The 59,169-nt window shown below is 44.7% G+C and overlaps 2 protein-coding genes and 1 long non-coding RNA gene across 6 annotated transcripts; 2 read left to right on the forward strand and 1 right to left on the reverse strand.

The window, feature by feature from the left end:
- Window positions 1-23,524: 23,524 nt before the first annotated feature.
- On the reverse strand, window positions 23,525-28,970 carry LOC128134371 (uncharacterized). The gene is made up of 4 exons (XR_008232728.1): window positions 28,770-28,970; window positions 26,220-26,308; window positions 25,671-25,851; window positions 23,525-24,306 (listed from the first exon to the last, which is right to left on the reverse strand). It is a non-coding gene; the product is annotated as an uncharacterized LOC128134371 (long non-coding RNA).
- Window positions 28,971-30,338: 1,368 nt separating this feature from the next.
- Window positions 30,339-44,239, forward strand: MYOT (myotilin). 4 transcript variants are annotated; one of them, XM_052772020.1, is made up of 10 exons: window positions 30,376-30,577; window positions 32,316-32,918; window positions 35,063-35,213; window positions 37,653-37,754; window positions 39,810-39,859; window positions 40,439-40,571; window positions 41,703-41,910; window positions 42,387-42,552; window positions 43,081-43,214; window positions 43,644-44,239. In XM_052772020.1, exons 2-10 carry the CDS (start codon window positions 32,482-32,484, stop codon window positions 43,814-43,816), a joined length of 1,554 nt encoding a protein of 517 aa, XP_052627980.1. In that variant the 5' UTR covers window positions 30,376-30,577; window positions 32,316-32,481; the 3' UTR covers window positions 43,817-44,239. The 4 variants fall into 4 exon arrangements, with proteins under 4 accessions (XP_052627982.1, XP_052627980.1, XP_052627981.1 ...); XM_052772021.1 differs by having other exon boundaries at window positions 39,813-39,859; XM_052772022.1 differs by lacking the exon at window positions 32,316-32,918 and having other exon boundaries at window positions 30,339-30,577.
- Window positions 44,240-46,379: 2,140 nt separating this feature from the next.
- PKD2L2 (polycystin 2 like 2, transient receptor potential cation channel) lies at window positions 46,380-57,257 on the forward strand. Its single transcript, XM_052816582.1, has 12 exons — window positions 46,380-46,502; window positions 47,752-48,005; window positions 48,755-48,976; window positions 49,587-49,815; window positions 50,350-50,520; window positions 52,024-52,205; window positions 53,277-53,397; window positions 54,125-54,226; window positions 55,401-55,480; window positions 55,573-55,642; window positions 56,448-56,569; window positions 57,006-57,257. The coding sequence occupies exons 1-12, from the start codon at window positions 46,380-46,382 to the stop codon at window positions 57,121-57,123; spliced, it is 1,794 nt and encodes a 597-aa protein (XP_052672542.1). The 3' UTR covers window positions 57,124-57,257.
- Window positions 57,258-59,169: the final 1,912 nt, after the last annotated feature.

Here is a 59,169-nt window from a genome sequence, read left to right on the forward strand (position 1 = left end):
TGCTCTCTTGAAGAGAAGCACTGGCAATAGCCGTGTGATAGTTTTCTGGACCCTGAATTACACTAGACATTGAAGCAATGCATCCAGCCAGGGTTGTTTCTCCTCTCCCTTATGCAGCTTTAAAATCATAAAAGTCTAAATGAATACATACGGGACCTGAGACTAAAGGTAGATTCCTCATGCTTACACAGGCTCAGAGATAATCTCACTGCTGTTCTCAGTGGTATTAATTCATGCACTGTGGGCCCATAGTGTTATCAAGATATGAGAAGGAATGCATTACATAAATATACATTTATCATAGGGAGTGGAACAGCTGAGACCAATTTTCATTTTTGCTTCTGCACTTAGATATGCTTTGTAGATATTTTCCTGCAGCAAATGATTCAATCCATCACAATTAAAGTAACACAATGTAATCTCTCCTTTGATTTAATTGTTCTCATTCTGCCAGATATACAAGTTCAAAATACATTCGAAGTAATATTTAAAATAGAAAGATTATTTTCAAAATTAGCACAAATCTCCTAATGGGTTCAGAATTACATGCTGGGAGTCTTGCAATGCATTGATTTTTGGTACTTAATTTTAAAAGATTTCCAAAGTATGCCAGCATGAATCTGAGCTGATACTTCCCAGGAACTCTAATGGACTTGGGTATTCAAATCCCTCAGAAGATCAATCTTCTTTCCCGTGTGCTGCTGCAAACGCTCTCCTTCCCCCACGTGCTCAGAGCAGAGCTGTCCCTCTTGGATCCAGGACAATGCCCACAGCCCACGGGAGGAGCGAGCTCTCCCTCCTCGCAAGGCAGCAGAGCCCACAGCATCTGGATCTCAGGTACTTACATAGCTCGGGAGCAAAGCCATGGGGAAGGTCAAAAACACAAGGTCAGAATGAGAGATGCGTGGAAAGACACCAAGCAGAAACTCTGATGCTCTCCATTTCTTTGACAAAGATGCTCAGGGAGAGGCAATGACCGGCTACGAAGCCAGGCCACATGCCCCAGCAACTTTGCTCACTCCTAGCTTGGGCAGATTTGACCTGACAACTTAAAAGCTTTTACTAATAGTTCCATAAGCTTGCCCAAGGTAACACATATGTGCATACAGATATGCTTGTTAAATAGCTCAGAGCTTTTGCACTCTCCTGTAACCAAGAGACAAGTGAAGAAGAGCAATCCAACATCACCCCAATTATTGAATGCGATTTCTTCCATCCTTTCTTTCTATCTTCTATCTCCTGACTTTGTTATCAACTCCCTTCCCTTGCTGTACCTCCTGAATGTCTCATTTCATGTCCAGGCTCCACAGTGGAGAAATGCCAGCGCTGATGCTTCTTAGGCGAAGAACTGAGGACTTCTTAGCATGGGGCAGCCCAACACTCTCAGCAGGGACACCAAGTGTTGGAATGCAACACTTGGTGTCCCTGCCGAGATCCCCAGATTGCAGAGCTACTGGCAATAATTTTAATGGAAATGGCATGCACCATCACTGTAAGGATTTAAATTTTCATTAGCTCTTGAAGCAGAGGTTTATACAAGCAGCAGCACTGTTTTTTCAAGAACCCTTCCTCAGTAAGCGATTCAAAGGAAATGATTACCCAAACCAAGCTATAAGTGTCCACATTATGCTGAAGCACTTGCCCTTCCTCAGCACAGCCATCTTAGAGCTCTCTACTTAGCAAGACAAAGGACGCTAAAATAATCAGCACATTCAAACCCTTACTGTAGCAGGTATGCAGCAGGACCTGAAAAATAGCCTCAGAAAAGAAACTAGTGTAAAAGGAGTAAAAACTCAGAAGGTTTTTTTCCTTTTTCAAATGTCTCGCTCTGGCAGGCAGAAAGCAGTGTGCAAGCACACACAATGAGCTTTAGAAGGTCAGGGTGGGAACCAAAATCAGTAACATCCTACCAGCTCACTGTCCTCCCAGCTGGGTTTGCACAGAAAGCAACGCTGGTCTGTCCCAGGTGGGCTTTTACTGGGTAGGTATTTCTACATCACGCCACATCGGCCAGTACAAACCTATCCCAGAGTACGCTCACATCGCTGCACATCATACATGAGCATAAGCCGGGGAGAAAAGGGTCCCTATTCTCCTTCCTGCCCAGGTGGGCTGGAGCAGGGAACAGCCTTCATCCCAAACCTCTCCCTTTCCTTCTCCTCCACATGCTGAACGATGCAAGTGAGGCAGGATGGCGAGGCAGTAACAGACACCCAGCAGACAGAAAACTGGCTATTTTCAGCCCACAGCAACAGGCAGCAACTTGCCAAGTGCAAACTGCAGCTTTTGGAGTGCTTCTCCACCCCAAACTGGTGTCAGTGGAGGAGCAAGCTGACCAGCTGTGCACTAATGGATCAAAAGGCCTGTGTCTCTCCTGCTTCACGTACGAACTGAGGACCGTTCTGCACAGAACCACTAATTACAGTTATTTACACCAGTGTTGCAGGATCCAGACCCTTTGTCTCCAGATACAGACTTACTTCATGTAGCCACTCTATGCAAAATAAAAACTGCCTAATTCCTTAGTTATATACTCATAAATGAATACACCAAAACTCATATTCTTATTTTTCTTGTACACATACTACTATTAGTCTATCCCACCTGGTGACTTGGAGCTAAATGCAATGCATGTTTGTATCAGTGAAGGATTTTTCTCTCATCTTCAACAGAATTAAGTGAGACTCTCAATACCAAGATCCTATTGAGTTGTGATAGTGTTAGTAGGATGCATATTAGTATGTGCAGCAACAAATAACATTATATCAAATCCTGTTAGAATAGAGCCTTATCAAAGATTGACAGGAAATATGTTCTCTGAAAATAACCACAGTATTTGCTCGTGGCACTCACACAAAGGATATCTCCAAGCCACAGCTCATATCTTTGCCAAATGAGAAACCTCCAAGAGCCTAATTTATTTGCTCATTTTACTTTTGCCCATTTTAATTTTACACATGAAATTAAAAAAAATAATAATGGCAACATATTTTAAAGAGAAGTGTAACATTTTTGTGTGTGGTGGTTATTTTCTACAACACATGGAAAATATAAACAAAGCAAATTAGTGATGTTAGAGCAAACTAACAGACTCTGTGCAGCAGAGTTTGATGCTCATTTACAGAGAGGAAACAAGCAGGGAGAGGAATCCTCCTAAAATACAGGATGGACACAAGCAACCATCTATATGGTTTGAGTTGCCAGAAAACTAAAGGCACGCCATGGCAATTATAACTTCGTGAGGTGTTTACAATTTCTTCTGCTTGTTCATGTAATCACAGCTTACATCTTTCTAACATCCAAAGCCTGACAAGCTTTTTCTATGCTCCTACCACCTCCAAGCCATACAAATAATTAAGAAGCAACCTCATTTACAGCAGGGGAGAATAAGGTGTCTGTTGAACACAGGGTTGTAACGATGTAAAGGTTGGGGCCGCAGCCACAGTCAAAACCAAGTCACACAGAAGGACAGGCTGTTAGGCCAGGTTTAAAATAGGGGCTAAAATTGCTGGCCATTGCTGTCACACACCCATACGTGGTCCCGGCCAGGGGAGCTGACAAAGCAGCTCATCCCTTCCCGCGACTTCCCCAGGCTGCTGCCTGTGCCAGCCCCGAGGGTGGCTGGTCTGTGCCCACCTGGGCGATAAGGAGCTCTGTCCCACCCGTCAGCCACAAAGCAGAAATCAGATCTTTTGTTTGTTTGTTTGTTTGGCTACAAACCACTGCAGCAAGGCACCCAAGATGGGAAGAATTACAGGAGGAATTACAGCCACCAGCTGCCTATGAAGTTGCTTCTATAAAAAAATAATAACAAAAAACCACCTCTGCTATGGCCTTAATTTTACAGCTTAAATGCTCAGTGATATTTCACCTGCTCAGTTACACGTTGTAAGATGTTCTGCTGAAATTATTTGTATTTTGCCTGAACAGGCACAGAGTGCTGGTGCCATCTGCCGTTTGCTGGGTACTGGCAGGCAAGCACAGGCAAATCAAGTAATAGCATAACAAAAGAAAATTACTCGATAAATTAATATCTGGCATAAATAAAAATCCTTCAGATGCCTGAGGGTCTCCTGTGGCAGCTTAGGGATAAACGGGGTTTTAGGCAAGATTTATTGACATGGGAAATATCACAAGCAAATCCTTGCTGACACAATCCTTAATGCCCCATGAAATTAGACACAATGCCCTTCTAGAAGCAAAGAGCAGGATAAAACCAGAGACAGCCACTTACTTTTAGGGTTGAAAGTGCTTTTAGCTTTTAGCTTAGTTAGTTACTTTTAGCTCCTCCGCCAGGAGCATGACTCCTGGAACTCATAAACCCAGCAGTCCCGAGGAGAACGGCACCAAGCGCTTTTCCTAAAAACTTCTTTACTATTTAGGACATGCAAAACCAGCTCCGTATATCAAACCCAGACAGAAACCCAGCCTGCTCTCACCCAGCTCCTCCACCAAAGGCACCACCAGAGGCTCACGACCCCCCACCTTTCCCGCTGTTGAGACCCACCTTCCCACACCACCGCCCCTGGAGCCTTCCTCAGCCACCCTCCTCCTCGCATCCTCCAGCCGAGGCACCCCCACTTTCAGGACCCCCTCAGCAGGGCAGGAGGTGACAAATCCCCGGGGAAGCAGGTCCTGGCTGTCCTGGCAGGGAAGGTGCTGCCCTGTGACAATGCTGCTGGCCCAGCAGCAAGGCTGAGCGCTGGGACACGTCTGCTCGGCGTGGGGACAGGGGACCCGAGACCATTGCAGCCAGTGACCTGAGGGACTGCAGACACAACCACTTGCCAAACTGCCTTTTCAAGATGCTCGGTTTGCATCCACACCTGACACAGAGGCGGCAGCTCCCAAGATACTGGTTTGACTTTGACAAGGGAGGATATTATTTTGCTGTGGCCCAATTCAGCTGCTTTGTATGAGAATCATTTCCACTGTCCTTCCGGAGAGTTATTTATACTGACAATTGTGCTCTGCCTTAAGCACTTAAGCCTGCTGTCCAGCCAGAAAACAGGTTTCACACCAGATACCGTGCCTCTTCCTACCCTAAATGCTGATACAAGGTGCCGTGCCATACAGAGAAGGCAGATAGAATATTTCTGGCAGAGCACAGGCAATGTAATTTTTAAATGTCCTTGCTTATGGGCATTGAAACCTGCAAACTCGAGGGCCAGAGGTGCTTGTGTGGCCATCAAGAGAGTTGCAGCTGTTGGGATGGCATTCTGAATATGCAGAGGGAGCTTCTGCCAGAGCTAAAAACAGAAAGCCTGGGCAGCGGGAGCAAAGTGCAGGCAATCCACATGCTGCATTTGTTCTGACCATCTCTGGCTGAGGCACACCAAAAGGAAAAGTCTCTGCTTTTAGCCATTTTCTCTACCTTAAAAAATTGACTCTGTCTCCTAAACACCAAAGGGAAAACCCAATTGTAAGAACCACTGTCGTGATGGGAAGTGGAATGAGAGCTTATGATGAACGCAATCTTTTCTGCTTTAGCAAGTCAGTTGCTTAGGGAAAGGCCAGGATAAAACATCCCTCCCTGGAAATATCGCAGCTCTAGCCTGAAAAAAACTAGACCTACATCCATGGAGGAAACTCACATAAAATTTTGACATATTTTCTGGAGCTGTATCATAATGCAGCCTGCAAAGGTTTGTTAGGACCCAACTTGGGGGCACATCAGTACACTGTCTCTATAGATATCAGGGTAAGTGTCCTACCCAGGACTGGTAAACATCCAGCAATGTTCACCACTCCTCAAATTGCCTATAGATAAGTCTGTATAGCCTAGACTGGCACAGGTTTAAGTTACAGTGGAAAATATATTAGATATGTCAAAATGTCTGAAGTTAAACCCAAGGGAATGCTGCCAGAAAGCATAGCTGTAAGATCATCCAATAAGCGGATGCCTCAAGGCATCATATAGTAACGTCCCTATTGCAACACTGTGAGTGAATTTGAGGCTAGTCAGTCTCCCCATTAAAATGCTGTTCCTGGGATTCAGCATGTGGAGAGCAAGCAGGCACCTCTGCTAAGTTTCCTTCAGAAGTTAATACCCACAGATGATTGAGGACATCTGCCAGCAATGCCACTTCTGTTACGTAATAACAGAGTTCCAAATTACTCACGCTCATCTGCAATCCTTTTCCACACACTTGCTCAATCCCCTTGAAGTCTACAAATATGTGCCAACGTAATTTAGAAGAGTATTTGCCTAACATCATCAGAGATAATCTGAATTTACACCAAGATACCCTCGATAAGCATCTAGGCTAAAACCACTGATCTGTCTGGCTCAGTGAGAACATCAAATCTTCAGTGGAACAGCTAGCAATGGCAGGAGAAAGGTCAAATATGTCCTGTTGTCCAAACGCAGCCCTCACATAAACCTGCGTCGCTCCTCTGAAGCCAGAGGAACCATACCAATCCAAACTTGCATTTGGAGCAGTGTACTATCAAAGATGGAGGCAGCCCAACAATTACTGGTCTCAGACAGGCTTGGTTAAGTTTAATCAGTCAGACTTGGCTGAGTCTACTAGTGAGTCCAGTTTCAGACAGGTTTGACTATGCGTAATCAGCCAAGCTTGGCTGAGTCTATCAGCGTTTACCACCCACTTGGAGACCGCAGTGGTAAGAAGAGAGGAGGGAGGGCTTGGGGAGCCTCCCAGCACACACACTCGCAGCCCCTCCACTGCCTTTGGACCACAGGCAGGCTGTGACACCTTCTGGCAATGACACCCCTCTGTGACTTAAACCTCCCCAAGTCTCTCCTTCTCTGTTCACAGATGATTACTTTTAACTTGCAATCGCGTTCCTTGCACTTCGCTGAAGATCTCTTGGAGTAAGACCCCTGACTATCCCAGCAATGGGCACCACCACCTTCAAACATCACCGCGGGCAGATGCAGAAGACTGTCCTTGCACACCTCTCTGCTCAGCACCCTCCACTCCAGCAGGTAGCCTCAACCAGCCTCTGACTGCCAGAGGTAAATCACTCTTTGGGAAAGACCAGCTGGGACCTGCCAGGCTACCTGGAGCTCCTCTCTCTCCCCAAATTCATAGCACTGCCAAGATCCCTCCCTATCCCAAGCTCCCTTGTGACATGAATGCCAGCTTACGCTTGGCTTCTTCACGCAAGAGTGGGAAGACATGCTGGATTTCCTTGCAGAAATGAGAAGCTTCTACCTGAACTCTGAATCCAACCATAAGAATTAATTAAATTCTTACTGTCAAAACTACCCTAAACACCAACTTGCCAGTGAAGATACCTAGTTTCTCCACAGGGCAGGTCCATTCATTTTCATGCCAAGACCATTTGTTGCCTACATTCCTCCATTCAGAAATCCCTTTTGGAAAAATAAAAATTAAAAAAAGGAAAAATCACTGCTCATCTGCCTCAGAGTTTGATGTGGTATAAATTGAAATGTCACTTCAGAGGCCCCTGACAAAGCACTTCAGGAAGAAGAGCCCCAGCATTTGTGGCCTTTGCGCCAGCTGCTTTTCCATTTTGGGAAGGGTTTAAGATGGCTGGAATAGCCAGTCTCTTCCCACCACCCCTGCATTCAAGCCAGCGTCAAAAGTTCATCTGATAATTACGCCATCAAGAGATGAGTAATAGTTTAAATTCCTTGGGCTAGGTTGTCTAGCTAGAGGATCCAAGTAAATCCCATTGACTTGCAGCAGAGTTGTGTGTCCACAGGAGGGGAGAGCAGTGCTCCTGGAGTTCAAGACCCCTTCCTCAGAGGTCTTCAAGCACAGATGAGAACCGGAGAGGCAAAAGACAGCCAAAGGAAGCAGATGCAGCTCCCAGAGCATCCCTACCCCACAGTCCATGCTGGAGGCAGGATCCACCCATCCTTGGGCCCAGATGGCCTTGATACAATTTGCAGTGACACAAAAAAATGATACAGCCATTAATAACAGTGCCAGGAGAGATGCTTTAGCCAAAAGTAATGTATACCCTTTCGCACAGCTCCTGGGACTCAGCATGAATGAAGCAGGCAGGTAACTGGAAAAATTTAGGAGATTGTGCTTGCAGGAAACCCAACTGCAAGTCATATTTTCAAACTGGGAATCTGGGCGAGACCTCCAGAATCCCACAAAAGGTAACTAATTCAGCGTACCTTAGACTGCTGGGCAGGGCTTTGCAAAGCAGCTGGGTTATTTTCATGGTCACAAAACTGAAGGCTGACAATGCCAAGACCGAACAGTCTAACACCCCTTCAGCTTTCAGCTGTGGAAGTGCACTGCTATGGTAGAAGACGAGATTCAATCTGTGCGTAGACACTTTCAGAGCGACAGACAGCTTTGCTTGGGGATCTCTCTTTCTACCCTTTATGCATCTACACAAAGCAATTCCTCCAAATGAGCTGGTAACTAGCGTTTTGGAGCACAGGCACTTGCTGCACTAACACTGGGCACAGACACAACCCTGCACTTCAAAAATGCCCTCGCTCCAGCTTCCCCCCTACACGGTACCTCACTGAATAATGCACCTTGCTTGAAATTCAAGCGCATAATGGCACTGTGCTTCTGCCATCATCAGGACATTATTTCAGCTTTACACAGCTCTTCTACCAAGTCTGGAGGATGCTAATGTGAAACTGTTCAAGTCAGCAAGACATACGCTGGCTCCACCGAACCCAAGCTATCCCCCTGCATTCCTCAGCATTTGGGGAGAGAGGAGAAGCTCAGGTTTTCTTTATATCCCAAGTGAATAGGAAATTCTTTACATTCCAGATCTGTATAAGAGTCCTGCTTCTAATGAAGTTTTGCTACGCTTCTCTTTCTTGGCTCTCTTTCAATGCTGAGAGTCACAATTGACCTGAGCTGGCATCTTTCCAGCAGTCAGGACTACTAGCATGATAAATAATAAGCAGCTACAGATCTGGCCACTGTTGTATCTCACAACAGTGGACCTGTTTTGTTCCAGCTAATGGTGCTGCTCTGTTGACTTTCAAACAGGCTGGAGAGAATAAATTGCTGCAGTTTATTCCCATACAGCTGACATTCCCGCCATGCCATCACTCACAAGCAGGGATCTGAACATTAGAAATGTAACCCACCACCCCAGACAGCCTTCAGTCCTCGGAGGGGAGTTGGTGGAGAGGAGACTTTCCACTTCAAGTCTCAGCGCTTTCTCAAGCTGCTGGCAGCAAGAGCCCCAAAACCAAACTGATGGCTTAGAGAGGTGAGTAACACTTTAATTTCTAGCATACTAATCATGTTCTTAGGTTACATGAGGGCTTTTCAGGGGGTGGGGAGGAGAGGCAGGGAAATTATTTTCAATTTCAGATGGCAGCATTCCCCTTTCTGGCACACTGAGCTCTGCTCTTACCTGTAGGCTCATTAAGGGTAGTTATTCGAGCATCCTGGCAAACCAGGAGCTCCAACCCCACAGTATGCTTGGCTCAGTCCTGCCTGCATGAGCATCTCTTACCCTCGCACCCAGGAAACCCAGGAAGACTTTGGTTTCCAAAACAAGAGAGGACTCCACTGCCAACCAGAGGGCATGCTGGCTCCTCAGCACATGTGCAAGGGGTGAAGCCATGCTGAGCTCTGCCCTCTTGAACATCTCACTTCATTAATGAGGTACTTTGCAAGCAGCCAATCCATCAATACTTCATTTGGTGTCTTGGGCTGAGAGAAGAGGCAAACGGTCCACAAGACACTCAGCTGAGATGCGGGCTCAGTTGTGCAGCAGAGCATCAGCTGGGCTCCACAGCCTCCTCCTAAACATGGCTCAGAGGCAGGTTAAAAAGAAAAGAGAAGGGATAGAGATGCTACAGGGAAGAAACTGGCCAGAAGATATAATGCATCTTCTCAGTGAGTCTTTTCATAGCACTGGGAACTGTACGTAATAGAGGTAACCAGAACCACAGGCGTGGGATTTGGATTTAGTCTTTCACGCTGCTCCACCTTTCAGCAGCACAGACTGCTCTGATTCTCTAACAGCATATCATTTGCAGCCACAAAAGTATACTGTCCAGCAAACTAACTCAAAGCTACCATCATGTGCCACAGAAATGCATTACCTGGATATTCCTCTGCAGCAGCCAAGGAGGCAGGACACCCTGTTTGTGTCCCCTGCAACAGGGCAGCAGCAGAGGGTAGCCTCAAGGAATGGGCAGAGCTGGGGCAGTAACCTCTTCTCCTATCCCAGCAGTGCAGGACCCACAGCCCTGGCCCTATGGCACAATAAACACCTTGCACACTATCTGTAGGCCTAATCCAGAGTGTAGTGAAAACAAGGGCCAGGTGTGGATGGGACTTTGTGGCCTCCCAGCTCCAAATGACAAAACAGTTGAGGATCAAGCATTTCCTCGGCAGACCAGGGAGTCAGGCAAACCTGAGGGCAGGACCTGCCTCTTGAAAGGAACTTTATGCCCTCTGTTGCCTGGATATCAACTCTTCCTTTTCATATTTTGCTTTTCAGTTGTATTAATTAATAGATTTGGGGTATTCAAGAGCTTTGGCCATAACACTGTGTTATCTCCTAGAGAAATTCCTAGCTGTTGTTGCAAAAGGTAGCAAGAAAATTCAGTGGTGCATCTTCACTGCCTGAGGGACGAAGTTTGTCCACTTACCACAAATACTGTTAACAAGAACTGTAACTCGTCTCTACTTCTGTTGTTTATTTAACCTATAACATTTTACATGCATTTACTGACCAGCTCTCTAAACAGAAGCAAATATTTTTTCGGCAGGAAGGGCAGGCAGAGACAAAGGCCTGGCTCTCCTGTGCCTTGCACTGCACACATGCCTTCATATTATCATCTCCTAATTTCCAAAGGCTACGGCTGATGGGACAACCCCTTGCTGCCTGCCGGGGCTGCTGCAGGCTCCGGTTGCAGCACTAGCTGCAGTTCGCAGTCACCCAGACACTGCCATGTTCGATGCTGAACGCTGGCAGGTGAAGTGTTTCTAGAACAGCTGGGTACGCACTAGATTAGGCATTTTTGTTTTCCTGAGACTTTCCAGTAATTAAGCAATATAGTTTGCTTATGAGATACTTGAGCTGGAGTTTTGCAGACATGCTATCTCTGTTAGTCTCTAGCAGACAGAAAATTCAAGCCCTGCTGTATTTTTAGGGTTTTTCCACCTAGGAAGTTTGTGTCTCAGCTGCCAAAAAAGATGGCAATCCAAGCACCCACTGAGATCACTGCCTAGATATACTCTTGAGCAAGTAGCACGACGTCTAGTAGAGCAAGAGACCACCAGTAGCTTAGGCTCAGACCACTGATGGCTTTCATTAGATAGACTTTTCATTGTAGAAAACCTTTTCACAAGAGGGGAACAGAGAGAGTATGATCTTTCTACCAGCTGAAAACAGAAACAGGTATGTACTAGTGTGAAATGCAGTACAGGACAAGAAAAATAAGTCATGCCTCACTTTTCTAATGAAATGGCATTAAAATCTAAGAGTTTGGGCACTGCACATCTATGGTTACAAAGCTACAGCACTGTTTTATACTGAGTCAAGTGCAAGCTAAAATCAGACCTGGCTTTCTAGATTGCCTTTGGGTGGAAATGAACATATTTGCTTTAGTGATGCACTTGGGTTGCTTGACAGGCCCGCAGATTTGTATGACACCACCTGTTTCCATATCAAATGCTGTCCATGTAGTTAAAATTAGACCGATCATATGTCCTGGAGGGGTTTCGGCTGTACAGCCCACTGTCAGCCTGCGCGTGGGCTCCCCAACAATGAAGAGTTCACTGCTCAGCATAAACCAGGTGCACGGTACTTTGTGGAAGCCCAAATGCCATGGCTATTCATTTAAACTAACCTTTTCTCCTCCTTGGACACAGGGTATGGCATATGTCACTGTCATAAGAGGTGTTTGTGAGAGCTTAAACAGTCCAGTCTTGCTGCTTCCTAGAGACAGAAATAACTGTTAGACCAGGTGTACGTTTATTTTTCATTCAAGAAACATATGTGCAAGTTATTTAATTTTATGCAACACTTTTTGCCAGCTCAATATTCTATGAAATGGCTTGGGTTTTGTAAAATTATTTCCCTATAAAAAGCTTCCTTTGACTGTGCACTGACGGCTTAATTTATGCAACTTGAATAATGACAGTTTGGGGAACTGGCACCTTTAACTGCTTCATAGTCTATGCCTTAGTTCTACAACATGCCTCTAAACTACAGTGTTCAGGGATATTCTGATTATTTGCACTTTGCATGCATGATTTCCGCTCTGTGTAAAAGCTCTGAGGCTGGAATAGTTTTTTACCATGTTTTACAGTGCAACAGATAGGTCCCTGTTTTGAGCTTCGTGGTGATACTGCAGCATGTGCAATGGGGTGACAGTCCTCTGACCACTGCAGGTCTTCCAGACTTGATTATATGATGCACTCTGGGTCCCAGCAGTTTTGGATAATTACCATGAGCCCTGCTGGTAGAACCAGAGCTGTTGGCATAGACTCAGACTCTCTTTCAGATGCCAACAGCCACCCCAGCTTCTCTGGTGAAGAGATCAGAGATAGGGCCTGGCCTAGACATAGGACTGAGAGCAAGTATTTAAGAGAGCTCTGCCTCACTGCACGGTAGCCCTCCAGCCTCTGCAAGAGCCACACAAGACCAAAATGACTGAAAATCCCTTCCCCGTGTTGGCATCAGTGCCAGCTGCATCCCCCTGCTCCCTCATTGCTACCCTCGCACCACGCAGCACTAACATCCTACTCTAGCATCGTTTTAAAGTAAGTCACTTCAGATAACTCTGCAGCTCAGGTGGCAGAAGAGGGAAGACCCCTGCCCCAACGTGAGCAGGAGGTGGCCAAGGGGATGCTCACCTCCCAGCTCCCAGGCCTGCCCACCCCACGGCATTGCACGCAGCGGTGTAGAGGGAGCCAGTTTCACCCATCTCTGATGACCAGCAGCCGCCCCACCACAAACCCCACAGCTCCTGGGGGAACGGCATGGCGCTGGCCTGCCGCCCCGGGGAAGGCATCTCTGGTCAGAACCTCGCACCACCAAGACGGGGACACGGGACAGCTCTCCTCAGCAGCTCAGACAGACGCTCCTCCGTCAGGAGGCGAGTGAGCTAAAAACATCTCCAGGCATGTCAGTGAAACTGGAGACAAGAGTTTTAAATAACCCTCCCCTCAAGCAAATAGCCTCCAGGGGGGATCCTGGATTTCTTCTTTAATTGTACAAGTTCAAATCTCACCCACTAGTCTTGCTCCACTCGTGGAAGCGCTGGCACTGCCCGTCCCGAGTGTCGGTGGCTTGGCACACGCTGCAGCGGGGGCAGAGCGGGCAGCGGCACAGCCCCCAGCAGCAGGTCCGCATGAACGTGTGCCTGGCGTGAGCAGTGCTGGCGGAGCTGAATCAGGACAAGATTTTTAGGCCAGAATTCACTGTGGGCACAGATGCGAGGTGATAAAGTGCAGCGACGGGGAGCCTGGAGGATTACGTGCTGCTATTCCTGTGCACGGGCTCCCCTGCCTGGGGCACCGGCTGGAAGCAGCTCTCATGGCACTAGAGATCAGACAAGGTGCATGAAACCCAGTCCCTCACCTCCGTTTTCACTGCAGCCTTCTCCATTGCACAGCAAGAGCACGGGCAGCTCAGGGGCCTCACGTGCAGTGGGACAAGAGGGCAGGCAGGCTCAGGAGCTTTGGTTCATCTCTGGATCCACCAGCTTTGATGAAATCAGGTTTATACAGCAGAAGTACCAGACTACCAGGCAGGATATGCAGTGGGATAAGCAGCCAGGGCACACCTTTGTGACAGGAGAAGACAGAAGTTACAGCAGGCACGTGCTGCTTTGCGTAGCACTTCAGAGAAGAACATTATGCAGGCTTTGCAAAAGCTACCCCAGATTCCTATTTGCTTCTGAGTGCAATCTAGCTACTGCTATCAGTCTATAGACATCCCATTTGAATGCATTCCCACCTGAGGATATACTTTCTCTTTATTCCTATTTTCAAAACAATTTAAATCAGCTGAGTAAAAGCAAGAGGCTCTGGGACAAAAAAGGCTCTTTTTCCAACTTGGTAATTACTAGTATAGTAAAGACATCCTGTGCTACGCTGGATGATATATCGGTCATAATTCATACAGTGCTATTCACAAAAATTCCTTCTTCATGAAGAAGGAGGGACACACGTAACAGGTCTGGTTTGGGGACAGTGAAGATCAGAACATGCTGCGTTCTGCAGAAAGTGCAAACGTAACAGTACAGCCACCGACAGCAGAGACAGCAAGTCATCGTTGGAGCACTGGATAGCAAACCCATGAGTCACGCACAGTTACATGCACTGACCACACAATTCTGATCTTCTCCTAAGCCTGCTGGAATGACATAGCCACCTCCTTGGAAGGTGTGCCCCACATGAAATATTGAGCTGGCTAGACTGCTCTTTTTCTTCTTTGGCCCCGTTAGCTTAATCCTCCTTATGACTCACAGGAGAGTCATCATTGTATTCTAGGGTGGAGAGGTTAACTTACTTGCTGGCTGAATAGCATACCGTGATATTTTCTACTTTAAAAAAAAAAAAAGACTGTGGGTTGGTTTATGTATGAGGGCTGAGGCTCTGCTTCATTATTCACTGCAGGTATCCACGGGGAAATGGGGAAAGCATCCTCCAGCAGGCAGCAGTGAAAGGGAGTCCTGGAATTTGATTCATCCCCTCCTCATGTGCAGCCGGGCTCGTGCAGGCAGGAGGAGCCGCTGGCTCCTGGCACTGTGTGGCTACAAGGAGGGGAAGCGATAGCTCAGATGGCTCACAGATTTGTACTAGACCAGACCAGCCCAGCACTGCCCCAGTGCATCAGCTCTCGATCCAAGCACTGACAACGCAGAGCTCTTAGGAAGTAGTAATCCATGAGACAGCAGGCCTGTGGGTGTTTCCCCAGATCTTTCAGGAAATAACTTGGCCTAGCTTTGTTACTACATTGCATCCTAACAGCAGAAAAAGCAGTTTCCAGGTTCTTGAAATACCTTTCTTTCCATGGCACTAAACACTTGTCCTTAGGGTCCACATAAAGGACCCCCAACCGCCACCAAACGCAGCCACTGGGATGTGCCTCTGCAACGTGAATGCCAAAGGTACACACAGCACAGGCAGCAGAGAGCAGGCGGGTGCGTCAGGATGCCCAGGGACTCCACAAATATTATCATCTTTACTCACATCTGCATGTAACCTGCAGGTTACAGCCATGGGCACCAGAGTCTTCATGCACTTACACTCCCCAGGATCTGTAGTCTTCATGTGTCAGGCAGTCTGGGCTCAAAATCCTTCCACATTCCTGTAATGCTCTGGCATGCAAAGAAGTGGGGCAGGGTTGGGGTTTTTTTATAGGGAAGAAAGGAAGCAAATCACCAGGATCTTTGTTTGCAATGAATCTACTTACTTTAACAAGTATGGAGCCTCATGATTTCAAGTGGAAGCTTAGCATCTCTTAAAATAAGCTCTAGGCGTCTTTTAATGTCGGTGCTTAAAAAGGGATTCAGTCACTTGGTTCTAGGAACTCCAGTTTGACTCAAGTGTCCAATATCTGTCGGCAGTTCAGCTGTTACACAAATAAGGGGAGAGAAAGCCAGGATTTTCCAGCCCTGAGAAACAGCTGTACTCAGAAGAGGCATATAATACGAGGGATAAAATTAATTTACTCTCAGCCCCAGTTTGCGAGCCGTTCCCAGCCACTGGATGAACAGCCCGACTCACAGCGGGTCCCGCAGGGCTGCTGGGGCCACAGGGAGCGCACCCCGCTAGGCGGCCCTAGAGCCACGCCACGAGGGACCTCTGCTCTCGTCCAAGGGACCTTCAAGGCGATCAAAAGGTGATTTGAAGGGAGAGATATTGAGAGCCCATCTCTTCACACTGCACTTGGAGTGGGACGTGTACCACGAGCAATAACACCCTGAGTACGTGCACCCCTGCACGCTGCCCACGGACACCAAACATCCCACAAACTTCACGGCAACATGAGCCATATGCAGGGTGTGTTTGCAAATGCTCACCGTCTCATCAGAGACATGCCTTAACTAATTCCAAAATCAAAGCTCCCTACTGTACTTTTTCCTATATTAAGGCTACTGTTGCCCAAACACCATTACATTCAGATTGCTGATGTTCTTTTCCTTGCGACAGCCTGCTCTGTACAATGGACAAACTCATCCTAGCAAAGACTTTCAAGCACGGAGCACAGTACACGCATTTCAGCAGCTGTGCTGTTCTCCATGCTTGAAAGTCTTTGCTAATCCCAGAGGGAACCTGTCCTTGAAAGCCAGCACACCTTTCTGCCCTTCCTGAACAGCATGTATGGAGGTGCTCACAGGATTGCCATACACAATTTTTGAGATGCAAACCTAACATCCTACTTGCTTGGGGGGAGGCATGAAAAACATAATGCACAGAAAACGAGCCTTTGAAATAGTGCACTTCAGTGCTACATGTTCTGAAAATATGCTACAAAAAATTGGTCTTTGAAACGTACTCAGTGTTCAGCTGCATTTCTACAATTTAGAAAGACTCTCAGCAAGCTTCAAATCTAATCAGGATTCTGCAGTTTCTGTAAATACTTTATCAATGGCTACAATAACCTCTATTTGCTTATTTTTGGAATATCTTAGCCAATGCAAACCTGCCCTTCTCCTCCACCAAAGAGCAGTCATTTTAAGAAATCATTCCACAATTTGATACTATCACAAATTTCCCTGCAATCTAACCGGTCATCTCAGGATTCTTGGTGTGTGGGAAGAGAAACAAATAAAATCGCTCTTTTCTCACTTCCTACGGAAGTCTTGTTATTCACACCCCAGGAGCAACAGAGAAGCCACTTTCAAATCACATATTCACGTCACCAAGTAACTCACAACTAGAAAGCTCACTACTCAAGTGGTGATGATTTCCCAATTTAGCCATATGGCACAGAGGAAATACAGCTCCAGAAAGAGCTTTCTCCAGCCCACTGCCTTTGGGAAAGCCTCATTCTTTGCAGTCCTATGTTCATATCACTGTTAAGCCATACAGGGTAGTGCCACAAGATAGCCAAGTGTCTAGCATACACTCTCAAAGCTTGAACACCTCTCTGAAAATGAGTAACACCATCAGGTACATGCAGATGGCTTGCAAAATGCATCACTTCCAAATTGACTGAAGGTTGTTAGCCTGTACATCTATTTGAGCCCGTTTTCTAAATAAAAGACATGCTGGTACATTAATATGATGATGCAGTCTAGGTCTGCCTTACTTCTAAGTGTAAATTTTAAAATGTTCTCCTCCCCTCTACATACACTCTTCACAATGCAGTGTATTTCAGATCCAGCAGATGCTCATTTTTTTCCTAAAACAGATTTAATGGGTTTTCCATTATCTAAACGTCTGGCAAAAGGGCTCCATGCAGCTTTAATACTTTCCTAACCCTGTGTTAAATTTGTCCTAGTGTTGCCTATAGCATAATTCTGCAGCCATGTCAACTATTCAGGTAATGCTAGAATGTCATCATTATGGTTTGTGTCAACAGCATGATCTGCATGTACCTTGTAATCATTCTGGTGTTAGGTTGCAAAGGTCCTTGGACTCTTCATTTGGCTGAGTCTAATTCTGTCCTCTTCACAAAGATCTAGAATTACACTAAGTAAAGGTTGACATTTACATGAGACACTAGGACTGCTAGAATGACTCACCAAGGTAAAACCTCGGCTATATATTCTTTCAAGGGCGTAAGCTGTACAGTGCCAACATTTCCGCTGACCTGCTGTAGAAAGCCTCTGTGCTTAGCAAGGCAAACACGGACAGAGGGGCACGTCACACATGGAGCTCGGCAGGACTCAGGAACAGGATCTCAGGAGTCTGAAAACAGATAGTTAAAGAAGCCTGGAGCAATCACTCATATCTCAAAGAAAAGGAGACACATCGGAGAGAAACCAGCTATCTCAGAGTGACCTTCCAGGGTTTTCTTGGAGGCTGAATGACATCCTCTCATTTTTTACTACTAAGTTGGACAGCCACATACACCCTCATACACAGGACAGCTTTGCACTCGCATAGAAGCCCACTGTTTCAATCACGTGAAACCAATTAGCAGTAGCAGGGCTGGTCAGTGTTGCAGCTAGAGTCCAAACACTCTCAGTACATTTACTCTCCTATGTTCACTCTGCCTTTTAAAGCAGCACCTGCCACCAAGTTTGGCACACCTGAAAGTCTCCTGGTTTATTAAATATCCTAAGTCCCAACGTCATTAGGTCTCAAACAAAACCAGGAAATTCAGACTAAAACAGTGACTGTTCTGGTTATGAACCTTATAAGCCTTTTATCTATTCCCATGAACTCTTCCTTGTCCAAATCCAGTATTAACAGTGAAAGCATCCAACACACTCATGAGAAGCAAATTGTGAAATGGAAGGATGAGATGAGAGCAGAGCATCTATCATAAACCATGCATGTGAAGGATGACTTTGTCTACAAACCAGGGTGCTGCAAGCAACGTGGATTTCAAGGGTGGCTTCTGCTTTAAACAGTAGAAACCTACAGCAGCCAAGCACAAACAGACTTCCCAATGATGGGGTCTCCTCTCAACTGAACTAGTAAGATCTGATTTGGCAAGAGATTAGCCTAGCCTTCCTCGAGCACTGGCAGCTGCAGCATCACATATATAACTTCCTGTATTTACAGTGCAAACACTGACTCCTTGGTGTGTTACATGGCATTAGTCCAGTTTCACTTGCAACTTTGACAGCCATCATCTTTGGCCATGGTCTCTGCCGTGTCAGAAGGTCTTAGCAGTAATCATCGCATTGAGGAACTAATGCCATGCAACTGAGTAACTGTCTTGAGCACAAATTCATAAGCTAGTGTTATTCTTGTTTGGTGCTAAAGTTCAGTGCCTGTTTTATTATGGCTGGAAACTTGTCAGAAGCTGTTCTTGTTCAGTTCAGTAGACCAACCTCTCTCCAAGATCTTGCTTCTTGCTCCAGAAAAGGTGTGTCTAACCTTCCTGAGCAAGCTCCCTGGAGTGCCTCACTGTGCTTCAATGTTAAACCACAGCCTGGTACAGTCCCACCTCTGACCTCTTCACTTACTCTTGCTAAGGGGCACATCTGTGCCTTCTGTTTCTTTGCATGTCTTGCCTAATTCCAGACCGATCATGGACTTGGAGATAGAGTGGAACAACCAAGAGTGATGTCATCTCTACAGGAGAATTAAGTCTCTTATTGTACAGAAGAAAGGGGGGCATAGGTTCTCCAATGCAGTTTTGTTAATGCTGTTTCAGTCGTGTGAGGTGACCTTTAAAGCAGGTATGTCAGCACAGGAACTCCTTTCACAATCTGCATGTGCCTGATTTTTCATCACCCTTTTTCTTTGGGAGAAAATCAGAAAAAACCAATCAGCCTGTTTCACAGGTCCTGAAAACTGACTATACTGACCATTACCTGATAGATTGCAAGGAGGCAATACAAACAGCATCACAGGGATGTGTGGTGGAGTACAGCCAGGATTGGTTTGTGGCGGGAGCCCGGGGCAACTCAATAACATCGGCTTCCCAGGCCCTCCTCCCACATGCAAGGGCTTGGGATTATCCAGCAGTCCTTGCATCACGGCAGAGCCCTGTTGATGGCCGTGTGACACAACCTTGGACAGGAGCCATCCTGGAACTGCTTGAGAGATACTTATAACTCAAGAGCAACAGATAGAAATATGAAGGCCATGGGTGGTCCAAGTACATGTCTAACCGCTTTGCTGGATCAGGGCCAAGGGTAACATACTGCAGGTTTGGATGAGACACACAGTGACATGTTCTCATCAGAGATGTCTGACTGCCTTACAGCAGCCCATTGTCTCACGTGGCTGCCTGCAGTTGTCACATGGCTACACCAGTCAAATTCAACTAGACTGCAAAATATCCTTCACTGTAAGCAGTTATGACTGTTTTGGAGAGTGACAGAAAGCAGGAGAGAGAGAGAGGAGATCTCAAATAAATTATTTGGACCAAACGGCTAAGCAAAGCCTCTGAAGAGCTCAGATGCATATACTGATTTTATTTGATGAGATGGGTGCTTTTGTAGCCTGCTGACTTGTTCAAAGTAACTATATCCTAGTCTCCTGAGGTGCCTCCATATCTCTATGCCATGCACCTATCTGTATCTCTACAAATGTGACTCCAAGACAGGGTGACAGTCAGCTAGAAGACCCCAGATTTGAAGTTACTCTACCTATCATGTTATGAATGCTGTAAGTACCAAACAATACCATATGGAACCAGGACCATCAAGCGTAGGATCCAGACCCTGAAGAAACACGCATTTGTCTGACCTCAAGCACTGCTGGGGTGCAGAGAAACAACTGTAACCTTAAGGAGAGACTTCTTACCTGCCAGACCACTCATATCTGGTTCCTAGCAGGCTGCAAACACAAAGCAATACTGCCACAAAGGCAGTGGTTCAACAGGCGAGGAGCTCACAAGGGGACAGTTACAGTGGCCTTAGCAACTGATCACTAAACAACAGCTTTGTAACCATCTGCCAATACCTTAAGGAACTGTTTGCATGACCACAGACACATACAGGCACAAACATAGGACTTGGCAGTACATGACAACATCAGCTACCAGACAATGTAGAGTAAGGCTCTGAATTTGATGCCGCAGGTGCTAAGAATGGGAGAGGGTGAACAGCTGGCTTAATGGATGGGGAACGCAAATCCCAGGGCACCCTTTAGCAACTCAGGAGTACCGCATCACACCAAACAGAGCAGCAGAGGACATATATTGCTCCTACAGCCAGCAGGAAGTCAATTCAGTTATTTCCATGCCTTCTCCTTTTTTTTTTAACCAGGTTAAATTCCTTCCCCACAGCTGTAGCTCAAAGCAGACAGATGTAGGAGCACTGTCTCCACGTCTCACACATGCTGCCATCTCTCAGTCCAGAGTCACATTTTTAATGTTTACTGCAGAAGCAGAGCATATGGCAACAGCACTGCTGCTGCTGCAAGTTATTTGTCGAGACCAGCATTTTTACTTGATGCAGCTGGGCCCAGGAGAAGCAAGATTGTTAGCCTGCAGTACTCCACCAAGAAAAATCTCTCTTGCCATAGTAAAAGGGAAACAAAGATGAAATCTGTAAACCTTTTATTACCACCATGAGCTAATAAGCTACTGGTAACTACTTTTTTGTGTCAATCCAGTATGCTACAGTCCTTATGTGAGAAGGATCTGGCAGCTGGTTTATGACGTACCGTTTTCATTCTAGCTAAAGTAACAAGGGTTTTCTTTAGACTTTTCCATCCAAATGCAGAAAAACCCTAACTCCACCATGGAGCCAGGTTTCATGGGTGACTTGGGTCTTCTACTAAGATTCATATCAATAACCTTGGTTAAATATCTCCATGCTCTGGAGGTGACCGGAGCCTACTCTCAAAGACTAAGGATGCTTCTATTTTCTCTGGCACATATCACTTGCTCTCCAACCAGCTTATGCTCAGTTTACAAAATGGAGCCATCACTGTGTTGTAAGGAAAAGGAGATAGTTCTAAACACACACTGATTTATGTTTGTCTCTCCAGGTTCATAGGGTAAATCCAAAGGCTAAACCTCCTTGCAAGTCTCAGCATCCTGGCAGGACCAGAGGAATGTCACAGTAAGTGCAAACATTGTAGGGTCAAGCGTACTCAGCCTCCTAAAGTCTCTGTCTCCACCCTGCCCTGTTTATTTTTCCCCCCATGCTAAGAAAAAGTGGAAAGCCACCAGTGTTTTGCTGACCACTGGTTCCTCAGCCAATGAAGTCTCTAGCAGCCATTCAGTTCACCAGTTACACCACTTTAATTCAGCTGTTACCTATTGACCCTCATAGAGTAGGCTACACATTTCTAAAATTATTATTTATAGTATTCTAGAAATATTTTGCAAGGATCAGCTCAAGCACATCTTCAGCAAGTGACTAAGAGGCAAGGGTCATCATGAATATCAAGATCTGGACCCTAAGCTCTGGAAAAGGGCTTTCTGGCTTGGAACATTTCCTAGCCAAAATTGCTAAGAGAATTGATGGAGCAGGTGACAGGGCTGGAAATGCTCAAGGGACTGCCACGCAGCTTAGTCATTTGTCAGCCCACCTCAAAGATTCACTTCAGAACAGATAGTTGGTTTAGAGCACATACTTGGTCAAGAGCTGGGGAAGTCAGACTATCTAGAGACAGACTCACATCTTAACTCAGGCTGGGAGGGAAAGAGCTGATAACTTGAGTTATTTCAGAGAAAAGACAGACTATAAAAAAGACCGGTGTCATAGCAAAACAAACCCAAGCACTTCAGTTGCACATTTGTGTGCAAGACACAGTTGAAAAGCTAAATGAGGTGGAAATGAGTGCACATCAACACTCCACCATGGAACAAGGACATATCTTGCACTGCAAATATTTGATCATCTTAAAACTGCCTTTCTTGCTGCATCAGAGACCTCATTGTAATCTCTGCATCAGCTGAGCTTTAAAGGAGAATATCAGGACAGAGTACCAAAGTTCCTGCTCATTTCTCTACATTCAGCCTCATTGTAGTTACCACATACGCCACACAAGCCAAGAAGAGCTAGACCTGGGGTCAACTAAACCAGGTAGGGATCTCTGTAGAAGGGGACAACTACTGGCAAGCAACACTGATCTTTACATAGAGACTACAAGATGTGGGCAACTAATTAACTTACAGCTCTAAGACTAGCAACAGTTACTGGTTATCAGCTCCTCTTTCCACTAACTTGGTGTTCACAGTCCAGGGAGGCATTTCCTCTTGGAGCACTTGAATGGAGACTCTTCACAGGATATTTATTAGGCTGGCACATGAACAACAGATAAAACACTCTGATGTCGTCTTCTGTTTCAAAGTAAAATGCCAGCAACACAGCTGGGTTTCTGCATATGAGAAATTCAAGCTATAAAAATCAATTTTCTTTGCTATATAGATGCAGAGTCCCTCAGCGAGCCTGACCGGGTCTGCCTACGGAAGCACACCTGTGTTTACAAAGGTAAAGAGCACACGTTGTCCGAATGACCTAGCTTGTTCTGCAACTACTAGCATTAGATCTTGAATTTTCTTGCTCCATCTGAAGGTATTTTGAGGCTGGAACGTTGGTTCATTGACAATTCAAGAAAGCCAGCATGCTTCATTAGTGATGCTATCAAACTAACATCTCAATTGGTAAACGATCCAGACAGACAGAACCACTTACATGAATTCATCTCATTTATTTCCGACAAAGGAGGCTGAAGTGGAAACCTCTCATAGTAACCTCCCTTATTATGGTGTATCCACTGGAATAGATGTTTTTCCTGCATTTGTCTCTTCCTTTAAATGCATAAGCAAGCTAAAGCCTTTTAACAAGCACTGGTCTACAGGTAAAAAAACCTCCACTCACAACCCACTGCAAATGCATTTAGAATTAAATTAACTATTGTAAGTAAAACAAAAATATGAGCATGAGATCATCTTTTTCACTGAAGGGTGTACCATTCCATAATAATTACTTCAACAGGGAAATACTTATGTCAGCCATTTAACACCAATTTTTCCTCCTCCAGGGTCTACAAAACATAAGAGCTACAAAGGGTCAATTAGTGGTATTTGAATGTCGCATTCGCGCTACGCCCACCTTACAGGTTCACTGGTACAGAGAATATGATCAGATAATAGATTCTGCTGATTTCCGAATACTACGAAAAAGTAGGTATTACTATGTCTGATGTACAGTAATTTTATTGGGACAATGATAAGACAGGAACAAGAACTGCTGTAAAAATTAGGAGATTGTACATGTTCATAGAGGCAGAGTTAAGTTTACAAGTATCAAATGACCTGAAGTCACAGACTGCCGTACAGAGCCTGCGCTTCCTCTGGCAATGCATGAGCAGATCAGGCACAATGGGAGGAAATTGCCGTGCTGTTAGTTATTAATGAAAGTACTACTGAGCCATGGAGGCATTGTCACCATATATTATAACTACTGATCAACTCAGGGAAAAAAAAAATTAAAATACAAGCACATTTTAAACAACTTATAATACTCCCAGGCATGAGGTCATAGCTCCAGTGGGCCAAATTCACAGCAACTAACTCCAAAGTCAGTGGAGCTCCTTCTATATCATCTCAGTGGAGAGGTGTTTGCACCATCAGGTTCCCCAGCCAAACAAGAGCTTCCCCTATCCAGATGGTATTCCTCTTGATGGACAGAAAGGGAAATGGTCCCTTTGTAACGGGGTGAGAACTGAGGTGGGAAAGGGAGCGAGGGCTGAAGGTCTTTCTTCCATTCTGGCATTATAACCATTTAATTTTTTTCTCTCTTATTTTGAGCAGAGGCTTGTTCATCAGCAGTTCCTGGTAAGTACACGGCACATTTTTTGTTAGACATCTCATCGGTTAATTACCCCACACTTAGGTTTTCCTATCTCATCCAAGATAAAACAGTAATGTTCAAAAGGTAACCAGAAGATAGCTTTCAGTGTCAGGTTAAGAGCTTTCAAATTCTGAGTTTTGACACGAGCACCTGAAAGGCCCTGATTTTTTTCACAACACAACAAAAAAGGTACTGTCCCTTTTACATTCAGTTAATGAAGAGTACCCTGTATATTAAGGGAAAACATACCAACTATTCTAACCTACAATCTTTTCCGGGGTAATCTGTGCAAGAGAAGACAGAATTTTGCAAAAAATTTGTGCCTTGTTTCATTAAAGTCACAGGAAGAAAGATTCTTCCTTCAACTTTGCTCCTTCTGAGTCCCTTGACTTCGTATGCCCTTTACATCACTTTTTTACACTTTATTGCTGCCAAGGCCCATCACTAACTAGCGGTCCTTCTGCAAGGACCAATTCCCAATTCCTGCAAGTTAACATTTGGCTTTTATGGTGCAACAGCATGCCTGAATTCGTTCTTTCAGAGGAAGTCTGCACCCTGGTTATTACAGAAGCTTTTCCAGAAGACTCTGGAATATTTAAATGTGTTGCTGAAAATGAATTTGGATCTGCGGCATCCAGTGCACGTCTCTCTGTTTCCCCAGGTAAGCACATGGATTTCTGAGCTGAGCAACTAAGCACAAGAGAATTTGCTGCTGCTCAACATCAGGCAGAGTCGCAGATATTTGCCAAGCAGAAGCCAGATGCAAACACTTTTGTAGGCTCACGAGAAGAGAAATGCCCCCAAAATGCAGTCTGCTTGGGTACCTCTCAAAGATACTTGGATACAAGTTGTTCTGTGTTTCTGCTTTTGGCCCCTCTTCTTCCTGGGTCAAGGATGACAACGTGGAGATGATGTTCCCTCTCACAGAGGAGTCTCATCCCCGAGCTTCATCCCTTCAGGGATTCCAGCTTAGCCCAACACATTGGCTGTATCTATACCTTGTTTATTGTAATAGGACTTGTCTGGCTTGTGCTGAAAGCCATCTCCAAACAGAACAGCACCTTGCCTGTAAACCAAAGCTCACCAGCCCTGGTGAGAAGTCAGGTTTGGCTAATGCAACTATGCAGGTTTTGGTCGATGCAGAGCCCAGGCAGATTGAACTCTCATGCACCTGCACAGACATACCAGTTTCCCTTCCCCTGTTACTGCGGCATGCTGTACTGGTGAACCACCACTGCTTTCTACCTGACTTGTGGACAATTCTACTTCCAGGAGCAAAAGAGCTGGAAAGCTTTGCAGGTGCTGCCCACAGGCCAGCTGTGCAAGTCACTATGAAGAAACCCACCTTCCCCAGGAGCAGCCAAACAGGAGCCAAGGACCGAGATGCGGCTGGCCTGCCGTCCTACGGCACAGAGACCCCAGGGCTGGGCAGTCAAGCGGAAGCCCCGAACTTTGGCCAGATGAATTCCAAGAGCGAAGCTGAAGATTTTCATGGAGCTTATGAGAATTCACCTCAGGCTTCACCTCTGCGGTAAGACAAAGAGAAAATCATATCCCTGTGTTAGTTTTATACAATACTTAGGGGATGAACTTTCTAGTGACCCCAGCAATACAACTGCAAAGCTCCTGTGCCCCATACCCTAGGAGGGAAACATGCACATGCAGTAACCTGAGCTGTTTGCCTACATGACAATGGGAATGTGTAACACCAGCCCAGCTACAGAACAGCACAGACTTGATTTGACAAAGAATGTAGCTAGCTAAAGGCTCAGGTTTGCCTAATAGCATTTTCAGAAGTGCCTATCTGTAAGTTACTTCAAAGCATCACTCCAAATAATTAGCCTCTAGAAGACCTTTGGCTCCACAGCAGAGCATGAGGCAAAGATGACAGTACCTGGGAAATTTCAAGGTACAGTTCTGTTGCCTGCACCTTCCTCTGTAGCCTTGGCCAAGTGGCATCACCCCATATTTCTGTTTCCCATTCTGAAAGACAGCAATAAAACTCAAGATCCTCTAAGCATGGTGCAGATAATACCTGCAAAACACTCTGTGGAGGAAAAGTACTGAACCAGTGACCCACTGGATAGAATGAAAACTGTCCCACGCCACGGTAGGAACACTCCCTACTCAGGAGATGGAGATTTTCCCCCAAGAATAAAGTGTTCCATCTTATAACAAGACTCAATCCAATTTCTGTCCCAAGTGCAGCTCTCAAGTAGTTATGTACTTATTGAATTATTAGTTATCCTGGTTTAAATTGTTCCAGAGAAACAAAACTAGGTAGAACATACATCTTAGCAAATCCATCCCAGATTTTTGTAGTATTTCTCAGGTGTTTATATGCACAACAAAGACCTCAAATGGTCACAGCTGAGAGGTCCAAGCCCAGCATTACAGAGGAGTTTCCTCAGTCCTGCTTGTGAAGGCGAGAGCTACGAGGCAGAGGTGTGTCTCCTCTCTGAGCTGAATGCCAGCGTTGCATTGCAGTGATACTATTACATCGTGTGTAAATGGCTGTCCGTGACAGAAAGCACTCTCTGTGTTATTATTTTTGGATGTACTCAGCCACTTTAACTAAACTGGTTATTTTAACAATTCTGAACCCCCTCCTCCAAATTCACTACAGGAGAGATCATATTTCAATATAGATTTCTCCATGCACTGGAATTTTTTTTTCTAAATCACTGAGTAAAAATGGGTTTGCTTCAATAACCTGCAGATCGCAGGCTCTCAGTTTAGCTTCAAGGCCTTCCACGAAGTCCAGGCTTGCTCCAGGGAAATCAGCTGGGATCCTAAGCAGACCCCACTGCAGAACCGAACCCCTGGCTGAAGCTAACTTGTACGGACTTTAGGAAACTGCAGCACTGCAAAGCTGCAGAGGGCTTGCTTGCAGCCTGCGATGAAGCTGTGCGTGTGCTCTTGTTGCCTTCAAACATCGCAAGCCAAGCATGTGAATGCAGCACCGTATTCAAGTCAACACACGCTCTACTACCCCAGGTCCAAACACCTAGAAATAAGGCTGTTTGCTTGGGAGCATCTAACACAGATGAACATTGCATTGCTTGTAATCTTCTCCTGATGATTGTTTTAAACAAGGGCAAACTGTTAATTGTCTGCCGAGCAAAAATGAAAGCCTGCTATAAAACCTCTGGCATAATTACCTCTTGGAAGGAATGGAGACAGTAGGACACATTTGCTAGCTGTCCTTTTAGAACAGGACTAGTTTTCCACCCTCTCTCCAGATTTCTCAAAGGCAGCAGGAAGTCTGTATTTTGGCATTTCTAACAAGCAGTCTGTGGGGAAGCTCTTTTAGATGATGCTTGCTGCTTAGGATGACTACTTGTAAAGTTTATTGCTTGCAGCAGTACCAGTGAGCTGTGGTTGCGTTTTTATTTTTAAAGTTCTGGTTAGTTTGAAATGCAGTATCTGATGTCCTGCATGAAGGGATATAACATACCACCAAAATCAGCTATGTAATAGATGTTAAAAATTTGGGTTATATAAAACATTAACTAGTGTATAGAGCTGCAGACTGCTTTTGATTGACAACAATGCTGAACCAGATTTTGGAAGGCATTTACACATCTCAAAATACAGAGAGAAAACTATTAAAATTTCTAGATATATCCATCTATGAGCATTTAAATATCTTTAAAGCCCACAGTCCTATTGGCATGTGCTTTGAAACATCATTATGAATGGGACTCAACATTGTAAATGTTGCCGTTACCTCAAACTAAGCAATCATCTCTAATGACTAGCTGTACAATAACTGTCTTGTTAGACAGATTTAGCCATATAACTCTCTCGTGTAGCATATGTGGTTGCAACTGTATTACCAAAGACAAAAGGAAATACCAACAAAGACAGTGATGACAGAACAAAGCTATTACTGGGAATAACTATAAAATGAATGAAGTCCTTGTGCTCATACTTCTCCAAATTATTGCTTAGCAACAGCCACTCCACAAAAGCTAGAAAATGCAATTCTGGAAGACTGTCACTACCAGCTACTCCTGTCTGAGCCCTTTATATCGGCATCTTACAGTGTCCTTCTCAATAGCCTTAAAAAAGCAGAACAAAATCTATACTGATTATATACTTTATGAAAGGAACTTAATTCAAGCAAAAGAAGAGGCTTCAGGCACTAAGGATACTACCAGGTCTTGTAGGTAGCTTTTAAGACTCCTTAATAAATAAGCAAAAGATTCGTAACTTTTTTTCTAGATATTTTTTGCTGTATGACTCAAGCAACTAGGAGAACCCGATCAGACGCAATGGGTCACCATTCATAGAAAGTAAACTGAAGCAGTACAGAAAAGCTGGTCTCTAACACCTCGCAGTGCTGGTCAGAGTACTATTAAGTTACCCCTAGCACAGGCTATGAGATTTATTCCTCTGCCTTTATCAGTTCAGCTTCTAGTTCTTTCAATTTTTTTCCTACCTTCTGGATCTCATGTTTTGCTGTTCCTTCTCTTTCCCACAAGTCGTCCTAACTGTGTCCAGCCTTTTAAGTGCATAAAGCTGTCCTTAAATTGATGCCTTGCAGCCAACTTTAGTTCTGAAACAAGCATACTGCACCCTCATTGAAGTGGATGGGAAGCCAGGGAGCCTGTCTGAACAGAGTCTGACCTTTAACATGCTCACAGCTTCCTACAGGGCAAATGATCATGCTACAGTTACCTTTTTTTAAGTGCCCAACTCTCTGTGCAAACTACAGACTCCTTTTTTTTTTTTTTTTTAAAAAAAAACTTAAAAAAGCAAATAACCTCTCCAACAATTGGGGACACACTTCCTCCCCTAATCACTTTCATCAGGAGGAATTTAAATAAATTAGCACTCAATTAACACCCTCTATGTAGATTTAGTTCACAAACGATGGGCTGATGTTTAAATGCAAACACTAAATGTGGATTAAGTCTGGAAGATCGCTGTGCTGAAAGACTCACCGGTGCAGTGCAGGGAGAGAAAACCACACGCAGCCGAACTGCGGTACTTACGGGGTTGGGGTTTTTTTAAACACTAGCGTGCACGTTAGGCAAGAATTGCCAAAGTATATATAATTAAGATACTTAAAACACTATAATGTTAATTTAACATGTAATTAGGCATTGAAGCCCTTGATTAAAGGGATACAAATCACCTAATCTGCCAGCAGGATCTGTTGCTGTTCTGGTGAAAACCGCACAGTCGCGTCTTTTAGTCCAGGTAAACACCTGCAGTAGTACACACAAACAGCAAAATATCAAATAATATTTTACCACCGAGCAGATTTTATTTGTGTTACTCGGTGGATGACCCTTCAGACACATCCACGAGCACTGCCACTGCCCTCGATGAAGCTCGGCACCAGAGCGGAGGGGAGGTAAGCCGCAGGGCCGGGGGTGCCCACGGAGGGCTCGCTCGGTGTGCTGCTGGGATTTAAACCCCATTTACGTCTGGCTTTCAAGGATGTGTTGCCTTCAAGTACACAGCCTTAAAAGCAGTAACAGAGCGTTATCGCTACAGAGGCAATTAGCCACAGCCAACGAATTAAAAAAAGGAATTTCATCGGGATAACGAAGTAGGATTTAGCGGCGTTTAAGCGTATCGCAGCAGTCCTTCCTCGCTGCTCCCTGACGGCTGTTACGGGGGAAAAAAAAAAAAAAGAAAAACAGAAAAAACCAAGAAACCCAGCTCTTCTGTTCAATAGCTGTCGACTTCTTCAATTCTTCCCCTTCTCCTGCTGAACACACCCGGGAGCGGGGGAGGCGGGCGACAGCGCTGACCCTCAGCCGCTTCACCCCGGAGCGGGGAGAGCCGGGGCCGCACCCGGCCGGAGCGGCGGCTCGGGGAAACCGGGGGGGCTCCGGGAGCCGAGCCCCAAGAGCCGAGCCCCGGGAGCCGAGCCCCCGCCGGCGGCGGCGGGGTCAGCTCCTCCCGAGGGCCGGGCCGGGCCGGGCCGCCGCGCAGGCAAGGTTTTACCGCTGCCCACGCCGGTGATTTGCTGACCGCGGGCACCTGCCAAAAACCCCAGGCTCCGGCCCTTAAATGAAGCGTCCCCGGGAGGCCGGGGGCTGGTGGAGACTCTTATTCTGACAGCGGTGCGGGCAGGAGGACAGGCAGGGCCCGCCGTGTCATCTGCTGGCAGCGCATTAAAGCCTCTGGTCTTATAACGCTACTCAGAGGGCTACTATGACAGTCCGGGTCAGTGAATGACGGTCCCTTCCCAAAATACTGGTTAAAGCCCAGGTGACAACTCCTAGGCTGTAGGTAAGGTGCTGCGTTTGGTTTTTTGTTCCACGTCACTTTTTACTTCGAAGCCGGTCAGGGAGCTGGCATGGGAAATGGCAATGCGCTGGGTAAATGCTGAGATGAGAATGTACCTTGAAGGTGTCAAAGGTAACGTGGGAGGCAACAAAGGGGGAAAAAAAAATTGTTTTTTTAAGAAGCAAAGCATCTCTATTATTATACTTACTGTTTTTGTCTTGTAAAGTCAAAAGTCTGTTTAGATATTTTTTTCCCCACCCAAATCAAGGTGGAATGATTTGAGGAAAATATAACTTATCCGTTGCTGTGACAAGTGAATCTGTGCATCGTATCTTGTTTAAGTGCAGTGCTCTAGAAAACAAAGTAAATGCTGGCTTCTGTACACAGCCTGTAGGTAAAATGAATGAATCTGTGCACAGGCAGTGATATAAAAATGGTATAAAAACAAGATTCAGTGAGTTTTCTGCAGCAGTGAATGAGAACACAGCATGGACGTGCTCCAAAAATGTGAGCCAGCTTCAAATTCCAAGAGCATGACAAGGGGAAAGTTGGGGAATTTTTACTAGAAAACCTCTGTTTACATACAGTTGACTTACAACCAATATTGATAGTTACCTTTAGGAAATGAAAGCTTTGAATCTTTAAAATGAGAGCGATGTCTTCAGTTGATCTCCCCCCACGGGAATTTATGACCTCGTAGAGCCCTTCTTCGGGCTCTCCGATGAGAGGAATACAATATACTGTGTATATATAGCAGCGAAACAGCTGATCTCAGTGGGGCAAGATTACAATTTTTTCCAGCACATGTAACTGTGTGGATTTATATTCTCATTTTTTATTAGTAGCTTTATGTTTATTTGGGGGGGGGGGGGGTATTTATTTATCCTGGAGCTGAAGTTGTTTGTCAGTTTTAACAAACTTGCTCAGTTCATGCTAATGAAACTTTCCTGGTTTTTGAGTTGATGGAAAGCCTGAGTTTAGATATCAAAGACCTGCAAAATAAATGCAGGACCTCTGAGCAGCTTGGCTTGCCCTACTTTATCCTGCAGCTATGTCATTCTGGCACTTATTAGCCCTAGCAGCAAATCTCGGAAAATCACTTCAAATGGAGAAGCACAGTCCTTGGCATTCCAATCCCAAATCTCAATTGGATGTAGAAAACTCTGAATTCAAAAACCATTAGAGAAGAAATCAGGATACTTGGTTTCAAAGGTTTAGTTTTAGGCTTAAAAGAAAGTGGAACCTGTTTCATGCTTCCCTATGGTGTAAGGAACTTCTCTGCACAAACAGCCAATTCTCTGAGTAATAGTACATTTACTGTTTCGACAGGGCACAAAACTGCAGGATCCAGAGATATTTAGTTAAGATGATATATGGCAAATTACCTTGCTTAGCAGTACTATCTACGGTTATCTGTAGCCTTATGCAGGTGGTGGGTCATCTCAGTAAACCAATTGCTATTTTTTCTAGAATTTACTGGGCTCTTGCAGATAAGATAGCTGTGGTGAGCACTGCACCTGAGTTGGATAGAGTGCGTGACTTGTTATTGTAATCCAAAATGTTCATACAGTTCTGGAGTAGTTCTAATCAATCCTAAATCCCTTTATTTTAAGCTCAAGCTTTAACTGTCAGTTGCCTGAACTTCATACTCTTTGGATTGCTAATGACTGCTCACGAGACAGTATTTTTGTGATTCAAATGGTGATGTACAATTTATTTTATCTGTATTGTCTTCCTTAAGGGAAAATCCACACCAAGAAAGCCTCTATTCTGCAAGGCAAGGGTTCCATTCTATCCCGGAGCCCAGCCAAGAAAGTTTTTGTGGCCTACCACCTAGTTTTTACCAGCCACCTATCCAAAGCCAGTTATCACCAACAAAAACCCAGGACAGCCGTGAAACCTCTCCTATGAGTGTCCCTGATTTCCCATCCGTTTCCTCTATGTGCCAACCAACCATGTTTAACTACGAACGTCCAAAACACTTTATCCAGTCTAAGAATGTGTGTCAAGGGCAACAGCAGCCTCCTGGACCTGCAGCCTCTACAGAGTCAAGCAGACAAATCAAACAGTCCTCCATCCTAATACAGCCTCGTAACCCAAGTGGGCAGAAATTCTCCTCCTCGTCATCACTGAGCTCTTCAATCACGCTCTCCTCGCCTTCCTGTAGTGCCCCTAAGGAATCCACATATCCCGTCACACCTGCATCTGCGCAGTCTCCTGCTAGCTCATCATCTGGGCAACGGCTTATATCCATGCCTAACCAACCCCCCGCAGCATTCCTGTGCTCAGTGCTACCCTCGCAGCCCGACTATAATAGCCAAACTCCTTCTCCTATGGAACCTCAGTAAGTACATACAGGCTTCTAACCTCCCCTTGCTTTCCTCTGGCCTGGCCTCTCCCACGCACTGACCATCCCAAATCCAACCATCCGGTGAAACACCAGCTCAGCTGAAGCCAATGGTACAACTCCCATTGACTTCTGATGTTCGAGGCAGGACTCTGCATGAATCAGGTTAGGAGGCTGAGCACCTGCCCTTGGTGTCTGTGGGGGAGAGGTGGGTATCCACCAGGAATTAAACTGCACAGTAGTCATGTCACGGGCTGCTCTGCAGGTTTTCTGGCATCAGTTTGAACAATTTAGTTTGATCTGATGGAAATCTCTTATGTAAGTAAGAGTATTCGGAACAGAAGATGGGTACCCATCTCAGATGAATTTCTCTCAAAAAACGTGGCTTATGAACGGGGAGGCAGGGGGGAAGGCAGTAGTATTTCCCACATATAAACAACTTCAAGATTCCTAGTGAGCCTCAGCAGTATTTTCAGGTTCCACGTCACGATGGGACTCTACGTTCACCTACAATACAGTTTTCATTAATCATACGTGCTAACAGAAAGGCAGCCACTTGAAAATTTTACCCCTTCAGACCAAAGACTAAATTCTTTCCTGAATATGTATTATATCATTTTGCCTTTGGGCTGCAATCCAAATATGTCCCAAGGTCAGTGAGATCTCAAAGGGAGCTGGGTCTTGCTTTCTCACCAACTTGTATTCCTGCCAATATTAGCTTGACGTCCTGGGGAAAGTCAGTGTAGAATACACAACAAACACTCAACCGAGCATATTAGAAAGGTGATAGGGGCAGGGGGTCCTGCTGGCTTGGATATAAATTCAGGTTTAAACGTCAGTTTGTATTCAGGAAAGCTAAATGTTTCTGGGTTTTGTTTGAATCACAGCACCGTGGGAAGCGGAAAGGTAAGACAGAGTGGGCTAGCTGGGGTACTCAGGAGTGTTTCTTAAAAGTACTGCAGGAGTGTGTGTGTATTAGGTATGCATCTGGAATAACAGCTGGATTTTGTGTACGTAGTGTGGGGTGGTTTGTATTCATAGCAAAGGGCTTTGGTGCCTCATTATGCTTTTCATATAAGCTGCTCTTATATGCAACGTCCTGTGAGTTGAGGAATTATTTTCCTAATCATGCTACAAATGGGGACATGAGATATATTAGTCTGTTGGGCAAATTATTAAAGTTTTTAAGTTATAATTTGGGCAAGTTATTAAGTCCAAGCAGTGCTGGGAATACGTACCAGAATTATAACCCTTCTACCCTATTCTAATCAGCAGAACAAATTCCCAAGCGATAGGAGGAAGAGGATTTTGAATAGAAATAATTGCTGAACACAACTGCAGCACACGAGGCCCCGCTGCATGTAACGAACCGGGTTAGATCCTGTCGGCACACAGTGCTGTGACCTCTAGTAGACCTTCGCAATCCATTTTGAGAGATGCTTCTCTTTTCCTAGCACCTTTCAGAATCAAGTCTACTATCTAACTCCAAGACTTGAGAGTGTCTCTTGACTATGGGTTACAGGATCAGGCTGTGTGGGGGCTTGCAGCAAGGGCTCCTAAAGACCCAGCCTAGCTTGGGGTAAGCTTGGCTATTGAACATTTGGACAGAAACGCTATATTGAAGTAACTTTCTGGGGCCAAGAAGAGGACAACTAATAAGCTATTTGTTCATACCTAATCAACTAGTCTGTGACCTTGCTGTGGATTTGCAGCACCCAGGGCCTTTTTAACAATTGAAAATATAAAGGAATGCAGTTTTTGAGGGAGAACTTGCTCCTGGACAGACTCACATTGCTCAGTGGAGTTAGTGGCTCCCTCAAAACACTGCTAGCCTTACTGCACACATCTGAGTCAGGACAGGGGCCACTGCAGGATGTAGGAATGCTGAACAGTGACCCATCGCAAACTGCTGTGAGTGTTGTGGGAGGACACTCAATGACTTGGCTAGACCATGATGCTTCCCCTTAAGTTTTTGGTAATTATGCCACCTAGCCTATCTATCTCCCAAATGCTTTACAGGTTCATTTGAACCACAGTTTCTAGGTAGCAGGGTCACATCTTTGTGTGTATTCTATGAAGCTGTAGCAAACAGTCAAGCAGGCCTACAGGAATAACTTTGTTTTCTCTTCCTGCGTGAGTAGTTACTCACAACCAATGTATAACAAACAAGCTAGCATCAACTCTATGCAGAAGACATCAGACCAAGAAATTCGAGGAACAAAAGAGGCCCTCATTCAGGACTTGGAAAAGAAACTCCGATGCAAAGACAACCTTCTCCAGAATGGCAACCAGGTAAGGGAAACCTGCTGATAAAGAACCAGTTTGCTCTGACTCTCGGTAGTATAAGCAAGGATGCAGAGACTAGTTCTAGTGCCCCCAAGGCTGAAGCCTCCAAACTGAGCTGAAAGCAGACGGAAATGCAGGAGCGACGCTGCCCAAACACCTTTACTCAACAGATCCCAGCAAGAGTTCTTTGAGCCATTTATGACCAGGATATTCTTTCAATGTGAGGTGGTTGCATTTTTCCATTAGAAATATAAAAAAACATCTCTTCCAACAGTGACTCCATTTTTAATCATGGCTCAGGGCTGGTGTAAAAGTTGTGGTTCTGAAAGATTAACATCCAGCCTCTTGTTTCCCAACATCCTCTTCACGGTTATTTTTGCTATTAGAATGCAAATATCTGTACTGGTGGGCCAGGTTCAGCTCAGCTCTGAGAAGGCCCTTCCCAGTAGAGGAGCAGCACATGGCTAGTGCGTGATGACAGCTGGCCTGAATGCGTGGCAAGAGAGATGGTTGCTGTAAGTCTGTCTGTAGGCATCTCCTGTGACTTCAGTAAGGGATGCACTTGTTGACTTCTGAAAGCCATCTGATGCAGCAAGATGGCTTTGAGCTGCTATCACCTTTCCCTCTTACCCTACCTTCTTGGCCAGCACACACCATTCAAGCTGTCTTTGAGTTTGTGCAATCAAATTAATAAGGCTAGGGTCGGGAGAAAGGTAGATGTTTAGAGCTGCGGTGCAAACTTGAACTCTCTGCTGGGGATCCTGCTGAACATCACATCCACAGACAACTACAAACCCAGGGAGAATATCTCAGTTCTCCAGACATGATTTCACCCTGGCTTTCAATGCTGGGGTTAATAAACCACCCCAAATCATTAGAAGCTTGGAGAAGCGGCAATATTTGAAAGCTTATTCTAGAGACCATCACCACATCTGATAAATCTCTTTGATTTCTTTTTATATGAACAACAACAAATCAGAGAAATTACATGAGCTTTTATCATGAAGTCTGTCTCCTATAAGAAGGTCTCTCAGTCTCAGTACCTACTTATTCGTTCTGCAAAGGGACAAAATGCAATCCGCTTTACCAAAAAATCCAAATCTGGGAGAAAAATTTGCTTACCAATAGAGAAGCACATTACAGCAAGCTAGAGCAAGCAGGTCTCTAGTGTGGGAACCTTCCTGCTGGCTGGAGGCAGACTAATAAAAGCCCAGTGTTTACAGTTTCCATCTTCTTTCCTCTGACATAGAAAGGAGTTTTTCCATTACCATCAGTGGGAACAGGTTTGTGTCATATATATATAATTTTAAATATTGAAGGGGAAAAAAAACTATTAGGTCAAATCTGACTTAACGTGTCCCTAACAGGAATGTCCTATCTGCTGTAAGAAAGCTTGCCATTGCAAGCCAGCTTTTCTTCCCATAGGAAGCCAGGCTAAAAATAAGGCTTATGCAATCGCCACTCTGTGTCCTCCTCCCCTTGTCCTCCAACAATGTCTGAACCAACTGGCCAATCTCAGCCACACTTGATATAGCCGTAACAACCTCAGGGATATTAAGCTCTCACAGGTTTTGCAAAAGGTGTCTCTTCTAAAGAAAAGTCCCACAAGCCTCCCCAAACCCTTATCTACCCAGGAGTAGCCACATACATGTCCCGTACAGAGTAGAAATTCAGTCAGAGATTATCCTCACATCACAGAATCCAAACCCAAGGTAAACTTTGTTGGGAAGTGAAGCATCAGGTGTTCTGGTGCTCAGGGGACTAATGTACTCTTCTAAAGTAACCCAACCGACAGAACTTGAATTTAACTCTGCTCATATTTATCCCTGTGTGCTGCATCCACGCTGTAGGAACTTACTGTTACATGACTGAAATGCATTCTTGCTTCCTCTCAAGACAGCACACAGCATTTCATAAGGTGGCTGTTGCGCTGGCGTAAACTTCACTTGTGCTTTCAGGGGTAGTGGTGCTCCTCTCTGGCTGTCTCTGCTTCTCGTGTGGCTCTTGCTTTTTTGGGAGTAGGGGATGCTAGCATCCATCATGCCTCTAGCTCCTGAAGTAAATCCACAGCTGAATGACTTGGGAAGTTTTCCCAGTGCTAACAGAAAGGTACGCTGGGACTTACTCTGGCTTCTGAGATAATGCCATCAGTTACCCATAAATAATCCCAGTGGAGAAAGAGGAGGAGTAGAAGGCCACAGATGGCATTAGAGAGCCTTTGATGAACAGGCAGTTTAATCTTTTATGCATTTCAGTCTGTATATATTGAGGCTGACTTCAGTAGGCATCAGACTGCAAACCCTCTGGAACAGAGGTGGTGTTTCTATTCAGCCGCTGCTTTCATTGACAACACCCTGAATTTGTGGCATATTAATGTACTCTTACAAGCTGATCTGAAATAGTAAATGGACTTCTGACTAGAATTCCTCTCCGCTCTGCTTTAAGCGATTAACTTATGAAGAAAGAATGGCTCGCAGGCTGCTCGGACCAGTAAATGCTGCATCTGTGTTGGAAGCACAAAGTGAAGACAACATGCAGAACGCACAGGTAAATGGGGACCTGTCTCTGAAAGAATTATTTCCTGGTGATTATGCTGTGACCTGCTTGTACCTGGATAGGGCAGATAGAGGGGGTTTATTTGGTACCAGTGCAGGGAAGAGGAAGGAAGGGGACAGCTCTCCCTGGCAGAGCTCTGTATAGTAGGCATTTGGGGGTTTTTTTGGGGGGTGGTGGCAGAGGGGGAGAATTTAAGCACCATCCCCTTGCTGGGCCTGATCTGTAGGAATGACCTCTCCAGGGAGGAATTACAACAGCTGCTGCACAGCACGTTACACCCTGCCTGTGACAGGCGGGGAGCAGCACAGCGAGGGATACAGGTACCCAATCTAATGGCCCAAGTTCAGACTTGGCCAGAACAGCACAATTTACACCTGTCACTGTTTGGAATAAGTGACATTGACTACATGAGGTCAGAGCCTTGGGGTGGGATTGGTTGGGTTTTAGCCCCTCCAGGGACCTGCAATCATTAAGAGAAGGCAAAGCAGTTATTTTAGCAGCCCACATGCTGTTAGACAAGAATCTATTACTACTGGCATTTTCAAAAGCATTTTACTTGGAGACTTGCATCATTCATTGGTTATTCAGGCCAGTTAAAAGCTCTCTTTGGCACTTCTGTGATCAAATTTAGTGGAAATGTCTGTGATGTGGCACTGGGTACCTGCGCAGTCAAAGAAAACATCCCTCCTGCTGCACGCATGCAGAGAACCAGCAGGCTGGCATACACCTTCCAAAGTGCCATTAGCAAAACTCTTCAATGCAAGACACACTTAAGATCACAGCAAGGGAGGAATACACAATTTGAGCTACTTCTCCCCAACAATCACCTGACAACAGCAGGCAAGAAGGGAATATTATGGATGTCAGAGAGCAAGGGAAGCCTCATCTTCTGCACAGAACAAGGAAACATTCAGTCAAAACAGGATGACTGACAGCTTTTCAGGGTGTGTGAAATGCTGCATAAAAAGGAGTATTGGAAGTAAAGAGTGGCTTATATTTGGGGGATCTTATTCCCATTGTTCAGTCTGATTTTTAAATACTGTAGTCACCGATTCGTTCAGCCTCCTGATTCCTTAGGAACTTAACTACACAGTCCATATAACAGAGCATTAGAATTATCAGCAACTTCATCACTACACTACAGCATCATTTCACAAGACAAGTAATAATTGTACAGAACTTGTGTAAATGAGCAGATACAAGCAATTGCCTTTGGACTCGGCATTGAGCTCAGTCCAGCAAAACCCTCATTCATGTAATGCTTCCCCTGAACTGAAGACTAGTTCTGTCCTTGAAGTTTAAACCCAGGCTTAAACATTCCACACGACCGGGCTACAGAGCACAGAACCAAGCATTGTAATGGCTCAGTGTGAACACCCCAGAAATTTCCATGCAGTTTTTTCCTCTATCTGTCTCCATTGCTAAAATGAGTCACTGGTAATAAACTCTGCTTACATTTTCCAAACATCCAAGTTCCTAGCAGGAATCAATCCTGGTACTTTAGCAGATTTACTCATGTGATTATAGAGTTGTCAGTGAGCTTAGTTGGTGCTGTGATCTAGAAAGAAAAATATTTTCCAGCTCAGCATGTGTCCATTGCTATTGGTACCATATTTAAGTGGGCACAATACAGTGTTCTTGCCAGCGATTCCACTTCTATTCCTGCTATAGGGAAGGACACTCTGTACTTAGCTCTCATTTTAGATACTGCCAGTAGCCCTACTCCTGTCTAACAAAGGTTATTGGCTGGCCAAAAGCCTTGTGTGCCAAACACAACTGCTGCACCTATCACCTGTGCAAAGTGATGAGAAGTTGTGCCATTCTATTAATAGTACTTGTTACTGTCATGGCAAAGCCTAGGGTGAAAACAGAGTGTATGAGCTCCTGATGCAAGTTCCTTTACCTCTTGTCGCAAGGGGTATTCAGTTCTGAAGTATTCAGTTTGCTTTTAAGCAGCAGTCAGTATACGAACTTAAAATGGCTTCTTGTTCAGTTTATAGATAAAACTTTCTAAGTTAACTCACCTCTCCTCTTTCTCTTTTCAAGCAGCAGAATGCAGAAAACATCAGGCTGCAGGTTCCTACAACACATGTAAGGTAATGCATAAACTTGTGCTGCGCTACTCTTCAAGACCTTATTTCAAATGTTTCTAGACAATGTTAGTTTTACTTCGCTACTTATCACTTTTTCTGAAGTAGTAGTTACTAAATTCATTCACTTCCTTTCAACAAAAATGTTACCACTCGTGGATGGTTAATGATGCCTATGATCTTAATCCAGTCAATTCTAAGCATAACGCTAGAGGTTTAAAGACTCCATGTACCTAGGGCAAATATGCTTTGTATTCTAGAAGATTAATCTCTAGTCAAAGCAAGGTCCAACAATGTAAATGATGAAACATAGCATTAAGAAACACAGCCTACATTGCTCTTGTAAATTCTTTTGGATATTAGGCCAAAGATGAAGGTTTCATATGTTATGCTTCTGTGTTGAATTGAACAACTTGAGCAAGATAAGTGGTTGATCAAAAGTCATGCCTTACAGCTGAAAAACAAACCAGAACCATAATGTTGGATTCCTAAACGTGTTGAGGGACTCTAGCTGCCATTGGTGCTTCAATGTCATTTGTGCTGTGGTAACTTTTACAGAATTAACTGTTTCTGTCCACTTTTTAGGAGCAGACCGTCATCAAGAGGAGATGAACGTGGACATGACTCAATCCAGGAAAAGTTTTTTCAGCCACGTTTTACACAAGTGCCTGAAGACGTAATTATTGAGGAGGGGCGATTCTGCAGGCTTGACTTCAAAGTAATACCAGCCTTTCCCTTTCAGTTCCATTAGCTCTGTGGGATGCATAGCATGAAGAATGGTCTCTGGCTGGCAGTGCCCTTGCACTTTAATAAGCCAGAGCACTAATGGCAGATGGTACAGGGTCCCTCCAGGCAATGTAAACCAAGAAATAGGAGATGGCTAAATGTTTTCACATTTTCCCTTGGAAAATGTAAATGGAATTAACCATATTCTTATGCAGCTAAAGCTAAATAGTGGTAAATATGGACCTCCACAGAACACCTTCTAGATGTCATTGGGAAGAAGTAATATTAAGGGTCTGCTGAAAGAAGGCATTTTGGGAGGGAACCTTGTGCTTTGCACTGGAACTCCACTGACTTCAGTGGACACATGCTGGACACACATCCAGCAAGGCCTGTTTAGGACTAGCCTGCCTTTAATGAGTCTTCACTGAGGTAACTGTGCCCTTGCTGGAGCAGACAATCTGGCAAGGAAATACCCTAATTACAAACAAACAAAATATCAGAATGGCCTGAAACTGCATGGCAATTGTACCAACCCTAGGGTAAGAAAGAACCTAGGTCTTCCACACATGCAACTTCACTGCAAAGGGTGTTTGCTGATAGTTGTTTGGCTTGGTTTTTCATAATCGCTTCCAATCTCTTCCCTTAAGTAAACTCTTGCCAGACTTGGGCATGACCTTTAGCCATTTTGCTGCAAATCACTTAACTTCTGAATGTCATGGACAACCTGGAGCATGTCTGCAGGACAGTTTATCTACATACATTATCAAAACAGTATGGATGCTGACAGCGCTAGCTGTGGGATTAAAAGGGTGAGTTCCCCCCTCTCTGTGAACCCACAATGAGTATCTCTGGCCTAATCAAAACTACCTTACAAGATGGGAACAACAGGGGGTTGCAGGAACAGCATCTACTGTCCTGTAGCTAAAGCTCATCTTTCCACGGCACTTCAGGAGCCTTCCTCTCTGTGCAGCACCACATTAATATTCAAAACTAGGCAAGACTGTAAAATTTTGCAGTAGGATCATGACTTGATCATCTATCAGCATCAAACTCCCTATAGCATTGAAGGGCTTTTATTATCTTCAAGCTGTTTAACTCTTCACTGCTTTCCTGTCCTTCACAGGTTAGCGGGCTGCCGACTCCAGATGTGATGTGGTATCAGAACGGAAGGATGGTTCATCAAGATCAGTTCCATAAAATGATAGTGTCAGAAAAGGGATTCCACTCCTTTATTTTTGAAGCAGTCAAATCATCTGATGCAGGGACATATGAATGTGTGGCTGTCAACCGTGCAGGAGAAGCGTCTTTTGCAGTAAAAGTGGAAGTAATTGGTAAGAGTGAGAGCACTGAGAATTACCTGCCCACACATGGAATATCTCAGTAATCTAATGCCTTCCTCTGTGTGTTTGGGACGTAAAACAGCTAAGAAGCAGAGGTAGATCTCCAGATATTCAGGCTGAAACGATAACAAACACCTTACCTTTTCCAAGACTATTTTAAGACATACATCTGGGATGCTGTATTTCTTCAAAGCACTTCTAGCAGGATATTAAGATGTAGTGGGATGTCCAGAATTTGGGAGTTATTAATCTCCCAGAATTAATAACATACGTTGATTGACTCTCCTCCTAAAGTGGATTGTGTCTACTACACCCTTACGCTCATGGGAATTGTCTGTAGGCTAAGGACTTGCAGTAAAGAACATGTGCCCTGCTGAATTTAGCATCCTAAAAATCTTAAAAAACAAGCCTCATATTAGCGTTCAATACTTACAGTAACTCCTCCTTATCTTTCCTCTTTAATTTAGCAAAAGAACATCACACGCCTCCAACTTTCATCTTCAAGCCACAGAGCAAAAAGGTTTTTGAAGGAGATACGGCCAGACTCGAATGCCAGATCTCTGCTATCCCAACACCCCGGATTTACTGGAAAAGAAACAACGAAATGGTACAATATAATACAGACCGAATAAGGTATCCTACTAATGAGTTGGTCATTGGTGTGTTAGAAAAAAATAACCAGTATTTGTTAAGTCAACTTTGAATTGCCTGGTTTCTGAAAGCAGCAAGCTGGAAAGCTAGATCTGCCCCTTGTTTATGACACACGGTTAACAGGCCCATGTGCTGGACAGGCACGATGCTCAGAGTCTTGTTTTGAGGGCACAGAGAGAAAACTGTGACCAGGTGCCACTCTGAATTCTAGCAGCAGTTACAAGGCCCATGTTGAAGCACGGCTTTAGGACCGAAACATGCAATGCGTTCATGATGCTCTGAGGTTATGGGGCTACAGAAGGGCCTCGATGCCACCTGAATGGTATCATGATGTGAATCACTGGTGGCTCGTAACACAAATGCAGTGTTTATGTTAAACAGTTTGCAGTGCTCTGCAAGAATTGTTCTAGGGCTTTCTCAGCTCCTCAGCATGTAAACTGACTCTCTGATTTCAATGTCTTCTCTCCTTCCCCCTTCAAGCACTTACACATAAACACCTTCATTTTTCAGCTTGTTACATGACAATACTGGAAGGATTTGCCTCCTGATTCATAATGCAAACAAGAAAGATGCTGGTTGGTATACCGTATCTGCTGTCAATGGAGCAGGTGTGGCCACATGCCATGCCAGGCTGGAGGTTGCAAGTAAGTACCACATCACAGTGCCACAACCACAACTGAAACTGCCACTGGCACTTGTATTCAGAACCAATGCTCAAGATTAACCTAATGAAGCTTAGACTACTGGGAAGATTTCTTTCCAAAGATACTGAACTAGACAAAAAGTAACTATCCCAGGAAAAACTCTTTTGTTTAGTACCAAGACATTGTAATGTGTCCTTTGTGCATTGTCTACATCTGCTATCTGCGCTGTTTAAAGACTACAATTTGATTGATACCAAGAAGAAGGGTGAATATAAATCTCTGGTGTCTGAGATATGGGCTTGTCTGTTAAATTTGTCCTAAGGGTTTGCTGGTTTATGCTGCAGATAAAAAGTAATTGGGTTGCTCTACCATGGGTCTTTCCACAGTCTGGGAAGACACTGAAAGAGGCTTTTTTTTCCTCTCTTCCAGCACATGTGAACAAGCCAATTCCAGCCCCAAAGCAGTTACGGGTTCGACCAACTTTCAGCAAGTATTTGGCACTTAATGGAAGAGGACTGGATGTGAAACAAGCTTTCTCACCAGAAGGAGAGTTTCAGCGTTTGGCTGAGCAGTCTGGACTGTATGAAAGTGATGAACTTTAACTGGAAATGAAGAGGAAAACTCATACCTATAAGAGACAATTACAACATAGATGCAGTTAACTGGTGATTGCTCTAATTAGCAAAATACCTATCTACATATTTTTACTTTGACTCTTGCACATTCGGCTGTTCCCATTTTACCTTGTTAGATTTTATTTATATGGTTTGGTGACTATAACCATTTACTGAGTATTGTATTTTAACTATAAAGCCTAAGAAAGCAGGCTAATTAGTTTTCACAAGCGTGGGTGGTTTTAGTTCCACCTGTGCTTGGTTACATGCTAAAGTAGATTGGTTTGTACTGCTTCTCTAATATCACTCTTGACAATATCAGAAGTCTGTACTGTCTGAATACTAAAACCAAATAGACTAGAGTGTTTTTATGACAATAAATTAGAGGCAAATAAAACTTTAAATAACCAACATTAGCTGTGACTCTTCCTTGATCTGTTAAAACCAGCTTATGGACATCTGGCATTGGCTGCAGCCTGGCAAAGACAGACTCTTACCCTACTAAGTCTGTCCCGGTCCCCTCCCCTGTCTTCTCCCCCCATCATTTGTCATCTGATAGCTATAAACCACTTAACATAAACTAGATGCTGACACTCCCTTAACACTAAAAGATGTCAGTGAGGCAACATCAATATTTTTTTCTCCTTGCACACTTGACCCAAAATCTGCCCTGTATGCTCCAAAGTGTTAAGGCTACTGTGTTCTCCCTCCTTACTCCTTTAATCAAGGAGAGGCTGTAACTTATCAGACTGTTGACTCTCAACAAGCTGTTGATTTGAATCATCCAAAGGGTTTGGGTGCTGCTATTCACAGCCACCGTGCTCACAATAATAAATACCATGAAACCTGATTTTGCCAAACTCCAACAAACCTAATCTGTGCAGATTTTTCAACTGTACTTGCTAAAGGAAAATTGGTGAGGGTGGAACTAGCCTGAACTCCTCCCAGGGGGTGCACAGTAACGCTGCTGCCAGTCAGCAAATGCCACGAGCATCTTCCAGAAGGAAAAAAGTGAGGCCTCGTCTTCACCCCACACTGCTGCACCATTAAACAGAACCCCCAAATCTGCACTGCACAACACTATTAAACTCCCAACAAAATCCTGCAGCTCCACCACCACACTTCTCCCTCTGGGCTGCCGGAGCAATAAAATACACTAAATTAACTCCCCCCCGCTCCGCTCTTTGCGGCGGATCGAGCGCAGGCTGATACCCAGTTCGCCCATAGGCTTCTTTGGAACGTAAAGACGGGGCGATGCTCGGGCATGGCGGGGTGTCGGCGCTGAGCCGCAGTACCGGGTCTGACACAGGAGCACCCCCAGTTCTCCTCATGGCCGGGAGCCCCAGCAGCACCGGGGTTCGCAGCGCCTGCATCGAGATACGTTTAAATGAACGCATCCTACGTTCCCTGCCGCTCTTCACAGCAAGGAAGGGAATTTCCTAATTGCCCGAACTTAGGCCTGGAAGCAACCAGACGCCGCAATTTACCGTTTCGTTTCCCCCCCGAAGGAACGGCTGCCAACACGGGAGCTGGAAGCGCGGGCTCTACCACACACGCCGCCGCGGCCCTGAGGGGCTTTTGCAGGCGGCAGGGCGGGGGCAGACCCGCCGCACACCACTAACAAAAATAAAATAACAACACTGAGCTCCGAGGGCGAGAAGGACAGCCCCCCGCCGGCAGCCAAGGGCGGGCCGCGGCACCTCCACCGCTCCGCTCCCGCTTCCCCAGCCCCAGCCCTCCCGCAAGGCGGTGAGGGGGAACCGGCCCCGCCACCCGTTGGAATTCGAAAGGGGGAACTCCGGGAGCCGCCATGGAGCCGTCGGCAGCGCGGCAGCCGCCCGCCGTGGACCAGAGGCTGAGCGGCAGCGGTGTGTGAGGCGCCCCGCTCCCCTCAGGGCCGCCCTCGCTCCCCTCAGGGCCGCCCTCGCTCCCCTCAGGGCCGCCCTCGCTCCCCTCAGGGCCGCCCTCGCTCCCCTCAGGGCCGCCCTCGCTCCCCTCAGGGCCGCCCTCAGCCGCCGTTACCCCGGGGGGGGGCCGCGCAGAGCCTGACGGCGCAGAGCCCGGGCCTCGGCCCACCGTCCCCGGCGGGAGGGTAGCGGGCTGCGGGCCCCGCCGGGGACGGAGGGCTCTGTCCTCTGACTCGCCGCCTCTGCCCCCCGCCGCCATGTCCCCGACCAGGTGCCGTGAAAGCCCGGGTCAGTTGCAGCAGAGACCTGGAACTGAAAACCACCCTGCGGGAGCTGGTCATCTACATCGTTTTCCTGACAGACCTCAGTATACGTAAGTCATCAAATGACTGAGGCGACTTCAACCGCTTACAAATAATTAGTGTGTAAGCTGTACCGCTTTCAGTATTTACGCCTTACTGCACCTGTCACCCCCCCCCCCCCCCCAACGTGTCACTTCAGTCGAAATTGCTCTGACTGCCTTTTTCTAGCAGCATGACTTAATGACACCTGAAGCGGAGAAGCAAGGTTAGAAGCTGTTGTCATCTTCTTGTGTCAGTCTGCGAGCCTCCCCTCTTTGCCCCTTCTTTCCAGTGACATTTGGCATGGTGAGCACGGACATGTACTACCTCAACAAAGTCATGTCCCATCTCTTCCTGGAGCCCTCCTCCTCTGAGGACGACAGGAGTGGTTTCAGGAGTATTGGGAGCAGAGCTGATTTCTGGAGGGTAAGGCTTTCCTTGCAACGATGTTTTCTTGGAGAGCAAACAAGGGAAGAAGCTACTAGTGTTAATGCGGGGCAAGACAGTCTTGCGGTTCTCCTAAAAGCCGTGTGCTAGATGTGCTTTCAGCCAAATAACTTTTTTTAAATGCATTTGGAGAAATTCTGGGTATAAGCAATAATACTGATACTTCCAAATGGTCAGTTGAAGAAAACAATAGGCCAGTCGATTGCTGCATCGTATTTTCAATATTAGATTTGGTCTGGAAAGAGCTTCAGTAAAAACAGAAGGATCTTTGGGGTTGGCCGTTCTTTTGACTTTCAGGTGTTAAAAAAAAAAATATATTTTTATGATTTCCACTGGGCAGCCAGAAAGATGTACCATCTTGCTTCACCTGGTTTGCTGTTAACGTTACCTCATATTTCAGTAACAGTTGCAAAACGCTTATCTCTGTTTTCACTACTAGGTGGAAGACTTCCCAAAATTACCAGCATTGCCCAGCTGACAGCAGAAGGCAAAGTTTCTCACCCTACTCTTCCTTAAAAATGGAAATGCCTGGTTATAACAATTCATTTGGAAGAATTGTACTCCCTTTTATCATGGTGTCTGTAATTGCTAGTCCATAAAATAGTGAGCCCTTGCTATACAGTGTGTGTGCTGATGTGCTAGAAATGGTTGCAATATATTCTCGGATGGTGCCAGACCATGGGGGCATGTTGTTTTTTACTTGGAATAATGTTCTCCCCAAGTTTAATGCTCTTTATCTGCATCTAAGAAACACCCAGAAAAAAAGGGATTTTTTTTCCCCGCCTTCAAAAATAAATACTTCCTCATTTAGACTCAGATGACTAAAAATCTAGTCAGAAATATATCCCAAAACATATCTTCAGAGAGTAAGAGAACCAACAGATTTTGTGGAAACAACATATAATGTTTATGTTTAAACATATCTGTTTAGAATTCAGCAGAATTTTTCAGTGAAACCACAAACAGACATATGTTCTAGTCTTACCCTGAATAATGCCATTACATATCACTGATAGAATTGCATAAGGAATAGAATTGACTCATAGCAAAAAGATACAAATATATTGTACTTACAGGACAGCACATAGGTGGGAATTGTTTCTATTCTAGCTTAGACTCTGGAGCTATAAGTAACCTGAGAACCCTGTAGAGATTTGTATGCTAAAAAGTGGGGTAACAGTGGTATTTAAATCTTCTTTTGAAACTTTAACCTCACTTATACATATAGTTTGCAGAGGGACCCCTGTTGGATGGACTCTACTGGGAAAAATGGTATAACAACACGACATTAACCCTGCAGAACAACAGCCATATTTACTATGAGAATTTGCTGTTAGGAGTAGCCCAGATTCGCCAGCTGAAAGTACGCAACAACACTTGCTCCATTTACCCATATTTCCATCATTTTTTAGAAGACTGTTACAGTGAATATCGTTATCGAGCTGAAGACAGGTCTGACTTTGGTCTAAGGAATGAATCTGAGTAAGTCATCCTACTTCAGCACAGATGTGTTTTTGAAAACCTAACCAAATCCTTAATGCCACTATTCTTCAGTTTGTAACAACCGTGCATGCAATTAGCTGGGTTTTTGTCTTGTTTACATTGAGATAAACCATGGATTTATTTTTGTGCCAACATTATAGATGGGAATTTGGCATGGGAAATCTATAGCAGAGAGACGGGAGGAACTGGGAACAGCGAGCCCAGTTCAGCAGAAGCACATGTTAGTGGGCCTATCTCCACTAACATCTCTGGAGAAATGCTCAATTATATGAGCCCTGAATTTAAATCACATGTTTATAAATTGGAATCATGCTAAAATGCTCTGGAAACAGAGCCAAAAAGCCTGCTTCACACACTTAATTTAGGATGGATTTAATGCAATGAAACAATATGTGAACATGCCACAGTAACAATGAACTATGTGAACCAAAGATTTTAAGGTAATAAACTGTCTGCCCCACTTTGGGTGAAATCCAGATTCGTAAGCAATTGCTGTTTTGTGAATGCACTGAGTATTGAGCAAGTAAAAGAAATGGGAATATCTTAAGGCCATATGTCTCATGCACACTTTATGTAAAGAAAAATGGTTTTTAAAGGTCTGGCTTAAATGGTCAGTTGTGAATGCAGAACAACACAAGAACTAACAAGGATTGTATGAAATAAAAGTTAAAGCTTACTTCAGTCCAGCTTCCGTAAGTTGAGCTGCTTTGTTTTCCCATTTCTGATAGATGGAAATACACCTCAGCCTCCTCATTATCCCCGTGGTACTGGGGATCTATGGGCTTGTACAGCAGTGGAGGATATATGTTCACCTTACCTAAATCGAAGCAGGAGAGTGTGGAGAAGTTGGTGTTTCTCAGGCAGAACAGCTGGCTCACTAGAGGAACCAGGGTTGTGTTTATCGACTTCTCAACATACAACGCTAACATAAACCTCTTCTGTATAATCAAGTGAGTTCTTACCTTTACTACATGTGAAATCCAATCTACTGAGGCATGAGGCTTCCATAAGGACACAAGGAAGGGCTGGTCACCTCAGGCATATGCAGCCATGTTTGTCAGGTAGCAGCTGGCAAGACAGTAATTCATTAAAAATGCAGAAGTTCAGTTAGTGCAGGGAGCAGACCGAGATCCTTCCTTTCCACTTTTTTGTAATAGTTGGTGTCTGGTCTGTACAGCTGGTCACTGCTATCAGTTGGAATAGATTTCATAGCCTTTTGCAGGGTCAAAGACTGGACTGTTAGTCCTGTTGTCAGCTAGTGGAGGGAAAAGACTCAGGATAGGGTGAACGTTTGCTCTTCTGAAATATAGTTTCTTTAAAGACTTTTAACCAACCACCATAGCTTGGGTATCCCAAGAGCTTCTTGTTTTCCCCTCAACCTTCCCTACCATGTAAGTCCCTCTTTTCATGGGGGACTAAACATTATGCTTATGAGAAGATCTTACAGATGTAGGAGTTCCAATAAGGTATTATTAATGTAGTAACAATTAGTATTAGAAAATTAAGGGCTGAGATGATTTAAAGGGATGGTAACTAATACCAGTCCTCAATTTTTTTCAGGTTGGTGGTAGAGTTCCCTGCTACTGGGGGTGCTGTCACCTCCTCACATATCTACTCTGTGAAGCTCCTCAGATACGTCACATATTATGATTACTTCCTGGCTTCTTGCGAAATCACCTTTTGCCTCTTTATCATTACATTCATAATCCAGGAAGCTATAAAAATAGTGAAGCTGAAAAAGGAATATTTCAGAAGTGCCTGGAACTGGCTAGATTTGCTGCTGCTGGTGGTGAGCTACCCCTTGACTTTCACATCTGTGCTTGCCAGCCTAGGCTGGCACTAGATAGACAGCCAACAAGCCAGAACAGCCCAAATCTGCGTCTGGTTAGAGTCAGTCACCCACTGCTCTACACTGAAGAGGCCACGTGGCCCACCATGGTTCAGCACACTTGAACTCTTTCCTAGCCTTGCTGTCAGCTTGCTGTGGCTCCATGTCCTTTCTACTCGTTATCTACCTTGTTTGTTTTAGCCTTAATCTTTGCAGAGCAGGGAAGCACTAGCGCATAACAGAGCTAACACAGTAAGATTAGAATGTATGCAGCATGTTACATAGTACAAGCCCAGAATTATCACAGTACAATTACAAATGATTTGGCTGATAAAGTCTCATATATACAATTTACAAAAAAAAAACCCCCTCAGGTTCTTCAAATCTAACCAAGGGCCTTTTGAAATCAGTGCAGTCTTTCCCGTGCAAAGTGACAAGTCTGAAGAGAGGGAGTGTAGCAGGACTTCGGTTTCATTGGCTTCTGCTTTCTTTCAGGTATCCATCCTTGCCATTGCCTTCAACATCTACTGCACTGTAGAAGTGTCCCTGCTAATGGAAGAATTGCTGTCTGATGCCCATGTATATCCAGACTTCTATTTCCTCGCATTCTGGCAAGTCCTTTACAACAACATGATTGCTGTCAACATCTTCTTTGCTTGGATAAAGGTATTGGTTCTTACTCCCTTTTTTTGTACTTGAGAATCATGGTGTTCCTAAGCATAACATAAATGTTCACTTCTACATTTTCATGGGTGAATTGCAAAGGTAGGGCTAAAAGGGAGAATTTTGTTTATAAGATTCCAGAGGAGTTTAAAATTACCTCCTTCTCATAAACATGGCTCACACAAATTCCAAGCCCATCTAAAAAAAAATTTTGCATGTGGGCAGCTGTCTGCATTGGAGCAGCTGGGAAATTACCATGGCCAAACAGCCACCTCAAACTCAGTCTTTTCCTAGACCCCATACTGTCCTGGTCACAGCCTGACCTATAAAGATGGCACAGCTGCAATAGGTGAAGCTATTCATAGCTTTTGTAGCCAAAAGCTATGAAAACAGTAGCTACTTTTTAACTGCAGAGGAAGGCAAAATGTGTCTGAACTTGATTCAGAAGGGGCTTTGTGCCAGGACACCTTTAATTTCATTCTTATTTGCAAATAGATTTGCTGATCTCTGGGACAGAGTAGCAAACTTCTCTAAGATTAGGGGCTACTTTTGTTCCTAACCAGGTGCTCTGGGGCCAAACCAGTCCAGCATGTTTGCATGCCACTGCCCCTAATCTACTAGACCCTGCTGGCCCTGACTGGGGTCTGCACCCAGCAGACATCAGTGACTTTGGTTTGGGTGGGCTCAGTGTTCTCAGTGACTGGATGAAACTTCCCAAAACTGCCTGATCCCAGGCTGCTTACAGGCCCTCTCTCCCCTAAGGTATTTGTGAAACACCTAGCACAAAGCAGCTGCAAAACAGGCAGGGGAGGTGCTCGTGTCTGCCAGAAGAGATCACGCTTTACAGCCATGCCCCAAGTACCTGAACATAAGATATCATGAAAGGTCACCTCCTTTTAAAATAAACAGGCTTTTGGCCTTCCTCCACCTCCCAGGCTGAGGCTGCAGGAAGAAGCTGTTTGGGAGCACTGGCTGTTGACCAGTTCTGTGGACAGTCTTCCTCATTACATCCATTCTGTACCCCAGCTACACATTCCCCCTGCATCATCCTCCTCCCCTCAGACTGATGACTATTAATTTAGTAGTACAACTGTGTTTATAATTAATGACTGTCATTGAACAAGGCTTCTGTTCAGGCCTTGTTTCAGACCCAAAGTAAGAAAGCTCCTTACCAACTCAGCCCATCGGGGAATCCTCAGATACAGGAGAGTGTTATGGTTTGCAATCTCCTTGACCAGGGGTCCGTATCTGCTAGAGCTGATTACACATACCAGTACCCAGCAAAGACCTGTCTACACACTATTAGCTTTATAACATAAGCATATTTGCCCTGCAGAACACTCATCTCCACAAACACACCCAATCCTAGTTCTTACAGATACATAACATGCAACTAGGTGTGACTTAATCTGTAAATTATGATTACAGATAACATTCTAGAAATTCTTTTAAGAAGCTGCAATGTATTTTGATCCCCCAACAACAATATGTTCTGTTCTTTTGCAGATACTTAAATACGTAAGCTTTAACAAAACAATGACGCAGCTATCCTCCACTTTATCTCGCTGTGCCAAAGACATCATTGGATTTGCCATCATGTTCTTCATCATTTTCTTTGCCTATGCCCAGTTAGGCTATCTGGTCTTCGGGTCACAGGTTGAAGAGTTTTCCACTTTCCAAAACTGCATGTATGCTACTTTCTAAACTTTTTGATGCAAAACGCCCAGTTGGTGCAGGTGCAAACCAGTTTCTGCTAAGCAGAACTTAAAGAGTACGGGTCTCTAACACTTACACTTATTTCATAGAGTAAAACCAATTTTGTTGGCCCTACAGTCTGTTTCCTAAAGCCATTGTGTGTTCAAGACAGACCACATGTAAATTAAATAGGTCAGGGAAGCATAAGAAGGGGAAGCTCAGGAGTAGTTCACCAACGGCAGCTATTAGTCCCCACAGCTCTCAACACCGCTTTGCCACGTGTAACCAGGCCCCTGGGCAATCAGGCAGGCCTGGCAGCAGGCTGTTTCTCTTTTGCCTCTTTCAAAAGCAAGAATGTGAAACTGGGGTATGTGATACAGTCCCCAGCATGAAAACCACAGAACTGCTTGAGGCACCCAAGTGGCTCAGAGCACAAGCTGAGCATGTTTGCAAACAGGAATTATTACTCTTTTAAGAAAACATCCAGCTGTATAGCCAAGAGTCCCCACATCCCATCTGCTGACTGTTACTTTCTTCTGCAGATTTTTTCCAGCCACTTACTGCAGTAACATCATGACATCAATTCCAGATGCCAGCTGGAACTGGTTCTGATGGTCCTCACACCTTGTAGTATTTATTTGTCTCAGCTAGGAATAAAATCCCCTATAGGGGGACATAGGGACCTATACTGTTATCTTCTGTACCAACAGAAGATAAGGGATCATGAAGCTAGAACAGAAGGGAAATAATTAAAAAAACAAAAAAACCCAAATAACCCCAGGTGATTTATCCAAAATGAAAGTATTTTCTCATACAAACCATTTAAAAATTCCTTTGTCTTTTCAAATTCTCAAATATATGCTAAAAGCCTAATTTACTGTTGCTGTATTATCCTGCCTTGCTTTTTGATTTCAGTGACTAAGGTAATGGTGAATCAGTCTCAATTGTATCTATTGCTTTCTATTGCCCCTTTTTTTTTTTTTTTTTTTTTTTTTAAATAATGCTTACAATACTTTTCTTTAGGAAAAGCCAGTCAGCCTCATTCTGGTATTTTTTACTCCTAGCTTTACACAGTTTCGTATTGTGCTGGGAGATTTTAATTTTGAGACCATAGAAGCAACAAACAGAATCCTTGGACCTATTTACTTCATCACATTTGTATTCTTTGTGTTCTTCGTGTTGCTGGTAGGTATAATCTTAAAAATACTTATCCTTTTGCCTAAGCAGTAGAGAAGAACTGTTGTATAGTGCTCTGAGACAGTGTTTTTCACCCCAGTGTGACACTGGGCTTGCCCTGGCTGCCCCTCAGTACACCTGGCAGAGACAGTCTGAACTCTTTTGCAGGAGTCCCCAGCAGGCAAGACATTTTGCAGCTCTCCCTTCCTCCAGTCACAAAAGGGGCTTTTGCACCACAAAATGAGCACGTTGCACCTTTCAGTATACTGCACCACCCTTTTCTTGAGATTTTAGTTTCTGAAAACTTAATTGGGTACTCTTGAAAACTGCATAATGTCAGCCTTCTCAGGTAGGAAGGTTAAAGAGAGACTTTGATGGGATTGTGTAGGTGTGGGGTTTATTTTATCAGATCGATGTTTTCATTAATTACTTCAGATTGAAACACCATCTGAAAAAGCTACATGTATATGACAGGAAGTTTGTTACCTCCAAGGAACTGGGCCTTTTAGCTGATACTGCAGATGGGAAATAAGTGATTTGTTTCCCAAAAATATTCCCTAAGACCCTAAGATTATCAGATAATTTAACTGCATTAGGAGCACATCTGCACCCAGCAAAGCTCTTCAATTCTATTAGTTACATGCCCTAGCATAGAACAGCCCCCAAAACAACAGCCCTAACATAATACAAATGCAATTTCCAGAAACCAGTATCTAACTGCATCCTTCCTGTGCAGAACATGTTTTTGGCTATTATAAATGACACCTATTCAGAAGTCAAAGCAGACTTTGAAGTGATACCCAGTCAAGAACTTCAGATCAGAGACCTCTTTAGACAGGTAAGTAAACACTTCTGTAACTACCTGATTTAATTCAAGATAAGAGGAGGAATTCTGAGCTATATCCTTAGCAAAGAGCCTTAAACAGCTGGGCCATAACCACTTAAGAACACCCAATATTTTATTTTTCACTTTAAGTAAACATTTGACAGATACAGAGACATCCTTCCATCACACCCACAGGTGCTCCTAATAGTAACAGTAGCATATGACTTGGGGTGCAAGGAGCCTACCTTTCCTTCACCCTTGTAAAAACTGTTTAAGACTAGCCTGGTTTGTGATACATGCTGTCATCAGCTTTCTTCAGAGCTTACTGTTGCTGCTCTTCCAAACTGAGAAACTAAAGATCTTCTCTGCATGGGAAGACAAGTAGAAATAGGTAACTTTAAAACTCCACAAAGTTCAGACTATTTTTATGTGCCAGAAATGAGTACAAAAGGGGAACAAATCTTTCCCTAACTTTTCAGTTCAACTTGAAATTATGACCTCCTCCTTTCCTGCCAAATGCATACACTGAAGCCAAAGAGATCGCCTGCAGTTCTGTTGCTGGGACAAGTCACTACCTCCACCTAGAAACCTGTCTTTAACTGGGGAATACAGCATCACCAGTGAGATAAATAAGATTGAGATAGGTGTGGGATGAGAGACCTGCACATTCAGACTGTGTTTCTCCAAGTCGGCCTACACTGACAATGCTGCAGAGGAGGGCTGGCAGCTGTATCTACCTGAAATTTTCCTGCAGGATTTTATGAATGGCATAGACGCAAGTTACATTGCTCCTGCAAAGCCTAGCTTTCATTAAGGAAAAGGAAGGGGGAGTCCCTCACCAGGATGCAGCTAGTCTGGTCAGCAACAGCACAGCTTAGATTCCCCCCGCCCAAGCTTATTCTCCTATTTATCTGGGACCACAGTAAGGTAAAAGAATATGCCTGAAAACAGAAACTCTTACTGGATTTGGTTGGCTATTACCTTCAAGGATTTCATGACAAATTTGAGATATAGCAGGGTAAGTTCTCTGAGCTAAGGGAACAAAGAGAGAGACTGGTGGGATTTCTGTTTAACTGCCAAGGCATTAAGCTGACAGTTTGTTCTTTGTGTTCAAGTCCTTGTGCAAAAGTGTCTGTGGTTAAATGCAAGCCATTTAACACACCTGACTTTCCCTGTCTCTGTTCAGAGTTGCAATAAGGCCCTTGTCAAGCTCAGGCTGAAGAAACCAGAGATGGATACAAATCCAGCAGACGAGAGCTTGGAAAGGTAGGATCTCAGCATTTGCTGCTACCCCCTGCACCGAGCACAGACCTATTCTCACAGGACTTCTATCTCTTCTCATTTGTGTGAATGACAAGCAAGGAATTTTCAGCCACTAAAAGAAAGGATATTTCTAAGCTTTCGAACAGAGACAGTGCTAATGAAAAGGTAGGCTTTATTCTTTCCTATATTCTTGGAAACCACTGATTATATTTCAGAAGTTGAATAATACAAAAGGAGTCACAGTTGTCCCTGCTATTACTTACAAAAGCTATTTCTCCACAGGATACTATTTTTAAGATCATAGGAACAGCAAAAGCTAGACCTATAAATAGAGAAAAATCACTAATTATGCCCAAAACTTCAAATGAAAGCTTGTTCAGGCAAGGTCATATGCTACAATAGCAGAGCTGGCAGTAGGGTGAGATCAGTGTGTCTTAGCAATGGTATAAAGTTGTGAGCTGGGCATTTGCCCAAATGTTAAACAGAAACAGATATATGGAAAACAAACAAGTTTTACAGCAATCTGTTGGGTCATAGGCTGCATCTACAGCAAGAAGAAAGATTACTGCAGCTTCCTTTTGCTTTACAAAAAGAAGGTTTCCAGCAGTCTTTGGTAGTTCTGTATCTGGGGTAAGCCTGTGCAAGTGCTTCTAAAACGTATTTTTTTTTTTAAAAATCACTTCTACAACAAGAGAGGGAAAAGCCCCTTGGCTAGCTGTAAACACTACACACAACACTTGCAATCTCTCTCAACTCTGAAAAGAAACGTGTATTCCTCTATCCTGTCTTTCTGGAAGAGCCAGAAGGAAAATCTACTTTCAAATGGAGAACATTTTCTCCCCAAAGCTGCATATATCTTTTCCTGCATGCATGTCCCCTCCCTGAACAAGCAATTGTGTTAGAGATGTCCCAGTGAGCCATGCTGGCTTTGTAATTTTTTTTTTTTTTTAATCACTCTGGTGTTGAATAGAGCCATCTGAAGTTATCAAAGCTACAGAGTGGGAAAGAAAAACTTTGTCAGAAGTATCCGTCTACTGAGGACACGGATGCAGTCACAGCTCAGAGCTACGTCTCCACTGCAGAATTTCAGCAGTAAGTGTGTGTGAGTCTGTTCTTGCAGTCTTATTCCCATTCCCAGGCAGCTGCAGCCCTCACGGAGCAACAACCTGAGAGACAGAAGACCAACACAAAGCCAGTGATTTTAAGATATTTTAAGTGCTTTTATGCTGGCTGACAACAGCTGCCCTCGGGAGAAAAAGGAAACAAAAGAATTTAGTAGAGCAGCTTGTAAGGACACTAGTCAAGAATGAGGTGGGACAAGAATTTAAAATATTGTCACTCTTCCAGAACACTTTCTTGTGGCTGCCCAGGGAAGGGGACAGAGACTGTAAGACCTTGTGCTTGTGAAGTGGTATTTCAGGACTTAGACCCTCCGTATCTGACACAAGTGAGCAGAGAGGAAGGTTGCAAATCCAAGTTTAAGGGCAGCGCCATCTCAAGGATATGTGGCTGTATTTGTGTGTTCTAGGCTCCTCAGGTATACAGCCGAGTTGGGGAAGGAATTAAATAACACTAATGCAAAACTCAGGAGAATTATGAAAAGCACGCAGCAACTGAAGGACACTTCAGGCAAGACAGCACAGTGAAATGCATGGGCTCTGGTAACAGAGATGGCCTGACTCTACACACAGCTTAAATCCAAAGTCCCGTCCCCATCCCCCCCCTTTATTTTTTTTCTATTTCTGGATAAGAGAAGCAGGAATGTTAATAAAGGTATATACCATTGTTGCTTCTGGGTCTTTTCTCTGAGAGTTGCAGGTGCTTCTTTAACTCCGAGATGAAACGACCAGCCTTGCTAGAGTTCTGGGTAGGCATCTCTACAAATGCCTGAACGACCACATTTATTCCTCTGCCTTGTTCTGGGGCTGCTGCGAGAGACAGATGTGTAACCAAGAGAGCAGATCACGGGCAATGGCAGCACCCTGGGCCTGCTCCGTACCCTTCTCTCGATCTGTGGCCTGACAGAGCCCAGTGCAACCCTCTGTCACCAAGCACAGTCCAGCAGGCAGGTCATTAGCCCTCCCTTCCCCTTTCTTTTGCTAGCGCATCTGCTGCCAATGTTAATGCTTATTTCTCAACAATTCTTGTTCCAGGCACCTGTTGCTTCCAAAAGAGGTTACTGTTGCCTTCAGCGGAAAAAAAAAAAAAAAAAAAAATTATTCTTTCAGGAAAAAGAACCGTAATAAATCTTTTACGTCGATCAGGCCCTTGGCAGCTGGGACCACTAAGGGGCGCTCTGCCGCACCCGTGCACCAGCCTGCCTTTTCAGAACACCCTTTTCATTCTGAAATCCGTCTAACCGCCTTGTCTCTAACGCAACGGGTAACGTTGGGGCCAGAACCTAATCTACCCCTATGTGGTCATTAGTATTTGCTCACTGCTGGGACTCAGCCAGCAGGAAGAAATAAATCGCATGTCCGAATGCCATCTGAACGTGCCATGAGGAAACACGGGGCTGCAACTGCCTGCCTGCACCGCGCAGTCCCTGCTGCTGCGCATCTCAGCTTGTGCATGACGCGCAACCCCCAGCCTCCAAAGTATCCCGAATCTTACATACATCCCACAAGGATTTATAACATTATAAAGCCTTATGCCGCACAGAGCACTATCAAGCTACTACACGGTCTCTGGTCTTTCTGCATTTAACAACAGCGCGGAGGAGCTGTGTCATGGAGAAGGGAGCAGACATGCATTTGAAGGGACCCAGAAAGAGATCACTTCAGCCCCGTAGCACCATGTAGCCAGGCTCTGGTTTGCCTATCAGGGTTCACAGATTTTGTACTTTAGGCTCCTGGCCAAGCCAAGCCATCCTCTCTCTTCTACGAGGGACCAGTTTAAAATAAAAATGGACCTCTTCACTTCCCAAGGGTTCTTGTTGTTATGCAGTATCCCAGGACACTCGTCCCAGAAAACATAGGTCACTGATGATCTGTTTATCTTGATTACTCAGTAGCCTGACATGCAGGAAAGCACATGTATTGCAGCTTTGGCATCTCCAACCTTTCCTTTTCCTGCCAACCGCTCTCGTACAAGGAAGTCTCGAAACCTTTAGACAGTTACTTACCCAGAACTTCATGCAAGAGCTTTCAGGCACTCCTCAACCTTGCTCTACTCCTCTGGGGCACAGGAAACCCTCTTTATAGCCCGCCTCACTTTTCCCAGCAAGCTCCTTGCCCTGCAGTAACAAAATGGCTCAAGCAAACCTGTTTAAAGAGGTAAAGCTTAGAATACTACAGATTTGCATTGTCTCAGAACTGGTTCTTCCGCAAGGAAGATCTGTCCCAGTATCACTGAGCTTTTTGCACTTTCCAAAAATACCTGCTTCTCCTCTGTTTTGGCTAATGGTGTTCAACACAGGGTTATTTTCCTTCATTAAAATCTTCTTAGTTCATCGCTTTGTTGCACATTCATTTTAAACAGTTCCCACTAAACCACTATTTAAGGGATTTTTGTCTTCTTGTTAGCATCTTGATCAGAGCAAGCTTCACTGAATAAATAACGCTAAGGAAAAATGGGGGGTTGTAAAACAGATCTGTAGCACCCTTGTTTGTTCTTCAAACCAATGTCCTAAGAATTTGTGCTTTCTTTCCCTCCCCATCTTCAGAGGAAAGCCATGTGATCAGAGGGAAGGT

Source organism: Harpia harpyja, chromosome 20, assembly GCF_026419915.1.
Source record: "Harpia harpyja isolate bHarHar1 chromosome 20, bHarHar1 primary haplotype, whole genome shotgun sequence".
Classification (NCBI taxonomy): Eukaryota; Metazoa; Chordata; class Aves; order Accipitriformes; family Accipitridae; genus Harpia; species Harpia harpyja.

Excerpts from the sequence above, each read along its gene's own strand:
- PKD2L2 (XM_052816582.1), top strand. The coding sequence starts at position 46,380 with ATGGTGAGCACGGACATGTACTACCTCAACAAAGTCATGTCCCATCTC. Across the intron at positions 50,521-52,023 it reads TCTTCTTTGCTTGGATAAAG|ATACTTAAATACGTAAGCTT; the intron begins GTATTGGTTCTT and ends GTTCTTTTGCAG. Across the intron at positions 53,398-54,124 it reads TTGTGTTCTTCGTGTTGCTG|AACATGTTTTTGGCTATTAT; the intron begins GTAGGTATAATC and ends CTTCCTGTGCAG.
- MYOT (XM_052772020.1), top strand. The coding sequence starts at position 32,482 with ATGAGTGTCCCTGATTTCCCATCCGTTTCCTCTATGTGCCAACCAACC. Across the intron at positions 42,553-43,080 it reads TATAATACAGACCGAATAAG|CTTGTTACATGACAATACTG; the intron begins GTATCCTACTAA and ends TTCATTTTTCAG. Across the intron at positions 43,215-43,643 it reads TGCCAGGCTGGAGGTTGCAA|CACATGTGAACAAGCCAATT; the intron begins GTAAGTACCACA and ends CCTCTCTTCCAG.